The 66485-nt window shown below is 40.8% G+C and overlaps 2 protein-coding genes across 3 annotated transcripts; one reads left to right on the top strand and one right to left on the bottom strand.

Moving 5' to 3' along the window:
* Nucleotides 1–7692: 7692 nt before the first annotated feature.
* On the bottom strand, nt 7693–34315 carry FAM91A1 (family with sequence similarity 91 member A1). Its single transcript, XM_041470758.1, has 24 exons — nt 34087–34315; nt 32254–32338; nt 31404–31555; nt 30525–30582; nt 28948–29015; nt 27636–27749; nt 26504–26594; nt 24150–24212; nt 22973–23079; nt 22172–22210; nt 21956–22068; nt 20935–21053; nt 20402–20514; nt 20110–20196; nt 19543–19675; nt 18769–18917; nt 18233–18367; nt 15977–16090; nt 15014–15086; nt 13690–13839; nt 13114–13221; nt 12731–12854; nt 11621–11690; nt 7693–10323 (listed from the first exon to the last, which is right to left on the bottom strand). Exons 1-24 carry the CDS (start codon nt 34156–34158, stop codon nt 10147–10149), a joined length of 2514 nt encoding a protein of 837 aa, XP_041326692.1. The 5' UTR covers nt 34159–34315; the 3' UTR covers nt 7693–10146.
* Nucleotides 34316–40678: 6363 nt separating this feature from the next.
* ANXA13 (annexin A13) lies at nt 40679–63987 on the top strand. 2 transcript variants are annotated; one of them, XM_041470756.1, is made up of 12 exons: nt 40723–40737; nt 42392–42466; nt 53090–53168; nt 55380–55474; nt 57116–57286; nt 57859–57892; nt 57974–58053; nt 59181–59249; nt 59453–59554; nt 61529–61604; nt 62394–62506; nt 63661–63987. In XM_041470756.1, the coding sequence occupies exons 1-12, from the start codon at nt 40723–40725 to the stop codon at nt 63778–63780; spliced, it is 1029 nt and encodes a 342-aa protein (XP_041326690.1). In that variant the 3' UTR covers nt 63781–63987. The 2 variants fall into 2 exon arrangements, with proteins under 2 accessions (XP_041326691.1, XP_041326690.1); XM_041470757.1 differs by lacking the exon at nt 42392–42466 and having other exon boundaries at nt 40679–40737.
* Nucleotides 63988–66485: the final 2498 nt, after the last annotated feature.

Genomic DNA, 66485 nt, shown 5'->3' with positions numbered 1-66485 from the left:
CCCTTCCCGAAAGGAAATGAAGTTGCCCTGCACGTCTTATAATCCTGGTCGATTTTCTAGTCTTCACTAAATTTGCAAATTTTTTTTTGGTCTTCAGCAACCATGCCATGGCTCTCATATCTTCCCCTCCATCTTTTGCCTTCCTCCTCGACTTTGTGCTGTGATTTTGCAGCATCTGTGAGCTTAGTTTTGGCAACTTTTGGTCCTTTGCACTGCACATCGTATAATCCTGGTCCATTTTCTAGTAGTCACTAAATTTGGAATTTTTTTTTTTTCTTTCAGCGACCATGCCATGGCTTTCATATCTTACCTTCAAGCTGTGTTTTCCTCCTCAACTCGGGTACCAAATATAAGCACACAGCTGCTGCAGAGGCAATAATTCGTGGAGGAAGACAGAAGTTGAAGGGTAAGTTGTGTTATTTATATATTCCTCTGGGACTTCAATGAAACCCAAGAGGGAATATTTCCATCTTCCTGTTCTGTGCACGTATCAGTTGTCAGAGAAATGAAGAATTTTAACTGGCTCATTGGTGCTGGCAGAAAATTCCAAAGCCCCCTGGAAATATTCCCAAGTGGGATATGATCTCCAGTATTACTTCTGTGTCGTACACCATTCGCTCCTTCCTCTTTTAAACATTTTTTAAGAGAAAAGATAATAAAAACTGATGGAACAGGAGTACAAACATTCCACATCTCAACCCTTGGACTTCTCAAGCCCAAAAATCACCTGTGGCCATGCTATCCATGAAGCCACTGCCTCCAATCTCTGGATGCTTTCCATTTCAGGCTCTTCATTGCTTTGACTCACAAGCAGGTGAGCCCAGAAACTAAAGCCTCATTCTTAATGATCCCTTAAATCAGGTTGAAATCGGCTGAACTGGGCCAGTCTCATAGACCTGGGTCTCCACTGAGCAGCTTTTCACAGTGAGCAAACTGCAGGGTGTCCAACCTCTGCAGAGCTCCCTGGGGCAGACATTTACTGAGCAACACAGGATGGGAGACAGGAAGAAGTGGTTGTATCCCATATCTCAATACACTTCAATATGTTTATCTGCAAAAGTCCAAACTAGTTTGGAGGTAGGAGCCTGGTTTTGCAAAATCTTTTTTTTCTTTTTTTCCTAAGCCAAGCCTAACCCTGGAGGATAGCTGCAGTCTTTACCAGCCATGTATGAGATTAAAAACACCCTTGAGAGGTAAGCTCATCTGATGACTTCTTTGAAGCACTTGAACACTTTCTGTCATTTTTCCCTTCATTTGCATGTAAAGTTGGATAGGCAGTTTGACAAAGCAAAATTTAAGCATTTGAAACCTGTAAGAAGACATGAGGTCAGAGGAAGGGGCAGGCAATGCTCCAGTAGAGCAACCAGTGGCTCAGGTATGGCAGTGTAACACCCATGGGGACACCTAATCCCAGGTTAAAAATAACCCTATTTCAGAATAATGTCTCCTCTTTCAAGAATAATTACCCTTTTCCTGAGATGCCACTTAATTCCCTACTCCAGAAAAATTAAAGCTTTGTAGTGATTATGACTGGAAAGGTTTATTTCAGAGATGCAAATACAACAATTAAAAAGGGTCCACAGAATTAAAAATAAGCTCGCTGCATTTCTCCCATGCTTATAACCCTCCTTCTAATACTTTGCAAGGCTTCTAACATCAATCTTTTAATTTTTGTAGTGCACAGAGCAATCTTTTAAAATGTAATGGCTACATAATCTCTGCAGCTCTCAAAGCCTCTGTTCTCAGTGCACACCTTTAAGAGACACCACTTCTTACAGAGACACTACACTTCTTGACGTTCTCTCTGCTGGTTATTGAACACCCCAGCAGCCACATCTGCCCAGTGACCAGCTGTCCCTTCCAACCAAGGTCCTGCAAAGACCTTTCTGAGGCCACAGGACCCCAAGGTGCTCAGGAGCAGTTCGGGACATATTTGCTCTCCATCTCTTCTTGCCAAGCATGGTAAAAGCCTTGTGAGTGGGACAGGGAGGGGAGAAGGGAGGCACAGGCTGACAGACACAGCACAGCTCTGCTGTGGGGAAAAGCCCTTCCCAAAGAGCTGTTATGTGCAGGAATACCAGCACAGAGCAATTAATGGGTTTGACAGCAGGGACAGATGAAATGGAGTGGAAACATCTGCAAAGCAGTGTTGGTCCTACAGTCCCAGCACAGAATGCAGCAGCAGCAGCAGCAGCAGCAATACAATTGCTGTAGGTCTCCTCAGTTGTATTGTACCATCTATTTCTATGTTTCCTTTCCTGCAAGCCTGCTAAGAGCCCAGAGGTACCCCAGTGTTAGGCTCCTTTTCTTGAATCATCTCACCAGTGCTGCTAATTCATCTCAGTACAGACTAATTGATCTCAGAAGGGGAGATTTTTTCCATCATGGCAAAGCTTCAGCAGACCACATAGCATTTAATCAAACTACACTTATCATCTAAATATTTTAAGAAATCCACCTGAGCTGTTCTCTACTCAAGCAAATGGAAATCTATTAGGAACATCAAAAATTCTTGGGTTTTTTCCTAATAAGATCCTTGCACTAAGAATCATTTCTTCCCATCTCTCTCCTTCCCTCCTCCCACAAAATACTACCTGACTGTTAGCCCACAAAAAAGCAAAGCATAACCAGGAGACACCTGTCTACAAATTACTTAAGGTAATCCATCAGGCTATGGCCCCAACTTGTGTTTGTGAGCCAGTCAACCCCCACCCACTGCCATAGGCAGCAGGGAATCCAGCCCTGTGAATCCTGTTGTGCATGGTCCAAAGGGTTTGGACACTGCTGACATGGTCCAGGGGTCCCTTTTAAGCACCAAGGGAGTGATGGTGTTCCCCCCATGGGGTATAGGCACACACAGCTGTTGGCAGCTGGACTCTGAACACCATGGACTTGTCATTCCTGAGAGGTGGCATTTGGCTGTGGGTACACAGCTCAGGCTGCCAGGCACAGCCCACCAGCACCTGCCAGGGTCCTTGGGGACAGTGAGGGACCACTGCTGCAGCACACACCAGCACACAGCAGGGGCCTCCTCAGCCCTGGGGCATTTGTAAAGATGAAGGAAATGCAAGACAAAGAAAAGCCAGGAGCTGCAGTCAGAAGTTTAAACTTCCACGTCAAGCTCATCCACTCTCTGCTGATAGAGATTCAGACATGAACAGAGAGATAGGAAGGCAGAAGGTGTGTTTAGAGAAAAACAAAGTATTTTGCCAAAAATTAGGAGCTCCTGGATAGCTGCTCTTGACTTTTACCCTAGGAGAATCAAACACAACAACACTTCTCTAACAGATTAGTCTTATTTTTTAAATGCAAGGCTGCTCTCTGTAGGACTGGAGAAGTCCTGCCTGCTGTTTGCAAACTTTTAAAGCCCTATCAGGCAGCAATTGGTGCTCTTCCAGTATCAGCAGCACTCTGGTCCCACTAGTTGGGAGCTAAAAATCCATTTATGAAAAAAGTAACAGTTAGTTCTGCATCCTAAGAAGGCAATACCTAGATTTTCCCCTTGATAAAAAAAGCAGCTGCCCTGCCCAACTCAGAGCCAGGACTATAAACAATTCTCCTATGTGGCATGCTGATTTTTTTCCTAATTTCTGGCTTCAGAGTTTTATTCCATAATATGCAGCTATTTATATGAATTATAGTAGCTGCAGCAAAGAAGATTATATTACTTCAGAATAATGGCACACCTGATTCAGAGCAGGGACTAAGTCTGGTCATCAGTGGATGACCATCAATCAAATGATCCATTGCACACATCCAGCCATCTCAGGCCCATACAGTTCTTCCCTTTCAGCAAATCAGCATTTTCAGTGCAGCACTGCTTGTAAAAGTTGGCTTGGGCACTTCATGTATTAATGGAGCCTCATGGGTCTATTTTGTAGCCAAGACCAAGCTCTTCACTGCTGCTGGCTTTGCACAGGGCTGCTTGCCTTTGCCCAACTCACCTCACTGAAAACAGGTTTAGTGACCTCAGGAGCTGCTGCCTTCACCAACTCAATCTGCAGGCTTGACACAGTTAAATTAATTATTTCAATGCATAAGCTCAAGTAAAAAGATAATCTCCAGATCACCTTGTCCAGAGGAACTGGCTCTATTTTATCTGGCTTCACTCACACCTCATGGCACCTTCACCTCCTGTACAGGCATCCTGAAGACAAATGCACTGAATGCTTGAACTATAGATTCTGCCATCTGTTCAATGATGGACCTCAGATGCATCTGTCCTGAAGATTAGAGATGAAAATGCAAGATAATTCCCCCTTCTGAAATATTACCACATGTTAATGTGATACTATGAATAAACCTTCAGTTTTGTCACTGACATCCCCTCAGCCCTCTCAGAACATATTCTGGATAGTTGTGACATCAGCTCTCTAGGAAGAGGGCAAGAAATGTTGGTCTAATGAAGAGTATGAGCCAACAATACCTCACTCCTTAGCCAAAGAAACCAATACTTCAGAAACAGCCGTATGGAAATTCAGCTATTAATACTTTCTTGGACTGCCTTGGAAACAAGTGTCAGGGGAAAGAGCTCTTTAGTAATTCATGAAGCCAGAAATACAGAGACAACCTAGACAAATTGCTAATCAGGCTCAATGCAGAGCAAGAAAAGCGTGGAATGCTACAAAACTGAACTTCAGCAGTCTTCTAAACACAAATCCCAAATCTCTTTCTGAATCAAATGGTTGTGCTAGTATCATCAGACTTGCCAGGCTGCTGAGAGTACCAAGTCCAAGAGAGAGGGTGCTCCATGCCTACTTTCCTCCTATGCATTAAAAGATGGTTTAAATTAACTCTTCCATCCTCCAAACCATGATTATAAAATAAATCCTCTGTAAACAGCACTGGGCTAAGCCATGTTTCTCCTCCTGCTTCCAAGGTGTCTCAGACCCCAGTTCCCCATACTGCTCAGACACTTAAGTCACACACATTTACTCACTGCTGAGTCATCCTTCAGAGCTGGACTCCAGTGCTCCAGGAAGGCTGGGCTGGTGTAAGCCTCCCCTTGTTGGATTTACAGATGAACAAACATAAATGTGAACCAGTTGCATGTAAGTCCTATGTCTCATTCCATATTCATGGCTGCTCCAGAAGTCAGAATTCTACCAAGCTGGAGCTAATGCTTAACCTCAGAGATGCTGTTGCATATGACAGAGCACATTATAACTGGTAAGTGTCATTTGTTTCAATATTTACCAAAGGCTTAGACAGTTTTATAAACAGCTATATGATATTCTGCAAGTAGCATTTTAACCAAGTCAATTTTCTGAAGCCTCTTTATCCAGTAAGGACAGCTCTGCCTGTTAGCTCCTGTTAATTATATAAAACTTTGCTTCAATAACAACACTAGCAAAGAATATTCACTTGAATACTTTTAATTTAAAAAATTCAACCAACCAACCAAAAAAAAATCCATTTTTTTCCTGCTACTCCTGTTGCTGCAAATCAGGAAAATAGCAAGAGAAGTGCTGACACCTACAGGACATTTGTGTGTCTAGAAACCCGTTCTGGTTGTCCTACATCACTCATGCTGTGGTACAGTTAAATAAGCAGATGGCTTCAGAGTACAACAGCTACTCGATCAGAATTAATTTACAAATGACTGGAGTAATACTTCGTTCACTTTGTCAACACTTTTTTTTTAATACATCTCGTGAACATACAATCCAGGCCAATTAATGCTGATTGTTTGAAGCTCAGAAAGCTGAAAAAATAAGCTATCAAGAGTACTTTCCAGTTCCATTTTTAGTCCCTACTTCCCACTCTACTCACAACCTTGGCACTTCTCATTTCTGTCTCTAGCTTCTTTCCCTTCTTTTTTAGGCAGGGAAGAGTCCCTGAACACTGGTAATTAAGAGACGCATTTCCACTTCTTTATTCTGTTAAGAGCAAGCTCTAGGACATAAGTCAGAAAGATGTCTTCCCTGTTTCCCAACACTTCTTCTAGACTGTTCTTCTTTCCCCCTCATTACCATTAGTTTCTTCTCATTTCCATTTTTTCCCAGTTGAATATATTAATATATTAAAGCTGTCACAAACTAATGCCACCATCACCCTGTTCAGTGTGCTAGTTTTGATTCACTTCTGTGCAGCTCTGCAGGATCAAGGACAAAGGAGTGTGCACAGGAGTGTGCAGCCCCAAAGCCCTGATGCCTGTGTAGCTGAGGGCAGAGATGGCAAAGAAGGCAAAGCCCTGATGCCTGTGTAGCTGAGGGCAGAGATGGCAAAGAGGGCAAAGCCCTGATGCCTGTGTAGCTGAGGGCAGAGATGGCAAAGAGGGCAAAGCCCTGATGCCTGTGTGGCTGGCACAGCCCAAGGCCATTGTGCCACTTCACTCAGCTCCGTGTGTACCTGGAAGAACCCCGAGCTCAGCACCTCACTGCAGATCCTCAAGGACTTCATGTTTCCAGGCCCAGCTCCATTCCTACACCCTGCCCAGCTCCTTAAAAAGCAATCTTGATTATCAAAGTCCCCCAAAGCTATTTCCAAGAAGCATTAAGAAGCCTGGCTTCATTCCAGGGGATTGGGGGAAGGATTAACATTAGCTTCAAGTGCTGCACAATAAAACCAGATGCATTTCTTTGTGGTCCAAAAGGAGCCTTGAGGTTTATCACAAAGACAAAGCTAGAGACATGCTTTGGGAGTGATCAAGTGGAACAAATGGTGAAGAGGAAAAACATATAAAAAGATAGTTACATACACATTCTCAAGAAAATCCAGGCTAGAATAAAGGAAGGTTTAAACACAGGAGGAGATTATTTGATTTCTTTCACCATCTAGGTCTGTATTTTTCATACTGACATCAGATTCATTGCAGCTATGCTGCTACAATTAATCCCTGGCCTGCATTACCTTACATAAACAATTTTTGTCTCATTTCTTTCAAGTTCCTAGTCAAAAACGATTTTAGCCAAAGCAAACAGTTAAGGCACCACATGCACAAATGCCTTCAAATATCCAGCATCCAAAACTACAGGTTTAGGTGTGGCTGGAGGAGATGCAGCACACACAATGCTCTCAACCTCTGAGAAGGGGAAGGACAAGTACACGGCCTGGGAAAGATGACACCAGAACAGAGGGATTGCACTGGGGAAACTGCATCTCTGCAGAACTGCAGGTGCACTGGGGAAAGATGCTTAATGACATCTGGTGGGCTTGAGCACTATGGTGACGGAGGGACATGATTCTGTGCCCAAGAATAAAACTGCTGCATGAGAAGGATTCTGCACATGGTTTGACCTACACCAAGTTTATTTGTAAACATTTGTTACATGTGTCAATAATTTAACTGAACACAGACTTTGTACAATTCAATGTATAATATTAACAATGTCACGCTAGAAGAGCACAACTGTATTCAGTCACAGTTGTACTTAAAACTTCCAAAATACAAACCATTTGAAACAATGAACAAGAAAGTAAGGGAAAATTTGAGAACAATGAAGGAAAAAAGTGCAATAAATCATGATCAAAAAAACCTGAAAACAACCGTAACACACTTCTTAGCTGGCTCCTGAACATCTTCAGGTATATCCATCTAGCTTCAATACTACTTGGGTTGTGCCAGAGCACAAAGTCAAACTGTCTTCTTCAAGCTAAAAATCTTGCTGAAACAGAAACTTAAAACAGCTTTACAATGTGCAATGCGTGTGATTTTTCCCCCAGTCAATAAAACTACCTGAAGAAAAGAAATTGATTTAATTTGTCTTTATTTGCAATACAATATAAAATAGATTCTTTTGGTATGAGTATCTTTGAGACCTGTTGGGTTTTTACACCATATTTAAAACAAGAGTCACATAGTTTGAAGCTTCTTGACCATCCCAATCACTGTTGCTGCAATAGAGTTTCAGGAATTTCAATAGACTTCTTTGGTTACAATTTATCCAGTAAACTTTGGATATGCAGATTTGAATACTTAAGCTCCTAAACTAGTGTTGAAGCCCCTAAGTAAGAGTGGCTTGAGTTTTAACAAACTGCAACACATCTGGAATTCTCACCATTAACTGTAAGATTTATGGGTATTAACTAACTCTGAGGAGCAGACTACTTTTATTGAGAAACTTTACTTTAGACAACCTAGTAACAAAGGATAATATCCTTCACTTAGCAACACTGAAGAATATGCAGTGGGAACAGTAAGTTTTCATCTATTTTCAAACTTTCATACAACTTGCACTATAGTATGGATAGTGCATGACAAAATTTAATACAATACAGCAAACTAGCTCACCTACTGCAGCTCACAGTAGAACTTAAAGTAACATCTATAGCCCTGGAAGTGTAAGCCATCACTACTGCTTAATTCCTCTACAGTGCCACATGTTTGCTTCATCTCCATGTAACAGTTCTCACAGTAAAGGTTTTCTCAGCCATTTATAGCAGATTGACATCCAATTCCTCTTCAATTTACTTTGGAGGAAATAAGGCAACTTAAAAACTGCTATAGAGAGTATGTATGTCCAGTACAAAAAGTCACAGTAGTGTAAATTATCAACTTTATATGGGTGATGTAACTGTGATATATGCAGAATGCTAAGTTCAGCTGTTGCTGGTAAAATTCCAGAACAGAACTGATGTAAGGAAGCAGCACTGAGCAAACTGAAGAACTACAGATTTCCAGTTTCTTAGAGCACAAGTCCTATGCTTACACTTCAGGAATGTACATAAAGCCAGTGAAAAAGAATGGGATCTTCACTGCTGTAAATTAAGTCACTGCGTTATCCTATACATTTGAACATTTGTTCTCTTCAAGCTTTTGATATGCTTTTTTAATGCAGAACAAGATACAAACTCAAATGTTGCCATTTTTCTCCTTGCTGCTGGTCAGCACCATCTGTACCACAGATCCTTGACCCACTGTGTATTGCAGGATAATGTAATGACAGGATGATTAAGTCTCATTTTTAGTTATGACTATTAAAACAAGGCAGTTCTAGTAAAGAAGGGAGCTAGCAGAGAAGTCTTAACAAACTACATTGCTCGTCCTCCTTGTGTGCTTAATGGAACAGACTTTTTTAAGCTAGCAAAAAGTTGTTAATACCTAATATAAACAAAATAAAGTCATGCTACATAAAGTCATCCCCTACAAACAGAGCCAGAACATGATTTTAGATGAAAAAGCTTACTGTTAATTTTTTTCATGATCAACAGCTAATAGTTCAAGGAACACAGATTCACTGAAATTTCTGTCTTCACATCCTCTGCTGTTATCTTCCTTTGTTAACAACTGATGTGAAAAATCAAGAGCTCTGTTCTTTCAAACATTAATCAACAGGACTGAACCAGTTATCTACCTTAAACTCACTTTATGACAACAGGAATTTCCCACAGGAATCATCACCAGCTTCAAATTACAGCTGAAGTCTCCAAGTGGGATCAAATTTCAGACACTCCCGGTTTCATCCCAAGAGAAGGATAAATCCATTATGATTATGAACTCTGCAAACAGAGATAACCACCTCAGGTCTTCCACAATTCCATACCTCCAACAAATACTGGCAGAGATGGAAGTGCACCACTCATCTTCAAAGTGGCCTTAGGTCATCAGCAGGACTTTGAGTCTGCACTAACTCAGCCTCCTCCTTCCATTATACTGATTTGTCAAGGCCCCACCGTTAAGCTGAACAACAGAATTCAACAATCCTTAATGCCCCACATCATCATGATATTTTTATTTAATCAGTTGGTATCACTGAGCTTTCAGAGGAAGAGCCAAATCTCTTACCTTTATACAGAAAAAATTTCAGTAATACAGTACAAAACTAAACAGAATTTATGTCTGAGTAACGAACATAGAAAACTACTATTGCAATTTTGTGGTGACAGCATAGAAATTTAACAATCATCAGAAAGCCTAGAAAGGGCATGTCTAGTTATAAAAGAAAGATTGTCTCAAGATAAAAATAGTGCTGACAGCTAAAAAAGCTCTCTGTTGCAGCAAGAGATGCAGTAATGAGTAACAAGTTCTAGACAGTTTAAGTACTTCCCCAGTACTGCAACACAACACATTTTGTAACACTATTTTTACATGGGTTATGCTGCAGCAGCAGCATACACTTCTTAGTGGTTGGCACTAGGAATTAACCATAATAGAAGAAAGGCATTTAGTGATCAATACACAAGAACCTCTATTTGACCTGTTCCCTAGGTGTGGTTGAAAAAAACTGAGGAAGGGGCCCATCCATTCCATTCAGATAATACACCTTCCTTGAACATGAGATTCTTGGCAGGAAGAGGAACACCCATGTCTCCAGAAATTGGCTGCAGAAGTGAACTTGAAGAGCCAGCATCATGGAGCTGATCCAGAGTTGAAATACCTTCCTAAAAGCAAAACAAAGAAAACCCTGTCTTAAAAACAAAGAATATGACAGGTTAATCTAAGCTGCAAATACACTTTTGAGTTTCTGAAGTGTGTTACTATAATCCAGTGAATACCAAATAATTATGGAAGTAAAAACAGAATAAATAAAATGAAATATACAGATGCCTCAGCTGCATTTTGCATGCAAGATTTGGTTTCCAAGAAACCTTCAGGGAAGCTTGAGACTTAAAACTGAAGACCTAGAAAAAATTAATGGAAAGCTCCAAAATTTCAGGACATCTATCTATCCTGTACCATGCTAAGATGGATACATGTATTTGGTGGAAATTACTTGACCATATGCTGAGGGGTATTATTTCCCAGAAGTTTGGTTTTCTCATCTTAAAACTCACAGCAGCACCTTTTTTTCCCTTTCTACGGACATCATCTAGAAAAGTGTATCTCAGAGATAACATCTAACACATTGGAACAGGAGCCACTTGAGACTGACAGTTGGTTTCAGGGCTTCAAACCTACTGGGAGTCTCTAACATTCTCATGAGGAAACAGTTTCAGGATGACACCATCCATAACACTACCTGGTTAAGTAACCTGCAAATTCATTATCTTACTGAAAACAGAGTTTTAGAGAAAAGTATCATAAGACAGAGCACTTAAGCAGATTCCATGTTACACATGGCTTGCTTCCATGCAGAATTAGAGCAGGCTGCAGACCTGACATTCCTCTTTGCTTACTACACAAGATCTCTATTTCCTACTTACACTCCTAAAAAATCCTTTCAGACTCTGTAGTTTTACGTATTTACACCCATTGAACACTAAGGTCTAGAGGATCTTAGGACAAGTACAAAAGTAACTGGCATGAAATCTGTGTTAGTATTTTTTTTTCTAAGGATACATTGATTTGAGAAGCAGATAAATTTAGCATCTCCCTGGTTTGCAGTAAATCTTTCCAACATATCCAAGCAGCCACCACACAACCAGCAGAGTAGGCTGTGTTACAACAGGAGGAGCGAAGGACGACTTTGCTGAGCAAGTGCCATAAAAACAATGAAAATGTTTTTGTGGAAGCAACCACAGAGTTGAGTCAACTATTAAATGAGGCTAAAAACAGGATAGGGAAGTACTTCCTTTGTCCTTCAAATAATTCTTGAGTGCTTAATACAGTTACCATTTAAAGAAAAGGCAAATGAACCAAACCATGTATGTTTTCATGCACCCAAAAAAGGCAAGTAAGAGGGCAGAAAAGGATGATAGGTCATACAGAACAATTAACATCTGGATTATTGCTCCTTACCTGGAATGAATGAACAAAATTAAGGACCTGAAGAGACAGCTTTCTACTGGAATGTAGGAGTTTTTGAAGGCTGTAAAAAGCAAAACAAAAGAAGCTATGGTCATGGTACACAATTTTTTACCAGTAAAGTAACCCTGTACTAACTTGCTCACAAATAATTCCAGCAGTATCTAACATCATGTGACAAAAGCTTTCACATATGAAGCTTGGTAACACTGTCATCACTGAAGAGGTGCTTGACTCATCTGCTGTTGAGTCTAGTCAGGTAAAAGCTATTTTCCACACCATTTACACTGAATAAAATGAAACTACTGCAATTGAAAAATATTATTTTATGTAAAATAAGCAATATACCAGACTCATTCTTATCTAGGACAGTCTGGTAACATGACTTTTAAGAAGTTTATTACTGACACACTGTTAAAAGCAGGTCAACTACTACAATAAGAGACTTCAGTCTTATTTTCAAGCAGCCTTACTTTTGATTTCCAGAACCATGCCTTAGGAAAAAAAAATCCACAAAAAATAATCCACAAAAATCCCCAACAACCCCCCCCCCCCCCAAAAACAAAAGAAACAAACCCCAAAATTCTATTGTTGAAAGAATAATCTCTCATAAAAAAAAGCTGCAGTAAAAAGCATTAGACAGCTGGATCCTAAGCCATGACTAAACTTATCAAGTAGGATACCAACAGTAAAGAAAATTTCCATATGAACTAAATGCATTTTACATCAAAGCATTACCAGCAAGCTCTCCTCCCCCACTGTAGAACAGTCAGGAGGAGGAAAAAAAAGTCTGTGTTAGGCTAGGAAAGGAAAACGAGTAGGAAGACACCCAAATTCACTTTTTCCTGATCTGCTTATAGACAGTTTGCAACAAAGAATTAATTTTTGCTTTACAAAACTATAAAAAAAGCCTAATCTTACCACAACTGAGGACTAGTGTTACACATCTATGAGTCAAAAAACAACTCCCATACACATCAGAATTAGCTACTCTATAAACATAGCTGAGTTTTGCTTTATAGTCATTGAGTTGTAGGTGTCTCTTTTTGCAGAAGCTCCAGACACACCATCTGTTAAACCTGCAACCAGTAAATTAGAGCTCACCTTTCTTTTCTACATAATCCGTGAGTGGCAATTTTTCTGCAGACCTTCTGATTTAATTCAGAACTGAAAAGTGGAATGCCAAAGCATAATTCCAGGGGAACCCATTCCAGTTCAGTTGTGGGTACTACAGAAAGAACAAGAGATAACCAATGTGTAAGAAAAAGAAAGCAAGAAAGCTCATTCTGGGGTCAAAAATCTTAGATTTGGATCCACTAGACAGCTCATGCTCTTTAAAGACAGCTCATTTACTGAACTGCTCAAATATTTAAGGGAATCTGAAGAGGAACTTTGCATGGGACTTGTCCCAGAGAATAATCAAACAATGAATTCAGATCCCTAAAAACAAGGTAATGTTTAGTACAAGCTATTTGTCATGTTTTTACCTTCAAGGCTTTGCTTGCCTGCAGAATCCATTGAGGGCTCTTCTATTACCATCTCAAATGATTCTGTGCTCCCATTTACATCAGATCCTGATGCCAGTTCAGTCTCTCCTAAAGGCAAAGGAATTCTTCCATAAACATGCACATGAATAGAAGTTTAGTTACCTTTATCCAAGGACTATAAAGCCATAAAACTGGAAGAAGGAATAGGGATAAACATAGGGACGGACTCATTTTGGGACTGAGGAGTGATTTAGGGATCCACAGCACTTATGAAAGATTAAGCTCCGGCACATAAAAATGTTACAGTTTATTCTTTTATATTTAAAAGAGTATTTGTTCCCTTTATTGACTGTTATAGTTCAGCCATTTTTCAATCTGTATTTGGTATTTCTGAGCTAGTCTCAACAAGAATTAGGAAGTAAGCCTACTGCCAAAGATTTACACTCAAAATTAGCTCCTATCTGCATTGGATAGTATTTTGTAGAGTTGCAAATCAAAGAATTTAATCCTTTGCTCAAGTGACTGTATGGGAAATTAAGGGGACACAGATAAAAAAGACAATTATTGCTAACCAACCTCTTCCATCAGAAGCATCACTCAGCTTTCTGTTAGCATGTTGACTTGAAGGATTCAACATTGTAACATAGCCACAAAAATGCTGCAAGTCCACTTTGTTTCTCAGTATTTTTAAAGCTGTATGAATGCCCATGTTCACACGAGAGAAGTCTAAGGAGGAAACAAAACATATTCCAGTGTACTTTAAAGAGGCCTCCCCATAACCATGTGGTTCCTCTCTAGGCCAGGGTAAGTTTTTTATTTGGATTTTTCCTGCTTGTAATGCTCCATCTTAGTGATCACATTGTTAGACATGGGATAACACCAAGCATGAAGTGGTATTTTATAGTACAGTAATAGAGCTAAGGAGAAAGAAAAATACAAACAAAATATAATCTCTCTCTTACACAGACAAATTCAGACAGCAGAAATTGAGCTAGGAATCAGGTGTCCAGCTCTTTCAGTGCCAGTCTTTTATGACAGATGCAAAGCAAGATACATGACTCACATAGCTGAAATTCTGAAGAATTGGCATACACATTAGAGCTTAACAAGAAATTTCAACACCAAGTTGTTCATGTCAGAACTCAAGAGATTCTAACTTCAGGGTTTCTTCCAACTTTATATTAGACGAATAACCAGACAGAGAGACCAAATGTAACAAATTTTGAACCTAGTAAAAACTAAATTAGGAAGTTAGTTTTATTTCTACTTGGCCCAGACTTTTCTAAGTGGTAGCCTAAATAATTTTAGATTTTGTACCTGGAAATTCATATGACAGCTTCTATGACAGCTCTCACGTGGAAAGATTATAGCCCCAACTATGCAAAGCTTCTGTCCTACTCATCAAGGAGTACTGAGAAGTTGTTAATTCCTGCCTTTCAAAATCAGCTGAGCTAGGCAGACTTTGAAGGAATAGATTTTGCTAGCAAAGCTTTTCCTGAGGAAAAAGCCTTCATGGTAGGTTTCTGGTGCTAATAATCAAGGTAAGTTTGTTCAGTTTTGGCCTCAACTATCTTATAGTTAAAAAATGCACAATATAATATATGGAAGAATTATTTATGCAGTTAATAAATATGCTAGTTAATAATTCTTTACATCTATGTTAGGAGATAAGAGTGGCCAGAAAACACATTCTAATTAGGTCAGAGAAGATAGAAAGGGGAAGGCAATATCTCTAAACTCAGAACAGACTTATCAGCCATTTAAAACTTTCCATTTTCTCATATGACTCATAAGATCAATAAAATTTGTTTGAAAAGGATTATTGCAACCTTATTGCACAAGGTGATGTGCAACAGATGTGTAATGTAATGTAGAAATTACATGGAAGATGATCCATTACCTCCCTGTTGCTCAGCTTCATCAAAAGGGAAAGGTATGTGTATTGTTTCTCCCATTCCATGCATGCCATGACCCTGAACACCAAGAAATTAAATTAGGAACAGAAAAAAATACTCATCAGCTTAGCTCAGTCTTACTTGTGCTCCCTTTTAAGGAGTAGCACCCAAGCTGATGAAACAAACCAATGGAGGCATTTACACATTAAACATCTTGCTCAGCTGAAATAATTGAAGTACCCCACCTTTGCCCTTAAAACGCATGCAGTAAACACAGTGGCATTAAGTTTCACTGAAGAGGAATAATTTTTCTCTCCAATTACTGGCTGTAAAAACATTTTCTAAAGGCTGAGCACTTCTGGAGCAAAAGGGACTTCCCACTCCTGCATACAGAACATTTTTCAGCAGTCACAGGCCGCTTAGAAGCTGGCCTTTGAGAATGTGTAATTTTATGTTTGTTACAATATTAAACATCTATTTATTTAAATGATTAATTCTGAGAGTTCAGCTGAACCAAATAAACTGATGAGGAAACTATTTTAATTCTTCCAAATAGAAAAGCCCAACTTATTCTGCTGTGATAAACAGCATGCTTTGTTCATACTTTACTGTAAGAGCTAAATACCAAGCAGTCTGAAATATTTCTGAAATATCAGTTCATAATACCAGTCACTGCTCTCTAAAATCCTTGTGGACCCTTCACTTTCGTCCCAGTTTACTATCTCCCCTACTTTAGCTACCAAAACTCATTATGCTTGCCCATAATAACACCTACATAGTGTGAATTCAGTTCAAAACCTGAACTTTACCACCACTGAATCACAGCAGCACTGCCTACAGAAGTTAAAGGTATTTTTCAGCTCTTGGCAAAAATGTAGCTCTTCTACACTCTTAATATCCTCTACCACAGAACAGGTTAACTCAAAAAATTATGCAGGTTTTCATCATTTATACAGAGCACTCTGTACCTGAATTAGAACAGCAGAATGCGTTAAAGCATCATTCAACATTGTGAGCACATTTGAAGTAGGAACTACTCCTGGATCGTGACCCCAAGACGTAATTAGTAAGCGATCATAACCCTGGAAGAGAGAAATTCAGAGTGTGTGTAGTAGTAACCAATTATCCAAGCACATAAAGTGAAATATAAGAGCTAGGCATTAGCATATACAACTAGGAAGTTATTATAGGTAACTACAGCTCTGCAGTGCTATACTTGTAACCAAGGACCACTCATGTTCATATTCTTGGTAAAGACCTTTGACATCTTGAGGTTTGCCAACCTCAAAGTTAAGATGCTGTTTTGGACAGGAGGTATCTGTCACCAAATGCTATAATGGTATGTGGCCATTGCAGCACCCTTCCAGCAAACAGGAGATGAATATAATCCCACATAAATTTAAAAGCAAAATATAAGCTGGATAAACTAACACTATCAGCAAAGAACAAAGATAAATCAACTCCCAAAATATCTGTCAAGGGCAGGGTGGGGAACAGGAAGACAAAACCACAAATAACTTCCTGGTTTCTCAGTTTTCAAGATTGAATTCCACTGCAACTCCACAAAATTTCTAGAAATATCTTGACAATTCCCTAAGAAAATGATGTTACAGAACAGCGGCAGGAGAGAAGCACTCATATTCCCATAGAGGAAAAAATATTCAGACTGGGAGATCATCTATTTCAAGAAAATCTGTCCTGTCAGCACACTGAGATTAATGCAGTATTTTGAAGTTTTCCAAGGCTACCACACTGAATGTTCCTTTACTAACAAAAGGGCAGTCCATACATGTACAGGTGGTTTAAACTAATGACAAACTAGGGTCTGAACCAAGGTCATCACCAATGTCCTTAAAAAATGCTTTCTGCTCTAGAAGACTTGATTCACTTAATCCTATGTGATCTTACAGTAAATCTTACAGGTGATTTACAAAATTTTTGAAATCATAAAGGGAAGGGAAACATGAAAGGTTTGAGGAATGGAATCTACAAATCCTAGTGCTAGAGAGGACTGCTGATATAGGTACACCAAAGAATGCACTCCCTCTCTGAATGTCTCCAAACCTTTCTAAAATACTTAGTTCCTCATGTATCCACAGGATGAAAAAAAAATGAGACAAAAACTTTAAAGGCCTCTCTGCAATTATAAAACTGAACAATACTATTTTACAAATTCTATTGTGAGCAGCAAGACCCAAACACAGCACTTCAAATCAAAGTCAATAGATGCCAAGATTTTTTGGTCCAGTCAAGTTTACAATCTCTCATAGCCACTTCCACCTACATTTGTCTACTATACAGAGTACCCAGCAGTGCTCCTTTGTGGTACGTTTATCTTTACTAGTATCTCAAAGAAAGAATAGGAGAAGGCAGCATCTGAGATCTTTCAGGCAGAAGTTGATCACCTGTGCTGTTTTGTGGGACTGCTTGCCAAAGCACTGCATGGATGATTAAAAGTTAGGTGGATTCCAGGCTGGAGGGAATTGAGGAAATCAACTCATCAGTGCAGAGCCAACAATTCAAGTCACAATCTCTGTGTACAGAGAATTACATGAAGCCAGGGAGTTCAAGACCAGAACATGCAGGAGAGTGGAAAGGTCTTAAAAGGAAGTATTGCATAATGTGCTGCTTCTCCCTGCTTCCAGACACTGCTACAAGTCAGGCTATGGGGCTAGGAAGATCTTTTTTCCAATCTAATGCAACCTTTCTTAAAGTATTCCGTCATTTAAATTGTAGGGAGAATTACAGCCAACAACTCCAAAGTCTCCAGCACAGATTTGGACAAACTGGAAGCGATCACGTTAGCCATCTTCTAAACCAGGCAGAATTGTATGCAGATGTTTCTTGCACAATGCTACAAAAAAAGCACAATATACTAGGTCTTTGTCTTTTCACACAGCTCTCCTACACTTTTCTAACACCCTCTGTGGATGGGCTAACAAACCTCAATTATTAAGACTGCAGTGCCACACGTTACACTTAAAAGGGGTGGCATTAAATATACTGGAGTCACATTCTGACAAAGGGAGAGATATAAGTAGCATTCCTTTATCAGAACTTTAAAACAAAACAAATCAAGATGCTGCACAAAACTTCCTTCTAGAAAAGGAACATCATCTACAATTAATTGTACCCCTAACTTCAACTGTTACCTCTAAACACCATACAGCATATCTTTGAAACACTTGGAGAAGGAAGGGAGAATAAATCCATACGCAGACTACCTGAAAAACGTCTGGGAGTTTTCGAAGACGTGTTCCTTTAGAGAGCAAGAGGGAGGGTGGTCCTTGTCCAGTTATATGGTATATATACAGTTTGAACCAAACTGAACTGACTTCTGGTATTGCAGGTCCAATATGCTGAAGAGAGATTATTCAAGAAATTATAAATAACTTCAGACTGCAACCATCATTCATACAGATTTAAGAAGAAACAGTTTAAAAGAAATATAAATCCAGTTTTTGAGCACTGAAATACAAATGTATTACTCTCCACTAACTATATTCTAGGTACTTAATCCACTGACATGAGTCTTCACAGAGAGCTGACAGTAATGTATTTTCTGTGAATCTAAATTCAAGAACAAAGTATCTGTCACTGACTCTAACTTGAACAGAAAAAGTGTTAACAAGTTAAATAGAGTTAATTTACTAAATATTCACATTTTTCCTCAACTTAACATTTTTTTATTAATTACAGTGATATTCTACATGTTAATAATTTTGTCACTTTAAAAGGAACATCTGACAGATTTTTTCACCTGGGGTGTACAGCTGCTAATAGGTCGAATTTCATTGGTGAGTGGTGCCATGGAAACCAGCAGAGTGTAATTTTTGTTGAGAACTCTGCTGCAGGTAGCTGGATCCAAACCAAGCAAACTCTCACATCGTAACAGGTCCAAGGGAAACCCTATGTTCAAAACACAAGATTCTTAAATTATCACTTAAAATGGAACATACAAACACAAACTATGACTTCAGATTTTCCGTTCTCTGCTAAGCCATGAATACAGTATTTTCCACAATGAAGTTTTAAACAATTGGGCTAATTTTAATAAATCTGTACAAAATTTTAGCAATTCTAAGTATACAGGGCTGTCTGACACGGAACTAGTTCCTCACCAACTAAGTGAACATAGGAAATAAACACAGGGATACTGAGAAAACTAAGTTTTAAAAGAAAAACCTAAAAAACTGTCCCCATTAGAAGAATACATTCCTGTTCATAGCTTGAAAAATGTTGCTTTGACAGAACAGTTGACTTCTATATGGCTTTCAGAAGCATGTAATTTGAAACAATCTCAAGTTCAGCTTTTCTTGCCTTTATTACGCTTTAATCTGTTGCTCTGGGTCTTCAGTGCACGCCTCGGCAACCAAATCTGTCATTCAACAAGCAAACCCAGTAACACAGGCTCGAAGGATGATGAAAAATATTTCAAAATATTTTTAAACAAGTAGGATACTGACTGCTACAAGAGCAGCAAGGGCAGATAAGTAAACCAGCTCAGAAGGATTTCCAGATGCGCTCACAGTACCATTATTTGGCTGGTCAGGCTGTACAGCCTGCGCGCCCAGGTCTTTATTGTGCCGCAGAAACAGGATCGTGTTTCTCAGCGTAAGGGCATGGTCAAAGTATCGCTGTGCTTCCCCCTCCCCTGTGCTCTGAACCTAAACAAGAAACAAACAAATGCATGCAACTAGCAGGTTGTTCAATTAGACCAAAGGAAAGATGAACAAATCAGCATTCTAAAGCTTTGTAACTGAGTAATAACCCTGCAGTTATATGCAAAGGTGATCTACAGCAACTATTAAATGAAAAGCAGGTCTTGGCCATGCTAGTAGTATGGTCAAAAAGTACACAAAGACAGTATCTGTAGATCAGAACCATGACTCACTCTTTAGGTAAAAGGATAGAAGTGTCCAGTCATCCTGACTGGTACGAAATGATACAGAAATTAATAGCTGCATCATTTCTTCATCATCATCATAACTTCTACATGATTCTACAGTTGTTTTTCTAGAATTATCTTTAGAAGGTGAAGTTGGCCCCTTTAACACTTCAAGTGCTGAAAAAGCATTTTGTCAAACATGTAACAATTTACCTTTTCCAGCTCCACCAAGAAGCTGTCAAGACTCTCATCTGATAGCTTTCCAACTTCAAACATAGTGACCGCATGACTTTTTAAGTTCTGAAACAACAAAACAAAACTGTCTTATTTGAGAACAGAATGGGCAAGTAGAAGTTGTATTAAGCAAAATTACTACTTAGCAAATAATACAGAAGAATTTTTTAGTATTTATTTTTTAAATAAAGCTGTATTATATTGATGCCAAAGTAATTTAAAGCTTTACATATTTATTCCTGCCATAATACATCAAACAATTTGGACATACTGGTGAGAGATTTCCCATCATTAAAAAGGCAGTGAGAGTAGAATCAAACAGGAAGGCAATGCGCTTCGTGTGTCCACTGGACAGGTTCAGGCTGCTCACACTGGCTGTTTCAGCTAATAGAAAACAAAAAGGAAGCAGATGATCACATCTGTTTTGTTTAAAAATAGTACCATTAAGTTTAATCAAATCTAATAACGAGAAAGAAAAGGAAAAATTTAGTTATCACTACACCAAGTAAAACAAAATCCCCTTATTACTACTAAACGACTGATTAGCTTAATTCAGAAGTTGGTATCTTTGTGTCAAGTTTATATCCACAATACATATCAGTCTCATCTTCAGAAAAAAGTTATTTAGCTGAAGACTCTTAAACCAAGAAGTAGACACCACCTCCCCCACTGAGTAGTCCGTGTGCCAAAAGGATCTACGTAATCTGTGTTTCATTTGTTTCTAGACCTCTTTACAGCCTACGCCACTCTATAAATATAAAAATAATTGATCCTAATATATTAAAATTTACTGTTAGTGCTAACCTGGATCATCTTGACTGTTGGTATCAGTATCTGTGGCTGATGACGCAGCTTCCTGTATAGGACTTCTGTTTTCCCCACTGTCCCATGAAAGCAGCATCTTTTGAGGATCCAAAGTACTCCTATTAATGTGAATTAAAATCCACATCTATCGGTCACTGTAGCACCAAAGAAGTATCTCTGCCTTCCAGTGCTAGTAGTCCATGCACAGGCACACCCAACACATGCCTTTCAATATGTCAAAGCCCTAAATCAGTGAAGTTCAGTACCCCTCAGGGTCCTGCTTAGCTTCAGCAGAAAGGTTTATTTGGGGGGGCTGGAAATAACAGACTGTGAAAAGATCTTAAAAATCAAACCACCAACATTGAAGAATCCAATGGAAAAAAAATCTAATCCACTTTGTTCTCACAGTCTGAAAAAGCATTAAAGAAAACAGGCATAGCAGTAATTTTAAATAGCTTCGCAGATATTGAACTAAAAGCACCTAACAATCCTTAACTAATGCAACTTGGCAATTCAACTTGGAGAACTCTGTTGACTGGTATTAACAGTGCTTTCCTGGGAAGTGACATAGATACACACTTACGTGAGAGTGTCACTGGCAGAACTGCAATGGGTCCTGACAGTAAACAAGCAAACTCTATGCACACATTCACTGCCAGCAGTGCCAAGAGCCAGAGCCTCTGTAATAGCACACTGACAGCTGTTATTTCTAGTCCCAGGAGTCTAAAACAAATACACATTCATCTGCTGGAAAAGCGAGCAACTAGGTACCTAAAGGTCAAAAAGCCAGCACTAAGTAACAGCACCAAATGGAGCACTCTGAACTTACAGGCTGAATTACCATTCCTCATCCTCAGATTAACATGAGGATCACCTGTTCTTGTCATTATACACATTAGAAAGCCAACTGAGATTTGTTATTCCAGAAGTCTTAGAAAGCAACCAATAGCTTTAAAAACAGATGTTCTAAGTTTTCCTTTCAATGAGAAAAATAAGCCTAAGAAAGAGTAAAGACACTTACTTCAGTCTGTTTACAGAAGGAACATTCTTCCATGATGGATGAAGATTATCCAGGTTTATTACTTGGCCTTTTTTATGAGCAAAGCCTAACCGACAATACATGGACACAGCATTCTGCAGAACACACACACAGAGTAAGGAACTGCTCTATGAAACCAAGGTTGCAAGACAGTGAACTTTCTGTATCCAGTTAAACAAATGCATTGTACATACATACCTTTACTAAAGATAAGTCAATCTCTAACACGTTTGCCAGCTTAAAAATAAAAGAAGACAAGAAGACCAGTCAGCAATACAGTATTATCAGGGCAGGTAATCACTGTTTGTGGGATTTGGCATCTTTTTATTGGTCCTATTTCTAAACCCAGCTTGTACTGGTAGAAACAATTTTGTCTGCATCAAAGATGATGAAAAAAGAGCATGAAGCCACCTAAGTGTCCCACTTGAAAGTATGCAGAAGAAATATAAGGCTGTCTTCCACTTTGTAATTTCTAGGCTAACCTTGCATATATAATTTTAGGTTAGTCATGTATGTCAGAAGACATGCAAGGAGGATAGCAAATCCTGGATATATTTAATGGACATTTTTCAGATATGTATTCAGCAGGTTTTGAGAAGCTCTTATGAAAACATATTTCTCATACTCAAACTATGCTTATGCAAAAGCTGCATTCCTATTTTAGGCCAACACCCTGTGTGCTTTCACTGCCAAAGAAAAAATTACTTGAACTCTTCTCACATTAGCAAAACAGACTTTGTTCCAGTTCTAACTTTTATATAAGCCTACTTTAGTCAACTCTGTATAAATTCATTCCAGCTAATGCAATTGTTTCATTGAACTGAAGGTACTCCTTCAAGAATGAAGCACTATAGAAGTTACAGGCTGCATCTTAAGCCTGGCAGTATGGGTAAACAAAATCACTGTATATCAACCAGTATCTCTAAGTATTTTTAGCAGTGTGCTTTGGGCCATTTTCAAGTATTCCTATCTCCCAGACATAGGTCAAGTTATACTTACCTCTGCCACATTAGTATGTTCATCTATTGAAACAAATATCTTGTACAGTAGTGTTTCAAAGTAATCACCTTGCACTCTGTTCATCACAAAACCTTCGAGTGGTGGCACTGAAATAAGATTTACTTTCAAAATTACAATTTGGTAACTTAGTTTATTGAACTGAAACTGTACTAAAACAGAAAAATTAATTCATACTTCAGTTTTCACGGCACCTGCAATTTTGAGAATTTCCCAGACACACAGAATAAAAATCTGAACATAGCATGTGAGGTATTTTAAATTCCCCCACTCCTTAAGAAAGTAATGCTTGTCAACATGTTTTCTTACAGAAACTAAAGCCATGCTAACTTCCATCAGAGCCTTGCACTTTCCAGCTCATCAACTACAGATAATTTCCAGTGCCCAGCCCATAAAATGATTTTTAATGTGGATGGAGATTAAATCACGACTGTGACTGGAGTAGGACAAAAAGTAGGTGTGGGGGTTTTTCTGAACACACTCTAGAACTGAGACTTCCAGAGCAATTATCTAAACAGTAAGTCTCTTGTATTTAGAGGACTTTCACTCAAATGATCTACACAGCAATGCCAGGTACTTTTGCATGACCAAGTTCCAAACAACTTGTGCCTTTGCAGAATTCAGAAACCCCTGAGACCTCTCACAGCATAACAAGCTGCTCAAAGGGCAGCCCACACACTGTGCTAGTCTAAGCTCCTACACAGCCCCCAGGCACAGTCTGTGATTAACTGAGGTGACAATACCCATGAATAATAGAACTGGTATCTATTAAAACCTTACATCTGTCTGGAAAGAAGTCAAAATCCCATGCATGTTTGGTAAGGTAACTACAATTCTCTATGCTATTCTTCCTTTTCATTACAAACTTATAGGAGGGTACTTATTAATTCATGCCATGACTCCCATAAAAGAATCTCATCTTCCCTAAATTTGCATTCAATACAACCTAAGAATTCACGTTGAAATAAATCCTCTGTACAATAAAAACAAAGTTTTAGTAGGATTGAAAACATTTAGTCAGTGAAGAGTTTCATAGCTCAAATGTTTTGTTTGGACACAAACATGTATACAGACAAGCAGTTTCCATGACGGAGAATTACAGAACAATTGAAAGGAAACTGAGAAAACATAGGTAAAATAACATGAAATATTTACTTACCTGCAATACAGCTGTCATCAGATATTGGTACATCAAGGTAAATAAATCCTTTGTTATACAAACCTTTTTAAATAAAAGGAAAACATTTTAGAAAAAAATAAAAAAAGCATTTTTCAAAATACTGAAGATATAAAGCAGACTTCCCCACCAGCAAATTCCAATTTTGAAGTAATTTTTCTTAATAGCTTCCCCAGTAGAATATTTATTTGCAATGCACAGCTCAATAAACCACACCTAACACCAACCAGGTATCACCCTAAACCAGAGTTCCTCACTTGCAGCCTGATGCAGCACACTTGGAACTCTGCAAGTACTTCCAGGACAGCACAGCAAAATGACCACAGATTAAAGAAGTTCCATTTAAAAAACATGAGCAAATCTCTGCCTAAATGTCAACTTAGTTTTCAACATCATCACTGTACAGTCAAGAATTGGCATTTTTATTTCCAATTGGCTTTGCCAGCTGAGAATGCTAGTTTCATTTGGCTACTCGGGCCAGAAGTCACACACCTGGTAGGAAGGATACAAACTAACATCAATTCTGGTGGTCCTCACAAGTCCTTGCCACACATTGTGTTATTTACACAACTGCAAAAGGAAGTTCTGGTGCATTTCAGCACAAAGAATCAGCAAAGCTGCAGCAGATATAGACAGACACTGCATACAACAAGGACAACAATACAGTAAACATTTACATTGCACTTTCCCAGCTTGAAACTTTTTTGAGCATTAAGCATCTCAACTGAGCTCTGCAGAGAAGCCAGTAAGAAGTTATTAAGAAAGGGAAAAAAATTACAGTACAGTTATCTATAAACTCTAAGTTTTGTAACAGTTATCACAGACTTATAGAATGTGCTGAGTTGGAAAGGACTCATAACAAACAATCACAGAGTGCAACTCCTGGCCCTGCACAGCACATCCCAAGAATCACACCATGTGCCTGAAAGCATTATTTAAATACTTATTGAACATTAACTATGGTAAGGCATAAAGCTGAACTGCACAGCATAAATATAAGCCAAATTTATTGTGAGTGGTTTCTTTGGTGTTACCCAAGATCAGTGCATCTACACCTTACTCACTACAGTGTCAGTGAAGAGACCCAGAGCCCTCAGGTGGAGTGCTACTGAGCACCTAAAATGGAACTGTCAGGATGTCTTATACACACAGAGAGCTCAGCTACAGTGTGTGCCATTACAACTATAGTGTACCTAGTTAAATTACCATCCTCAATCAGATCTTAAATAAAATGCCTGCATTAACCAATCAACTCACTTGGATTCACACTGATCCACGGTCCAGCTCCAGCAGTAACATACTCAACTTTAGAAAATTAAGTGTATCAACAAACCAGCTTTAATGGATCAGGATGACATTACAAGTCATCAAGCTTGCTGAGTGTGGTTTACACTGCCTCTCCTTCAGATTCAGCTCTTATGATTGATACAACCTTATCTATACATCTGAAATGTATTGGTGGGCATCGTAGTTTGGACTCAGCAGTCCTCTTTGCTGAGAAAATATGATCTTTCTCACAGACCCATTACATTAATTGTATGTACAATTTTTTTCCATACATTAGATCCTTCTAAACCTACTAAATCTGAGCTATAACACTCTCCAAAAACAACAGGACATTTATAAAGAAAGACTATGAAGTGGTTTTGGAATCGAAATTTTATTAAGCCTTATATTATTTCAGATCCCCTCAAGAGTATGAATTTTATTTACCTCACTTTTGTAATTGTTTTGCTCCGCTCAGTAACAGGCAATGGAATTCTGCCTCAGTTTCTCATTAAAAACTGCAGTGTGCAGGTTTCAGGGCTTGTAGTAAGCTAAGCCATTGCAGACAAGACTTTTCAAGGAAGAATTTGTCAGTGAATTTTTACTCCCTAATATGATTTGTCTATACCTATTACTTGTTAGACTGAAATGGGAAGCCAATAACAGCTGCAGACTTCCGTGAAACAAGGCAGATCCATTTTATGGTATTAAAGTAGTAGAAAAATCTAAAAAACTTTCTCTTGAAAAGGAAGGAGTGCACTTTAATTACTCGGGATTACCAATTCTGACATTTTTAGTTTTACTTTCTCTTGTTCTCATCTACATTCTCTTCCCCCACAATCTTTACTGACAACTTCTAATGAAAGAATTTGTTGACTCAAACAATAACAGAGCAATAACAGAGCTGCTAATTGTTCACCATTAAACCATTTACAAGATCTAGACTGTAGTCTGTACAAGCTTTTGAGTATTTTCCTCCAACTCTCCTTTATGTCTTTATTCCTAGTTTCCAGACACTACTATAATTTACTAAGCAAGATTTAAAATCAGAAATGTTCATTAAAACTTACTGTGAACTACATTGAAGTCTAAGGAACCAGCAAGCTGAGGACCTGAATCAATTATCTTATCAATAGCAGACTTCTCTGATGTAGTACAAATCTAGGTTAAAAAACATCATATTAGTTTCTTGGAGCAATGAGTTTGTGCAACTTAATGCCACTCAAAAACCTCCCAAACACTTAAGCCTCAAATCAGTCATAAGTAACATAAGAGTATAGGGAGTAACCTATGTTCCTAGCCAAAATATTTGCACTGAAGAATTTACTGCAGCTCCTGTTAAAAGTCTCTACATTTTTTTGCTTGTTCCCATGCAAAATTATGTACGCTCTAGGAAAGGAAATTAATGGCACAAGAATTTGGCAAATGAACTCCACAATATAAAAGAATTGCTCTTTAAAACTTCCAAACAGTGTTCAGCCACACAACCGGAATCATTCTAGAAAGAGGCCCATTACAATATCAAAGTAATTGGCTTCAAAAAATACCCTGGGCTGCTGTGATGTCCAAATATGAATAGCCTAAGATATTTCAAAAAATAGATTCCATCACTGTGTTAATTATGTTCTAATCTAAACAAAAACTTCTAGAGAAAAAAATAAATCCAGATCAAATGACTGTAAAAAAACCACCTGTGAGAAATGAAAGCAGAATGAGGATGAAACAGTAAGTCATTTCACAAGCTTTTTATATGCAAACAATGAAAAACTAAGCAGACACAAAGAACAAAGAAAAGAAAATATGTATCAAATCCACTGCCATTCTGATACTAATTACAGTGAAGGTGAAGATTCAGTCAAACCTGACCTGTCAGGGCTTCAATATGAAATCTAAGAAAACATACTTTGCTGCTTGTTCCCTACAAGTCATATGATCATGCAAGTAAGTTACCATAGACTGGTTGATACAAAACTACCTCTACACTGTACAGAGTGCAGAAAGCACGAAGGGGAGAGAGGGCAGAACATGTCAAAGAAAGCATCACAATTTCCATTAGTTACAACGTCTAAGATACTCATAAGAGAGTTGCTTCAAATTTGTAACACAATCTTAGTGTATTTCACATGAAAGAAAGCCCCTGCTTTCAGGGACTATCACTATTCACCCAGATTTAGAGATGCAATCCATACTACACTACACTACCTTGATGTCGTCCTCAGTGATGTAACCAGCCTGCACGACCCACCACGCTTCTATAGCGATCTCCACGGGCTTCACAGGCAACAGATCATGGGCAGTTTTCCTTCTGAAAAATTTCTGCAGTGGTACAGTCCATTTGAGATAGTAATAAAGAGCACTTCACATGCACAGACATTCATTTACCTTTATAAAAACTGATCTGTATAAACAACCATTTTTAAATACAATATATTTACAGACTGGAGACACACATGCTATTATTAGCATCGTCATTTAGCAGAAGTTTCTCTCTTCTCTCAGATCACATGGAAATAGAAAGGAAAAAATATTTCCATCTGATATTGTTAAATCTTCCCATAAGCTCATCCATATTGTAGGTGTTGCTAATTAAAATCCACATTATTCCATCATGGTAGGATCAAGTCCAAACTTAAACTATATGTGACATTTCTAATTTGAACAGGTAAGAGAGCACAAGTATAGAAATAAGATATTTTAAAGAAGTTCAGTGATTTCAAAGAACACATTTTAGGAACACATTTCATTTACTTTAAGGAACAAAGTGCAACATTCTCAATAAGCACAGAGCTAAAAAAATACAGTGAATGTCAATCCATGAAAGAAAAAAAAAACTGGAGGATAGTGTTTATTTATAGAGCTAAATAGCTTCTCTTTCATTGCACAGTCATTATTTTTGGTTCACTATCAGCAGCATATTTTGGTAAGCTCACTTTCAGTTAAAGGACTATGAAGCTACTGCCAGAGCACTTCTGAGCTCCCTGAAGAAAGCAAGGAAGTGTTGCAAACGAAAGGCTCTACTTCTATCAACCATCACAGTGTTTTCCACGTGTGCTGTTCACATCCAAGGATGTCTGTGCACTCATTACATTGTCTGACACAAAAACACACTGCAAGAATTCACACCTAGATGGATCACTGTTCCAGAACTGTGATCTCAATGGCACACATAAAAACATGGATTAATTCTTTCAGAACCAGTGGCATTGTTCCCTGCTTATAGTGGCCAGGAGACATTAGTTATCTGGTACCAAAAAGTACAGCTCCAAAACTGTAAGATTAACAAAAATTAAAAAGTAGTAATTAATACCTTTACTATAATTTTAAACCAAAAAGCTATTTATTAACTTGAGGAAACACAATAAAATTAACAATATACTACATAACATTAAATTAGCCACACTATTAAACTGACTAGGGCCAGAAAATTATTCCATTCTTTATTTCCTATTAAATAATTTGGGGTAGAGGGACATACGGGTAAAGGAAAGGGAGGGAAAATTAAAGACAAACTTACTTTTGAAGACCTGCATTGGTTCATTAGATCAATATACTGATTTCTTCCTATGCCAAGAAGTCTTAGACCTGAAAAATAAGTAAGGTTTTATCTATCTTAAGACAGGTTTAAGCTGAAGATACATCAAACATTCTTCAAAGAATCAGACCTTCTTCTTAAATAACCTTTCTATTCACTGTTATCCAAAATTAAAGGACAGTTATAGGAGCTAAATTCATTCCACAGTCCATCCCCATTGTTTCACTCTGCACAGGTTAAGGGAAAAAAAAAAAAAGAAATACCCAATCACTCAAGTCACAGGGTAGCAGCTAATAACCCAACTCCTTTCCTCCTATACTCCCATCAACAACTTCAGATTAACAGTGATAGTTTTTCTTTCCCTTAACAAAGCCCATGCCATGCACTGGATTAGTACTCTAAGAATTAGAGACACGAAAGGCCACTTAATCTTCTAAGGAATATGATTAAGGTATAGTTGAGTTAAACTGAATCAAAATTTAATTCCATAATCTCTAGCCTTCAACCATTAAGGAACCACAAACAGACAGTAGAAAACTATTCATTAGTTTCAAGCCCTATTCTGTCTCAGCTTTAACTCCAGCTTCTAGTTCAATGCTAGTGTTTATGAAAAAAATGGAATTAAGGAAGTTTAAGTCAATTACACTGCAGTCACTAATCTGCAGCTGTGCTAAGATAACAGAATTGTTGGAGGGGCAGTGGAAATCAAACACAAACAGGAAAACCTTCTCTTTCTTCAAACTCCTGACTAACACTAGATTTCCAACAAGCAAAATGGTGCTGAGGAAAGTTCTTCCTCATCTGTTTCCCTGCTGTGAACATTACACAAAGGCTAACTAGTATTTAACTGAGAACATCCTTCTAAAACTTGTACCGTTTCCAAAAGCTGCAGGCTACTCCTCACCTGACTACACACTATGCTTAAAAATAACTTTATGAATGCATACCAAAGGCAAGGAATTATGTGTTAACTATAGAAAACATTTCAGTGGCAGGTTAATAATCTCCCTGTGCCATCAATTTACATTTTGTTCTATAAGACTTCTGAGTAGGCTATTGATCTTACTCTGTTCTCCTCCACCAGCTACTCATCCCACATCCAGGTGTAACAGATAGAATATCTGGCACATCCAAAGTGTCATAAACCATCAGATCCTCTTGCCTCTCTTTTCTGGTACATGTCAGCAGTATCAGCAGCCTCTCAGGGTCCTGCTAAAGCCTTCTGCCCAACACGTGCCAAAAAAGCACACTAGGAAAGGACCAGCACCTCAGTTTGCTGATATACACCAACAGGAAATGCAGGCAAGTAGGAATGGACAAGCAAGGACACAGGCACGGTTTTGTATCATGCCTACCTGCATTCACACCAGCCCAATTCCAGTCCTGCCTGTACTGACAGAACTCTGTATGAAGGGCACACACTTAATATCACTATTTAAATGTTTTTACACCTTCATTCACATGTTCATATTTAAGCAAACAGATGCCTGCAAATCCATTTTCAGAAGCTCCTTATTTCTAACTCACTGAAAGCAGTAATTCATCTGGATAATACTTACAGTCAGCAGCAGTGAAGTTGGGTAAAGAATCATAGCTTTTTTCACTGTTCATTATATCCTTAAAAAGAAAATAAAACTTCTAAGTTGTAAGAAGAAAGTCATAGTTTCAGAGAAGCAGGTCCAAAATTCTGCCTGTCATTTTTACTTTTAAGAATGAAATAAAATTTAAACAGATCTATTAGTCAGTTACCTTACTAAACTTGACAATTATTTGATTAATCATTACACAGTAAGTTGAATACATAAAATGTGAGACTTCTGTTTAATGTAAGCTTTGCAAAGGAAAATGTTGGCTGAAAAACTAACAAACAAAATCCTGTATCTCTCTTCACAAAAACAAACCAGAAGACAGAATTGCCAACAGTAATAACAGAATAAACAAACAACTAATCCATTATGTCTGCAATCGCTATATACAAAATAAAATAAAAACACTTCAAATATCCAATGAAAATAAAAGGTTGCCAGAGTGCTGACAGAAAACAGAACCATCATTGTTCTTAAAAAAACAGATCTACTTCAGGCTTCTCAAAAAGTTTCCAATACGGTTGAAATGAGGGATTTCTTTTACAGTTTTAAGTGAGTTTTAAGTTAAGACTCACAAATCTCAAACATCAAAAGAGAAAGTCTGGTCTCAGAATGAGTCCCACCCCAGCTCCATATGACAAAATCCAGCTCTTGAAAGGCTAATAGGGCAGAAGTGAAAACACTGCAGGTAAAAGCAGCTCTCTACAAACTTTCCTTACTGTTTCTTTATTTCTTGGCAGGCCTACACAAAACCAAAAAAAACTACCTGACACTGCCTTGTATGCATTACTGGGCCATTACCAACACCTTCAGATGGAGAACAACACCACCCCACCACAGTTCTGCACTCACCTCCATTATGCCTGTGTAATAGGAAAATGGTGTTACCCTCAGACCTTTCACCATGATGTCAGACAAATGATATGGGTACAACATGAGATGATCTCGACTGTATTTTAACAGATCTTCATAATATTTACGTTCATCTTTCTTGACATGCTTAACTGCAAGGGGAGAAAAAGTTACAATGTTCTATGATGGTCAACTTTTTTAAAAAGCATTACAACAAAGGGTTAAAAATAGTCTAATGGCAATTGACGGAAAACTACTAGCAAAATAAAGTAGTGGTGCAAGGAATTCAGCATCCAAGAATTTCTACACGTGATACAAGTAGCCTCAGAGACTTTAAGGAGCAGATTTCTCTAAAAGGTCACCAGGAAATGGCCCATTGAGACAGAACTCAGGCAGCCTATAGAAAATTATCTTTTAATTAGTGAAATTATTATCTGCTCTGGGAAGAAAAATTAATTCAGTCAATGTAAACTAAATTGAAAGTCTGCAAACAAGTCATAGCCAAAAGCTCCTGTCAATCAGGATAACTGTCTGCATCTAACCTAATGACAGGCTTAACTAGCCAAACCCTCTCTTAACATCTCTTGATTTCTTGGAAAATGGCAGCAGAACTACAGTAGGAATTCAGTTCCACCTACCAACTCAGTAACCTTCAAGAGTGCTTTGCTAGAGAAGTTGCCAGACAGACTCAGAAGTCAGGATTTTTCATGCTTTTATTATTTAGAAGCATTTGTTTTCAAGGAAGGAAGGACCTTTGAACTGGATTTGTTCTTGCAGTTTTACAACAGAGACAAGCTTCCACACAGAAGAATGGGGCAGGTCTCAGAAGCTACTTTGCTTCTTTACTCACCTAAGTTATTCCGGTACCGCAGCTGATTGCGGATGCTGTACAGCACCACTTGCCTCTCATATTCCCTCTGGGAGTTTCCAAGACCCTTGAAAACATAAAGGCCTTTTAACTGATTTGCACAACCCCCTACCTTTTAGTTAAACCACTGCAAAGTGTCTTATGAGGAAAGATGCAGGCAGCTGTCATTGCTCAGGGAGACTCCCACTTCAACATGACAGTATCTTTAGTCTATGAGTTCAAAAACACCTTTAAATAAGTCTCTACACAGGATGCATATTTAAGTCCATCATTTTTAGATTATTTTTTCCCAATACCACTCTGATAAAAAGGGAGCATCTGATTTTCAAATCGGACAAGTGCCATCAAACATTTACCAAGCATTCAGTGTCATCAAGCCTTGAGAAATTATCCAGAATTAGTGTAGCACAAACAAGCATGGTGAATGATGTGAAGCTTTATTTGCTGCACCCAAGAAACTTTTAATACAAAAAAAAAAAAAAAAAAAAAAAAAGGTGAAACAGCTCAAGTTGCAGCTTTGCGGAAGTTAAACTATCAAGTGATCCTAGGTCACAAGATTAAGGAACAAGCACAGCACATTACTTGACTACCATGAAAGAAGATAAAAAGAGAACTTTGGTTCATGCTTCAGATGCCTCATTTCAAGAACTATTCCCTCAATATGCCCCATATTACTTTCTACTCTGCGTCTGCAACAAGTGATCTGGGTTGTTTGGTTTTTCTCTTCCCTCTCCTGGTTCCCTCATTGATGCTTATATTAAAGGAGAACCTTTGACAAAAAGGCACTTTACTGCACATATGGGATAAACAAGAAAGCTGCAAACTGCGGAATCAGGTATTAGAAAAGCAACACTTGATATCAGAGATGGGGTCTGGAATTGATTAAATATCCAAAGAGGGACCCAAGTGTTTACTCAAAGCACAAAAATATTAAGGACTATACTAACACTAAAGTACACAAAACAGTATTCCAGACACTACATTAAAGTAAATAATACAATAAATACTGGCATATTTTCTATCCTGAATCACAAAGCCAACAATATGGCACTCAGCTGGACAGGTAAAGAAAAATCATAGTTTATTCGCCTCTTACTGCTCCTGGAATCTCAAACTCAAGAAACTGCATTACTCGTGGCCTGCAGCAACTACTCATCCTCCCCACCCTTCCTCTGTGCAATTAACAGCATCTGCTTTAAAGCAGTGTAAGACTTTGGAACAAGAACCTCCTCTCAACTCGAAACAATACCTCCTCTTTGCTATCAGAGGCCCATTAAATCCAGGCAATCAAAATTTCATGAGGTTTTCTTTTCCACGAGCCACCTGCAGCAAACAATTCTCTGCCTACTGCAACACGGGGCTGCACAAGCCTCCGAAGGCACCTGTCCTGGTCCGGCTCCCGCCATTCGGAGGTGGCACAAGGGACACCGACTCAGCTGTGTGACACCCGCACAAGCTGAGAGAGGACCCCACACTTCCCTCTGGCCACTGGGACCCCAAGGCACCCCGATTTACCCCTCTCCTCACTGAGGCCACACACACACACACACACACGTACACTCCCCGCTTCTCACACAGAGCACACACCGTTGTCTCATGCCCTTCTCCCCACAGATACCTCGCACACACTCAGAGCCCCCTTTCCCCACAGAGAGACCGTGCACACCCCATATCCCTGTCCCCAGAGAGAGCCCAACACCCCCCGCGGGCCCGCCCGCCTCACCCCGGGGCAGGCAGGGCCGAGTGTCCCGTGTCCCCCCGAGGGCCCCGTGTCCCCCCGCCGCTTCCCCTCGCCGGCAGCCGGGCAGCCCGCACCTGCCTGACGCTGGCGGGCAGCCGGGCCCAGGGGTAGTTGTGGCGGATGTGGAACTCCACGTCGATGTTCATGGCGAGCAGGCCGGGCCGCGGGCCCCGCCGCCGGGAGGCGCTCCGGCCCGGCAAGGAGCCGCTCCAGGCCCGGCAAGGAGCCGCTGCGGCCCGGGGCCGCCCTGCGCTGCGCTGCCCTGCCCTGCCCTGCCCTGCCCGCCGCCTCCCGCCCGGCGCCGCTGCCCCGACCCGCCCCGGAAGCGCCGCGCACGCAGTTCCGCGGGCGGGGCGGGCGCTCGGTGCGGCCGGGTCGGGAGCTTTGGGGCGCGGTGCTGGTGCCTCGGGAAGGGCATCGCTCACCTTCTCGCGACCCCCGACCGCAAGCTGGTACTAACCGGGAACAGAGCCAAGCCTGAAATGTCTCTGCCGCCTGCTTGGTTCGGTTTAACAACAGTGTCCTCCTAGTGCCGCTCGGGATGCACCCGGGCAGACGCGAGTGGCCGCGCAGAGCGGGGGCGGCACAAACGAGTGTTCTCCGGCAGGGAATCACAGGATCTGTTCGGTTGGAAAAAACCGCCAGGAGCATCGAGTCCAACCTGTAGCCGAACGCCACGATGTCAAATAGACCACGGCCCTGAGTGCCACATCCAGTCTTTCTTTAAACACTTCCAGGGATGGTGACTCCACCACCTACCTTCCTGGGCAGACTGTCCCAGCGTGGGATGGGATGGAATGACTGAATGAAATCACTGCGTTGAGCCATGGCCCCGGGCTCCCGCAGCTGCTGTGCACAGCGGGGACTGGAGCGTGCAGCCCTGAGTGCCGGGAGCGTCCATCCCGTCCTGTGTGTACCCCCTGTGCGGGGTACACAAAAGACAAAGTGTCACCAAAGACACTGCTTCAAATAAAAGAGCGGCAGGGGCCCCTCCTGACCTTAGGATATAGGTGCTTCTGAGTCGTTTAAAATTTTACATGTGCCAAAATCAGTGCCAAGCAATTTTCTTGCTGTTGGAGAATTATTAATGTGGGAAGGGCTCTCTATTTTTAACACTATGCAACATTTTAGTGAATAATTTTATCTTCAAGAAGAAAAAAAAAAAAAAAAAAAAAAAAGGCATGTGAGGCCCTGATCCCTTGTGTCATTTATTTTTCAAGGCTGTTTGCTGCATTCTCAGTAATGACCTTGGAGCAGTGGTGACAGCTGGAAGGGAACCAGTAGCAGCAGAAGGAAACTCAGTGCTCTGTTATGTTTGAGTAAATCCCTGGAGAACTACAGACCCCCTTCTCCTTCTTCAGCATCACTGGCATGTAAGTGCAGAGACACAAACCCTTGTGCACATGGACGTGCCCCACAGCACCAGCACAGGGTTCCCTGCAGTGAACAGCAGCTCACACGATCTCCAGAATCTACAATAAGGCCTCTCTGCTCATGTCACCAACGGCATTCAGTCCAGGAACAGTCACAGCCTGCAAATCTGACCTCATCCCACAATTCTTTTTAATGCCAGTTGGGTTTCTTAAGAGCCCTTCTCTGTCACACCCCACAATGGTTTATAAATAAGCTGTGAAAAGACATTAATAAAAAACGTGGTTTACCTTGCCCATTGCCACATAAACCAGATGGTACGAGTCCTTGGCTGGTACTGTCTGTTTGCTTTTGATACCAGCAGTTAAGATACACCTCTAACTAGGGCAGGGCAATTTTTTCTTGGATGGTTCTCAAGTAAATTTTCTGGTTAGAGGCACGTGAATAATATGTTCAGTAAGACACAGATGTGAGAATCAACAAGCTAAAAATCCAGGTGCTCAGAAAAACAGTAATTTAGGAAGTATTCCCATTCTATTCATATAATAATATTATATAATAATATTGCTATCATCTGCCTCAGACTTTTCAGTTATAGGACTGGCAAAAGAGAAGAAAAGCAAGACAATTACAAAGAAACTATTGACACAGAGTAGATCTTCAAAAAGGTGGCATAGCTGAGCAGACCTGTGATTAGACATGAACAAAGTACTTGACTTTTAACAGGAATTTAATTTAGTACCAGAAAGGATACCCTACAAGCAAAATGGTTCTGTGTTTATTAATGAGTTTGAGAATTTGCAGACCATTGATTCAAATTCACTTTCTAAATGAAGGTCATAGATAAAAGTCTGAACTCCTGCAACTTCAGTTGAGGTCTTCAAAGTTATAATCCCATTGGTTTAAATCACGTATGTAAAATAAAGTGAGCATTGAGGATCACACTGCTGATCGTTTTTTTCAAACCCTAGCCTATCATTGCAACCACATGCACTCCCTCCCAGCTCTGCTCCTCAGGATGGAGATAGACAGACAGACAGATGGATAGACAGACAGATGTGTAGCTGACCCTTCAGGCAGTTGCAACAACGAGCAGATTTATCCTGGAGCATAGGCACTATGTGTAGCCTTCTCCAGTTGTTTATGACCTATGTTTCCTTGACCTGAATTAGTGCTCATATGAAATCAACCCTGGTTCAGAAATTTCTGCCCCTAATTTGATCTTAATAGACCTCTGTCAGTGACTGTATATAATAACTATTCTCTTTTTGGTTTTTTTTAATCCTAGTCAGGTTGGTGCACACAACTGCTTACTTAAAGGCATTAATTTCTGGCAGGAGTAATCTTATTGATAAGCATTTTTCATACTATACCTCTTATCTTTTCTTCCTATAGAAAAAATTTGGTTCTTGAGATTTAATACATTTGCTTCCAGTTATCCGCAGCAGTCTTCATTCTCGGGATTACCATCTCAAAAGACATTATCTTTTTGTTCACTGACTTTTCTAAAGTCTGCTTTTTTCCTTATTGCGAGTCTTTTGTTCTTTTTTTTTTTGCAACAAAATAACTCCCTTACACTTTCAAACAAAGTACCTTCACTTTCTGGTTTTTCAACCAGTTCCTCCTTGTTCAAAAACAGAAGCAGCATTTTGGCACCCTCTAGTCACTTTCTCTGTTTCCTGAGACAGAAATTGATTTCCAGTGTGCTTAGCAAACTTGGGCTGGTGGGGACCTGTCAGTAAAATGCAGTGCTCTGAAAGAGGGAGCTGAGCTGCATCAGTGCAGCTCTCAGAACTGAGCAGCTGCTCTGAGATCTCCTACTCACATTCCTTCTGGTCCTGGCTGGCCTGGCTAGCTCATGGTCAACATGGGAACCTTCACCAACATGTGAAGAACATTTGCTCTCCAAGATGATTTTTGTCTCTTTCTCACGAGTGATTTGTGCAGTACCCCTGAGCCGCTTACTGAAATTGGCAACTGTTGATCAGATCTTAAGATTAAATACTTCCCACGAAGTTTTTCCTTGGAAATGGTCTATTCAGTGACTTCCTTCAAGGATACTGGAGACAATTTCATTGTAAATGCCTGGTTTTAGCCAAATCTGTTGATAGGCTGAATTTTTTATTTAGGACATCCACTGCAGTTTTCAAGCCCTTAAATACCTTTTTAGAGGGAACATATGAAAGCATCAGTTCTCCCAGTAGCTTTTCCCTTTCACTGAATGTCTTGGTAAGCCTTTCAAAATCTCTTGGTCCCTGATAGTGCATGATCAGTTTCTGTTAAAACCAGACTGTGCCTATTTTGACTTATCTGAATAAATCTCTAGATACTGTTCAGAATTTTGTGCTTGTCTTTCTTTCTGAAAATTCTCAGTCTCACACAGGTTCCCCAGAGATCTGCAGAGTTCAACAGGAGTGCCAGGCACCAGTAGCACTGTAAACCCATTTCACAGCTCACACCAATGCTGTGGTCAAGGCTGGTGAAGGTATTCCTGCTGTTGACTCTGATGTAATCCACAAGCTGTGTTTCTCTGTCACACAGACATCCAGGTACCTTCTCCAGGGAAAGTTCTTCATCTTCTTGCAGACAGACAAAGCACCCCCTGCCCATCCATGAGGGCACACTGCTACCACAAATCCTCTACAAAAAGCTCAGCTTCACTTAGTTCTTACTTGTTACCACTTCAGAGCTTTGCTATTTCACTTGCTTCAGTAGACTGAAGACTTTCACTGCCTCTTCCATTTAGCCTCAATTAAGACCCATCAGCTGTAAGCAGTTCTGTGGTTACCTTTAGAACAAAGACTAGCTTGGGGATAACCAGCAGTGATCTCCAGAGTAGCAGTGTTACCAGTCCAGTTCCACACTGCAGTGTGGTGTTTCCTACCTGGGATAATATTTCATCTCCTTTTCACCTTTCTGAATTCTCAGAGTGCCCCTGTGTCATTGCCTGGGGTGTGTCACCCAGAGGAGTATGGTCCTCAGGTCTTCTGCAGGGAGTCAGTCCTGTTACTTACAAAGCTAAAAAGTACCATACAATCCTTAATTCTTGTTAACTGCACAAACTTTTAAACCCCCAGAACATAAGCTAAGCCAACCAAATTGATCAGTGAGAGTAACACATAGTTTTGCTACTGATAGCCTATTTACATGTTCAGATAGAGCATTTGCCAGCACAGCATGGTACAGTAGGGCTCAATCAGCTGCTTGTTCTAAATCCTTCATTAGTTTCACCTTCTGGACTGCTGTATTTTACTCACAATCAGTGAAAGCAGTAGGAATGCCAGTCTGTGTCTGAGCTTAAGAGTATTCCCCGACCTCATGCTCAGTTTCCACACAAACCCTGCAGTTGCTTTCCCTCTAACTATAGTATTTTCTTTCATCTCAGTTGGGATGTCTTTATTCCCAAAAATACTCTGAAAGAAGTGGGTAGTTCCCAAATCATTAAAGGCCTTGATGATGCATTTGAGATAGTATGTTACCACAAATCATTGAATTCTGGATAAATTTTTTCATACTCACATTTGATTTTTGCATTACTTGTGTTTGAATACCATGATCAAAGCTGATTTTTTATTCAGTGTGTTTGAATGGTAGTAAGGTCTTCACACTTATCAATCTATTTAAAATCTAGAATTATTACTGCATTTTCAGTGCAGTGATTTTCTTTTGCTTTTTACAGAATCACATAGATTTTGTTTTCCCCCTGAACTGCTATAAATCCAAATGTATTTGGTTTGGTTTCTTATTTTTCTCTGGATATCTTGCCTAAGGTCTAAAGGAGGACCTTGGCTAGCTGTCAGAGGTCCACCAAGCTACCCTCCCACTCCCCATCTCAAAAGAACAAGGGGAAAGAATAGGGAAAAGATAGCTCATGGGTTGAGATAAAGACAGTGACATATTCACCAATAACTGTCATGGGCAAAACAGGCTTGACTTTGGGAAATTAATTTACTTTATTGCCAACTGAAAATAGAATAGGATAGTGAGAAGCAAAGACAAAACTAAAAACATCTTCTAAAACTAAAAATTAAAAACCCCACCCTTCTTCTTAGGCTCAGCCTCACTCTTCACTCCCAGCTGGTCAAGTCCTTTCCCTGAGAGGTGCAGGGAATGGGCACTGGTGGTTTCAGTCAGTCCATAATACTTTGTCTCTGCTGCTCCTTCCTCCTCAGGATCTCAGGTCCTGCAGAAAGTCTGTGTCTGCATGGGCTCCACTCCACAGGCTATCATTCCTGCCAGCAGCCTGCTCCAGCATTGGCTCTCCATGACTGCAGCTTCCCTCAGGGCACATCCACCTGCTCCCATCTGGGGTCCCCCATGGGCTGCAGGAGCACCTCTGCTCCCCCATGGACCTCCCTGGGCTGCAGGAGCACCTCTGCTGTCCCATGGACCTCCCTGGGCTGCAGGAGCATCTCTGCTGTCCCATGGACCTCCCTGGTCTCAGGAGCATCTCTGCTGCCCCATGAACCTCCCTGGTCTCAGGGGCACAGCTGCCTCACCAGGGACTGCACCAGGGGCTGCAGTGGAATTTCTGCACGAGCACCTGGACACCTCCTGCCCCTCCTTCTCCGGCAGGGGCACACCTGGAGGGCTGTTTCCTTCACAATTTTCTGATTCCTGCCGGGCTGTTTCCTTCTCAGTTTTCTCATTCCTTTCTCACAGCTTCTGCCCAGTAATTTTTGCCATTTGTTAAATAAGTTATCACAGAGGCACCACCGGCATCATTGGTGAGGCTCAACTTTGTTCTGGGGAGGGTTCATTTTAGAGTCAGCTGGCCCTGGCTCTGTCCAGCATGGGGGCAACCCCTGGTCTCTTTTCACAAAGGACACCCCTGAAATCCCCTGACTACCAAAACCTGGTCACGTAAACCAAATTAAAGCAGGGAGATTCTGTTCAAAATGTTTTGTAGGAGCTGAGGGTCCTCAGTGGCATATTAAATACTATTAAATTCCATAAGATCTGATATAGAGCCTTCAAGGGAGGCATCTTTCTGTTTAGAAAGCTTGTGTTGGGTGCTACAATATTTTTGTATTTTAAATCATTGTAATAACAATTATATAAATCAGTATGTATCATATTTAGGCTTATGTTGTGAAATCCTGATTTTCCTTAGAGAAACCAGTCAGCTCCATGACACAACAGGATGTGATATTAGATAGTAGGGATAATAAAGCCACCATGTAATAATGAATACACCCCACCTTGCAATGACTAGAATTTAAATAATGTCAGAAGTTATTGATTAACCCAGGTTTAGGTAGTATTTAGCTATTCCAACTGCATGCTTGTTTTATTGAAGAGCAGAAGAGTCACACCTTCCACATCCAGGCTAAGCAAAAATGGGCAGTTCACATGTAAGTAGTTAGTTAATTTGGACTGTCAAGAATGCAATGATTTCCTGGTTTTATTTTTGTCAGTTTTCACTTTATATGGCATTAATACAGCTGCAATTGAAGATTTAAACTCAAAATCTAATTTGTGGGGGAAGCTTGTATGCAGCTGGTAGCATTGCTTCATTACCGTACATGAATAATGAAATTATTGCTGCAACACACAAGTCCTGAGTGCTTTAAAGGTCCTTGTGGCTTAAGCAGGGCAGCACTTTCATTTTGAGAAAAAGAAATTATGCACAGAATGTCCTGGGAAAACTAATAGCAAATTTGTGTTGGAACATTCTGAACACTAAAATAATTCCCTAAAGATATATGAAAAACTTCCCATCTCAAAGGCCAATACTTTCAAAATCTGGGTGTTTCTCACAGAACAATAGGGACAGGAGTAATCTCAAATTGTAGTATTTACAGAAGGCCCTGATTAAAATCCAGGTGTTGGGATTTACTGCATCAAATTACTGCATGAGGTTTGACTGAGACAATTTTTGGTAGCATTTGTCTGCTTGAAGACATTTAACATCAAAATGACCTGTTTGTCAAAAACTTTTGTGTGACAGCTCTGAATAATTAGTTCCTCTGCAAGTTAAGTAGCTTGTGCTGAGGGAGATGGGGGTCTTAGCTCCAATTTTGAAACTAGTGGATAAAATCAATACTTATTCAGCAGTGCATTTTCTCCTTGAATGCAGAATATGTGCAGTTTTGCAGTATGTATCTGTAGAAGACAGCCTGCTTGCTGATAAAGTGGGTTTCTGTAAGGTTTATATTATCACGTAACTATTTTTTAAATCCAAATTCAGCAAGGCCTGGGGACATGCCAAGGTTCTGATGCTTTTGGACCAGCTCCCCAGGACATTTTCTTGGGCAGAGTGAACAAAACACCCCATACCATTTGCATAAAGCTCCAGCTACAAATCCAAGGGGCTTTTTGTCTCCCTGTGAATGGGATGATGGTCCCATCTCCACACCATCTTTCTGCAAACTGGCTGTTTGCCTAAGGGGAGAGGAGTGAGCAGATCAGCACCACTGCCTGTGTGCAGCAGTTCCACCTGCGTGCAGGAGACACAGCCAAAAGGCTCCTGCTGCACAGGACACACTCACAGGGCTGTCAGCAGGCGTCTCCTGGGGGTCCTGGCCCTGGAGAGCCTTTCAGTGGACAGCACATGGAATGCAGTGCAGGGCAAACATACTCCATTCACATTTAAACTGTCCAAAGGGGGTGTATCCATGGCAGGAGTGATCACAGCACTGCAGCTCAGACAGCTTTAGCAGGTGTTTGAGTTCCATGCTGGATTAGGTAGTTTGGATGTGGGTGCAGTACACCACAGTTGTGCTGCAGGCTACTGTGGGAACAGGGGTGATCCCGTGTTGGAAGAACATCCCATCATTCAGTTCAGACCCATCTGGAAATTGCATCTCTCTGTTGTTCCTAGAAAGTTACAGGTAATCTTGGAGAAACGGCTGCATCTGTGTCAGAGAACTGCTTCTGGAAGAGCAGAAGATAAAATAGAAGTTCTTGCCAGAGCTTTCCAGCCGCAGTTTGCTGTTTCTCCTGATCTCATGTTTTGTAACCACAGGCTCATGAGTGTCTCATGCATTGTGTTTTTTAAACCTCCAGAGCCAGACTTACACACTCGCAGAGGATATACGGAAACCAGCCATAGGGGCTACCAGTTTGGCAGCAGATGAGCCAGTAAGAACTTCTTTTGTGGAGGATGAAAGGGGCACTGTGGTGCTGCAGCACCTGCTGCTGTGGTTTATGGTGGCTTTGGGAGGCTCTGCAATGCACAGAGGCAGCTTCTCTTTTGTGGTCAATGCTGGTGCTAGAAAGCTGGGTAAAAATGGCTTGTTTCATTCTGTTGAATAATACAACAACAGAATTTATCCACTTTGAAATTTCAGAAGTTAAATTTTTATTTAATAGCTTCTGCTGGGAGAAATATAAAATGAATCATCTGTGTCAAATGAGGTATTTTATTTGGCTAAATGAGTTTAGGTTTTAAAATCTTTTTTAACTATCATTTTTAAATGGGCTTCTCATTGAAAGCTAACCATTCTTCAGTGAAAAGCTTCCATTATGTGGATGTTAAAATGGAATTTTTCAGCTCTATCAGAATGTCTTGTTTTAAAATGGAGCTTTCATCAAAAGCCATATCTTCCTGAACATGTTACTTTGAACAAAAGTATCAAATGTTACTGAAAAAAATGCTTTCAGAAAAAATTTCCAACTAACCCTAAAGTGTACCTTTCTCTCAGAAACTGAGCTCCCAATTAAGAGCTGCACCTGATGCAACATTACAACTCCAAATCTGCATATTTTCATCTGCTTTTTGCACTCTGAACTCGGTCCAGAACTTTTTGCCTCCAATCAAACAATGTTTTTGGCTGCACATCCTTTGGAATTTAAAGTCTCTTAAATATTTTCTGTGTTTGCAGTCTTGTATCAAGCTTATCTGTGCATCTGATGTCCTTAATATTAACACAAATAGAGTCAATCCACCTGGAAATCTAGATAGCTGCTCTGCTATAAGGAAGATGCTTTGGGGACAGTTTGGGAATAGTAACAATGGTTTGCATTCTATGATTTGAAAAGCTTGATTGATTTTTACTTATGTGAAATTGTGTAATTTTTTTTAAATCTTCTGTCTCTCAAAAATCCATGAAAACTGCTTATGCATGATTCCGTGTGGTTTGTGAGTTTAATTAACCTTGGGGTTTGGCAAGTTCTTTGGTTTTAATTCAAATTTGTTGAGATTCTCTGCAACACCCTTGACTTTCATCTTGTCATTGCAAAGCAGACTAATCCTTCTTCCAGGGAGGACTCTATAGGCTAAGGGGATGGCAGGTTGTTGTGGGCCATATGGTTTCACAACTACAAGGTCAAAAAGTAAGTATTACCTGGAGAACATATCTGCTCAAGGAGCCCTCTTGGGCAGAAGCTCACAAAACTCACAAGGACTTCTCTGTTGCCTATAAACATTACTGTCCTTGTAGAAATGTTTCCCTAGTACAAGTATTACCACGGCATGATTTTATTGTCCCATCACGAAGCTCCACAATTGCTCTTTGTTGCTTCCCCTGGCAGAGCAGTGCTCAGGGACAGACGATGGTTGTTCAGTCCCTGGCCATAGGCCCGCAGTCAGCAGAAGACAGAAATAACTTCTTGTTTAGCTACCCCCCACTGGGGAAGATCTGTGGCAGATTCTTTTCATTTCCATGGTCTCTTATTATCCAGGATATTTGCTGTTCCTTTTAGATCTGAGACTGTCCCGTGAGTGCTGCAGTAGTAGGCATTAACAGGCATCTACTCATGAAAAAATTATGATGCATTTGTGGCAAAAAAAAAAAAAAAACAAACAGAAGCCATCTGAAATATCAGAGTTGCTACATTTATGTTTTACATGATGTACATAGGTCAAGCAGTTATGTTTTACAAAAACATTAAAAAATCCCAAGTGTCTGGACTCTAATTTTAGAGTTTAGAGTTTTAGAGTTTAATTTTAACTCTCTAGCTTTTATATACTCTACCACGTTCTGTTGTTACTATTAAATAAGCTTTCACTAGACTCTCATCTCCATTAGGTGGGGTATTGGCACAAGTCAATGATATCTGTAGTTCAAGCTTCGGTGCCTCATAAGAGGGACATCGAACAAAGAAACCCCTTGGCAACTAAACCCTCACAATCTAAATTCCCCATTCCTCATGCAACACTCCAGACCAATGGTAACATTAGGGGTCTTCTTTATTGTTAACTGTGACTAGTGTCTGAAGCAGTGGATGGATTACTGCTGCTTTAAGTGACTCAGATGACCTGGGAGCATCTTGAAACTTCCTCCACCTCCTTCCTGTGAGGTAGAAAGGTGTTAGACACACAAACCTCCAAGTTCTGTAGGCACAGTTGGTTTGTTGGACACTAAACATGCATGCCTGTATAGTAACAGCACTTCTGTATGTCTGTCAGTGTATAGATGGTGTTTAGATAGAGTGTCTTGCAGAGATGTATTTTAGAAGCAATGAAGGGGCCAAGGGGTGAAACGTGTCATCTTGGGGCTTCCCTGCTGGGGTGCAACATCCTTCAAGTTCTTGTCCCTTTAAATAACTGAGCTTTAAAATACATACAAGGATTGTGCTCCCAAGGATTGTGGCCATGGATTTCAACCCTCTGTAGGTGTTCTTAAGTCATGTTAGCTTTCATGCTGACATACACAAGAATTTACTTCAGTTTGATCAAGGTTAGCTCATCATAAGTCTTAGCAGAGTGTCAATTTTTTAATAAGATATAAGAACACTTGAGTTAAAAATCTGGTATCTCAGCTGAAAACAGAGGCAAAATATGTTGTTATCCAAGTGGCTTCCAACCAGGTATGGTCAGTAAAATAAAAGGAGTCTGCCCCCATCATAACAAAGAATTATTGCCAACTTGAAGACTTGTCTGTGGTGAATAAAGCCATTTGTTTGCATTCTGTATGGCTTCCATTTGCAAGATAAGTAATCAAAGGAAGAGACGTGAGGCATGACTCATGTCTGACCACAGGCATGCTGTCTTTGAAGATTTCATGCATCCTTTCCTCCTTGGCTTCAGCAGCCTCACCAGGTGAGTCAGGTCCTTGTCAGCCCCATGTCCCCTCTGCCAACCCCATGCAGGTGCTGGGTGCTCTCACACATCTCAGAGGTGTCTCTATTTAAGCATCTGGATTGAACCCTCTAGAAATAAAAGCTGCAGTTTTGCAGCTTTGGCATTCCCACTGCATGATTTGGCTTTCCCAGTGCATGCTGCCCTGCTAGCTACACAGATTTTAGAAGTGCTCTGTGTTAAGGTGTTCCATCAGCCACAAAAATTTTGAAAACATTAAAACTGGACAGTGTAAAATTCAGCCATGAGACAACCACCCCAAACTTATATTTTTCTCTTAATTGTGGGTTTCTCTGTCATGGTGATGAGCATGAATAAATTGGATAAAAAGCAATCATAGATGATATATTAACAGCTACTAGAAACAGGAGGGACTTTGTAGGAGAAAAAGGGGTTTAATTTTGCAGTTTAAGTAACTGTCAGAGCAATTATCTTCACTATTGCCACTTATTTGTAATAGGAAAAAGTAACTGTGACTGATTCTATTAGGATCTTGTTGTCACTGCAGGTTTAGTCCCAGATGTAGAAAATAAGGTTTGCCCCTCTCAGTTTGGAAAGAGTAACAGAGTCATTGCAAAGGCTGTTGACTAAGCCATAAAATTTACACATATTGTATTATCCAGGATAGAATTCATACAGAAATTGCTTTGATCCTGATAGCACCAAACCATCAGGGACAAGCAAGTTGACAGTGTGTGTTGCTGTCATGCAGCTGTTAGACACAGAACAGCCACAAGGATTTGGGAGAATGACAGCCTGGCTGGCAGATGGCAGATGGCATTTGGAGACACTGATACCATTCTCTGAGCAGGCAAGGAGGCAGTTGGCAATTTTTCAGCTGTATATTGTGATTGACAGAGAAAAATGCTCAAACAAACAAAAATGAGAGGCACGTTTTACAAAACAGGTGAAGAAGGAACCTTGCAGACAAAAGGACATGTCTTAAGGTTGAACTTTGCCAATTCATTTGTCAAAAACGTATTTATCAGCCCCACCTTTTTATTACCCCAGCACAATCCCCAGTGCTTGCTGATACAGCCCTGCTGCCAACATGCCACAGCTGTTTGGTTTAGATGTGCCCATCTACTCTGACCTGCGTGTAACAGCCTTTACATTTCAGAGAAATTTCTACCTGAATGACTGAGCCCCATTACTTTAACTTTACTGAAGAAGAGCCTGCAGAACAATCCCTTACTTTGGTGGGAGGATGATAGGAGATACTGAACACATCATCTGCTAAAAATGAGATATCCTCGCCCTGAGTGGCCTTTCCCAGTTAGACAAGACCTGACCTTGCCTATGAGTAATTGCTCTTTGTTTCTTTTGCTTAGTCATTATATAAAAGAGCTGTAATATTTGGAAGTTTTTCTCATGGGAGTACCCACACACTGGAGTGAAATGGGCTTTTTCTGCTTTTTTGCCCTTTCTGATTGATGGTCTGATTGCTTTCTCAGCAGGTCAACCTTTAGTGACTGGGAATGTTTGTTTTAGTAAATCAGACTACGGATGAAGTACAAATGTAGCATCACGTTATCAGTTTGTCTTTGGAAGTAGATCAGGATCAAAATGCAGCAGCCTACTCCTATGTTTGTTCTTGTGTTTTATTATTCTGCACGGCTGGAAATGCTTGAGAGGAGTGATGAGGTTTGGGCTGTCTTAAAGACTACTTTGGGTGGGAGTTCAGAGTTTCTTCTGATAACAGGATGTTATCCTGACAACGTGTGATGCACTAGATGGTTTTAACCTCAAGATTTAAGAACACATCCTTTTTTTTTCCCTAGTCATTACTGTTAGTCTAGTTAACCCTGGATTCCAGTTGCATTATAGCTCATTAAAGACTTCTGCCAAGATAAATAATTAATCTTGAGTTTATAAAAAATTAATCATGTAGGTGCTGATTTGCCAAAAGCTGTCTTCTGTGGCCCAAGTGTATTAGATACAGTTTAACCACTGAGATGCACACCCCGGTCCTGTTGTTTGTTATGCTAACAGGGTGACTAGATGGTTTGGAATATTTCCTGGTACATGGAGAAAATAAATTTCCTTCTCCACACAAAAGATAAAGAGAGGAATCACAGAACTGGAAGGCACCTTGAGATGTCAACTCACTTAACCACTGCCTAGAGCAATAATTAAATATCTGTGAAGAATAAGAAGCTCTGCCCAAACCAGGCCTGACAGCTCTCACAGTGCTGAGCTGGAGAATGGTTCATTAGCTGGAGACAAGGCTCCCCAAAGCTCTTTGAACTGGTGGCTCAGTGACTATGCATGATGAGAACTGAGAAACCTCAACAGTTTATATAGCTTCCTATCTAGGGTGGGTTTTCAATTGTTTGGTCTTGTTTGTTTTTCTGGTATTCCTGTCCTCACCTTTAGGACATTATGGATTGTTTGGAACTTGGCTTCCCAAACAGGATGGAAGAGGATCCAAGGTGCTGCAATATGGATATATCTGTTATCCTAGCTAAAAACATTGGAACCCACCAGACAACCTTAGATTAATTTACTAGCAAGGTGCTAATCTCAAAATTAGTAGTGCCTGTTATGTTTCTTGTAAATCTTAAGAACAGAGCAACTGTATTAGAAATCCCCTGAACAAAAGACTGAGGGATGAACTCAACCCTTCTAAGACACCAGAGAATCCACACAGTGTTGGACCATTGTGCTTGTGCCCATCACAGGAACTGAGGGGCAAAATCAGGCAGACAGGAGCTGTAAATCTCTGGGAAATCAGGCAGAGAGGTTGCTGGTGCTCACCTGCTTGACAGAAAGGAAAGGTCAGGATGATGCACGTGGAACTAGTTTATGTCATTCTTTTTAAAACCTCATTTTTCTCCAATGCATTTTTTTAACGTAATTAAATATATGTGAAGAAGAAGAAAATGGGTGGAAAAACTGCTGTGTTTGTGTAGCCCACCCCCAGTGTCCACTGGTGATGCTCTCAGGTATGTGAGATATTCACACCAGGTTGATGGGTGCAGGCCCACAGGAGACCACTGCTGTCTGAGAGGCAGCAGGCAGCTTACCCTGGGACATCTCTAGCAGCACCAGAGACCTATGTATAAACAACTAAATATTGCCCTGAATTTTATTCCTGATCCCACTAGACTGTATGAGTTAATGTTTTAAAGAGCATGGCTGGGTCAGTCTGCCCTTTCTCTCTGCTTCCACTTTTAGATTTAATTTTTATTTCTGTTAAAAGGCAGCCAAAGAGAAGCTTGAAGTTAGAGATCCACTAAATAAAGCACATAAATTGTACCTGGCAAAAATGAAGACTGGGGTGTGCACTCAGCATACCTGCATCAATCCAGCTCTTTTCAGAGCTTTGCCTGCAGCTACTAGAGCTGCATCTCATCTGCTCTGGTCAGCAGCCACACTCCTTCTGGCTCTTCCCAGTGATCTTCTTTAAGGGTCTGTGCCTGCATTTATCCATGTACATCATCAGCATCAATCTCTGCTAGAGCTGCAGCAGGTGACCAGCACCCTGAGCAGCTGCTCTTTTTTTGTTGTTTTTGTTCTGACTGCTCCTCCGTAAACCTGTTCCTGAGCAGGCTTGTGGCATCTGCATGAGATCATGGAAATATAGCTGTGATTGCTCAAGCTGTATTATCAGCTGTTTTCAGAGGGCTCTCTTTTGCAATACAGGAAACTACCTGACATGTTCATGGCAGCACTTCTGTTCTTGTCTACTGACAGATGAGCACTTTGTATCTGCTGCAAGCTTAATTGTCTTTAACCTGAGGAAAATACTTTTAGATTTTTAGGAATGTCTGCAATGTACTGCAGCAACTTACCAATGCCTCTACTGATGCCTTGAATCCATCAGAGCTCTTGTTCCCCCACCCCCACCACGTCCTTTTGGGTTTGTTGACCTTTGCTAAATTGTTTATTTGTGCTCCATAAGGGCTCCACATGCTGAAACATCAAAGAAAAATCTACAAAGCTTCTCTAAGCATTGAATATCATCTTCAACTATAAACTCATCTTACAGCTCCCTAAAGTCACACCTAAATTATAGTAGCAAAAACTACTTGGTGTGCTTTAAAACAAGTTAGAACAAAGCAAGTTAGTTTTAGATCTTTTATAAACTGTCCAGTTTAATATAAATAAATCTGTGGCAATTCTAGCCAAAGAAAGGGAAACAGATTATTGTCTGGAACATGCTTGAGTGAGACAAAAAACTATTCAGGATAAGAGAAAACAAGTCGACACAGGCCATAAATACAACTGTGCTGGAAGTGAAAAGAATATTTTTTACCATCAGAACTCTGGTCACATTAATTAATATGGAACTATAGGAGAGAAATGAGAAGAAAATTAAATAAATGAGTGGATGGAGCTGGACCAGTTTGTGAAAGCAAGTTCCCTTACATCCTGTGTCCAGCTTAAAAGTTGTTTGCAGTCTGTCCACCTGATATTTCAGACTCCACATCATGCCCTCACCAAATTTGCTAGAATGCTTCTAAATCAGTAACTAATCTAATCTAAGTTCTAACTCTAAAAAAAAAACAAAACTATATTGAAGTGGTCCTGCCCATATTTTTAGAAGAAAAATCACTACAGGTTAAAAATGGTATTAAACATCAATTGATTTTGCCATGTATCCCTTACAGGAAAATCCACCTGTCAAAATCCACAGGGTAAGGAGTACAGCTCTGAAACAGCTCTCCCTCTCCTGCACTGGGAAGCTGTGTCAGTGGGAAGGTCAAGGAAGGAACTCAGCAAGTAGTGAATTTTAGCCAGTGCTTCTCAGATGACCCAGGAGCTGGCTTTGAGAGTCACTTACCACAGTGTCAGATTTCCCTCTATAAAGATGATGCTGGTATTTCACACAGTACCAACAGAATGGTATCCTCCAGGTGCATCATTTAATGTTTTGCAGTGATTTTTTTGAAGACAGAGCCTTTAGCAGAGCTGACTCAATAAATTCCTCTGGTGCTTTAAAACAAACGTGCCCTGAACATTGAAACAGGCCTTCCTTCCTGCATGATTTTTGCCTTGAAAATAAATGTTTCTGCCAGGGCCTGCCCATGACCAGGTGCTCCTGCAGTAGGGTTGGGGCAGTGGCAGCTGCAGAGGCAGCAGCACCAGCATGATGAGGGCAATTCCCACAGCCCAGTACTAGTGGTGGGCAAGGCAAGGCAAAGGACAAACCAGCGCTTGCCTTTGTGTGTTTGTGCAGCTGTTTCTGTCCAGGCTGAAGGTCTGAGAAGTGGGAGACAATCCCAGATGAAGCCTTTTTTCTTCTCACCACTGCACCTTCTGTCCCAGGTCAGGAGGTAGTGAATGTGAAGCAAGAGTTCTCAACTCTTATTGTTGCAGAGAATCTGAGAGCCTGTCAATTAGAACAGCACTTGGATAACTACAAAGTAGTAAAATATCAACATTTTATATATTAGCACTTTTCTCTGTATTTTGTGCTACAGGATTTTCCTTTTCTCTGTTTTTTCAGCTGCTTCTTTGGTCCTTTTGGTTTGCTTTGCAAACAACTCTAGAACAACTTCAGTACTGGCTGCCTAACACAGACAGCAAGACCTACCATAAGCATACTAACAGTACAGAGCCAAAGTAATGGTATTTCCCCGGAGCCTTCTCTTCTCCATACTGAACAACCCCAGCTCTCTCAGCCTGTCAGTCCATTTCCTTTGTACATTATGCCATTGAAGGAGAAGCACCTGCACTCTTCCATAATAGAAAACTGTGAATGGAATTCTTTTTGAGTAGTTATCAGTGCATCTGTCTTCTAACTCTGTGTTTTTCCCTTTCCATTTTGAGCCAAACTGTTGGGAAATTTGGAGACTGTTAAATAAAATCTCCACTAGAAAATATTAGTTATGTATATGCAACTATTTCCATCTTGTTTGAAAGGTTTAGGAAAATTTGTGTAAGCATACAGTGGGATACATCTTTAAAAGCCACATTTGTCATAATGATGGGGCAATCAAAGTGTTACCTTGTGCTGTAGAGATTGTTATCGTACCTTACTAATTGTTATAGTTGTAAAAATAACTGTGTGTTTCAGCTACCATCAGCAGTAGGTTCTATCCTATCTGGTAACTGCATTAGAAAAGCCAGGTACCTAAATGGCTTCAGTCAATCACAAAGGCACATTGGCAAAGCAGTGTAGGGACTGGATTTGAGCTTTCCTCCTTGAGAACTGACCCCTTGCCTTTTGACCAAGGACTCCTTTAGCCAGAGTTGTAGTTCTTTCACCAGAACTAGTAGATGACAGCCTGAAACTTTTGAAGCATGCCAACAAACAGACTTTCAGACTGTATCTATGCTTGTAAATAAAACTTGTTGCTCTCTGGCCTGATGGGCATGTGGCAGAGCATGGCCCACAGCCATGTGCCTAAATTGTCTTTATTCCACAAGCAGAATGATGTTCTGCCAAATGTCTTTCAGGAATGGTCTCTGCCCCGTGCTACCCCCAGAGACAAGGAGGTTAATCAGCCATTTAACCTCTTCTGCTCCTCAGCAGGCTGTTGGCATTTTCAGAAGGACTTAAAAGCAGACTGCCATGCCCTGCAGTATCATAACTCTTAATTAACAGTGGTGGTGCCAGTGTCTGGCAGCCCTGCAAAGCAAGCAGCCTGATCCACATGTTGCTGTTTAAATGGAAATGCCAAAGCACTGCAAGTGCCCACTCAGACTCCGAGTCTGTGGTGTGCGTACTGACTTGTGCTGCTTGACTTGTGCTGCTTGACTTAAGAACCTATTTTCTACTACTGTTTTAGAGTTTGCACATTTAAAATATTTGAGTAATCATGTTAGAGGAGCTGAAATTGTTGCTGTCATTGTGGTCTCAGATAATTCTACCCTTTTCTGAGAAACAGCAGAGTGAAGGGTGTACCAGCATTGCAGCCCCTGTGACTCACAGCTTGGGAGATTAACAGCTAACTCAGATCAGAAGGAGCAGGCATGGTTTTCTGTTTACATTGATATGTCAGGCAGTAAACTGCTGCAGTGGCTGTGGACTTTGAGTTATTATCCTGTCCCTGTAAATTTAGTTCAAGGTACTCATATGTATTATTTTGCCAAAATTAAAAAAAAAAAAAAAAAAAAAAGCAAAATAACCTCCTCAGCAACAACAAAAACCCCCAGCTTTATCACATGATGTATCTCCAATTATCTTGTTAGCACAAATGCATCAATACAAGAAAGGTTTTCAGGAACAGTTTTTATTCAGATGATTGGGAGTGTTCACAGTACTTAAAAATGTACTACAGAGATAGGTCCTGCTTCTGCTAAGGTGTTTGTATTGGCCTGTTGTTAAAGTGGTAAAAACCAATAATATTTGATCTGGCATGAAGATCTCTAGTATGAAATTATCCTTAAATTCTTTGAATAAGCCAGATCTGGCAGAACAAAGTTCTATAGGTCTTGTATGTCTTATGGTGACATGTTATGTAGGGTGACATACACATACATATACATATACATATATATATATATATATATATGGTGACAAAGTTGTATAGACCACTGTGGTTTTTATGTGGTGACAGCACATTTTATGTGGATCCATTCCAGGAACCCTAGGGATAGATACAGTATTTCAGCAAAGCCCAGCCTGAACTTCAAGGTTTAGATGGCGTGAACAAAGACCAAGCAAGGACCTGGCCCAAACTGCTGTCTTTCTAATTGTTTCCCACATGTCTGCTGTGTCTCTGTCTTCCCAGTCAGCCCACAAGCGCCACCACCACGGATCTGACACAGAGCAAGATGCCAAGAAAATTCACAGTGCCTGCAAAGGAGCAGGTAAGAAAGACTTTGTAGATGTTTGGACTTTGTGCAAAGGGCAGATCAATATTATAAAAAGCATAATCATGAACTTAGGCAAACCAACTGTTCCAACCAGTTTTAGGTAATCTTTATGCTTTCTGTCAAATACTGACTCAAGTATTTGACACACCCATGAAGATATATGGGAAGGGAAGCCAGCTTGCTCCTCAAAGACTGCTAAGATCTAGCTTGATAATTGCATGCCTCCAGAGCATCAGGATAAACATGGTATTTGTTCCCTGTGACAGGAACATCAAGCTGCCAAGACTAATTTGGCAGTCATGGTGTCCAGCTAGTCAGGTTAGATTAAGGTCATGGTTAGACATCCTTTCTCAGGCCTCCATATTTCACCTCCATATTTCATCAGAGCCCACTGCAGCTCCTTCAGCTGAAAGGAATTTACAGTGACTTCAACCTTCACCAGTGATTTTTAACTGAAAATAACTGTTCCTCACCATCTTCTGAGGTAGTTTGAAGTAAGCTGCTTAACTGCACTGATGTGAGTGAGGAATGCATTGTGTTTCATGAGACCCTAAGGTCCATGGAGGTGACAATGTTCAGTAAAGGAAGAACATCCAGACAGCACGCAAGATCAATAAGTTATTAATTCACTTCAGTTATTTGCACAGTTAATATGTATTTAAGCATCTCTTCCTGGTATAGCAGTGACATTCAGAATCAGCTAGTTAAGTGTCGAATTTTAGGAACTGTTCCTGTCGTACCAACTGAGCCCTCTCAAGACAGTTGCCAGAGAACTCTCCTCATTGAGAGTTTAACCCAATGTTATCAAACAGGACTATAATTCCTTCTACAACTGGACTATGCCTTCTGCCTTGGATCTAAGCAGGAAGAATTGGGCAAGATGCCCTAAAGTTGTCCTCCATGTACCTGGTGGTAATAGAGGGATGAAAACATATCAGCTGTTGCTGAATACCAGTATAATTTGTATCTTTATCCTTTTTGCTGGTTGCTACTCAGAAACCCTTGTTGGTTCCTGCTCCTGAAAGCCTGAGATGAGGCACAGCACAAAGCCCAGAGATGGGCACACAAAGGCATCAGACGGCAGAGCTCAAGGAGAATGTGGGGCAGTGACCGCCAGCAGGATGTGCGGGCATCAGCAGACCTGGCAAATGTCCTGATGCCTTTGGTCTGCCATCCTCTGGGCATTTGGGCAGTGCCCACAACAAGCCACGTCATGTGTCTGTCCTGGCTCACATTCTCAATTTCAACACTTGTCATGAAGAAATAATGCCCGAGTCCATCTGCTGGCCCTCAGATGGAAGTGCACCAGGACACCTGTGCTAGTGCCACAGCTGCCCTATTGTGTCCTTCGTTCATCCAGGTGACATCACTGTGGTCCTGTCTCTTTTTAGCTATAACAAATGCCTCCCAGCAGCTCTGTTTATTGCAAGCATCTGTTTATATGGCAGAGGGCAACAGAAGTGCAAGAGCAAGGTCACTGCCTTTAGGAAGCTTCTTCAGTCCATTGTGTAAGTTAGAGCTCAAAGCTGACAGGGCTTTTCCCCTGGAGAGGGGCTGTGTGTTCAGCTCCCCTCTGTGATGGGCAGCACAGCAACTGCATCTCTTTGGCATCCCACACTTCCACTTCACTCTGATTTTTGCCCAGCAAAAAAGCATTGGCAGAGACAGATCATCCAGGCTGGTTCCAGATCCTTTTTCCTGATTCCGTTTTGCAAAATTAAAACCAGATTTTTACAGGCTGTACATCCAGGCTTCTGGTTAATGAGCTGATTCAAACACATCCTTGCCTGCCCCAGCTCTTGTCCCACTGCCCTCACTCTGTTGTGCCAGCACAGAATTCATGCCCATAACAAACTGGATCTGGTGGCTGATCACTTGGGACTACTCAAACAAGCATTGTCACCAGAAACGTGTATGCCAGCCTATGCCTGGCTCCTGATTTTAGGAGCAGTGTCTGCCCTTCTCAAACAGAAGACTCCATTTCTTCGTTATTAACAGCATGAGATGGTGAAATTTTATTTTACTGAACATTGTAGCTGACTACAATTAAAATTATCCTCAAAAGAATCTTAGGTGCTACAAATCATAAAGGTGGAACCACTGGGGATATGTGTACAGGAATTTTTTTCTCTTTAGAGGTCACATTTTCTTTCCTCTGCATTAGATTCCTGATTATAAAGTCCCTATGTACAACTTCTTTTTCAGGAACCAATGAAAAAAAAATTATTGAAGTCTTATCAAGTCGAACATCGGCGCAGAGACAACAAATAAAACAGAAGTACAAGGATTTGTATAGCAAGGTATTTTGAAATAAGTGGCCTCCCTATTTGAAACCACTGTCTCTGAAAATACAGCCTACAGGCCTCTGCTTTTGAAAATATCAAGGGCATAGTGCATTTAAGGAGGACACCAGTTACTTTCTGATTCAGCAATTTATCTCCTAAAATACTGATTATATTTCTAATTTTAGGCCTCAGAATCTTCTTGAAGTCAGCCTTAACCAGATCAGAGCATTTTAATCAAAGCTGGGAGAGCTAGAAAATAATTCATAACTGAAATAGAAAATATTTCAGCTTGTGTTCATCTTCAGCACATTCAGAAAAAGAAGTTAATGTAAAAGGGAAATTATAAGTCAGAGTCCCACTTAGACCAGATGCAAATTCAGACAAACTATTTGATCTCACACAACTTTATTTTTATTGAATTTAATAGAAGTAATAATGATTTCTTCCAGTGATGAAGTGGAACATGTTGCAAAACTAAGAAGTTTCATTGGGCACTTGATTTCTGTAGGAGGCATAAACTGCCCTGATGATTTTGTGTGTAAGAAAAATAAAGCTTCTAAAATACTGTTTCAGTAAACAGCTGAATCCTGCAGACCTTATTATTAAACTGGTATTTTCTTGGTGTCTGCTTGCTCATTAATCAGTGTCAATAAGACAGCACTGAAGACAAATGAAAACCTTCTATATGTAAAATTTACAGCAAGCATGATACAGATTTTGGTTACTATAAATACTATAGATTTTGTTCTATAATGAGAGTTAATACAGATAGGCATTAGAAATTATCAAATGCCATGAAACATCACAGTGTCATCAGCTCACAGGAACACTTCTACTTTCCTGGGCAGGCTGAATCTCCTGGGAAGGAGGCACAAGTGGTACCATCTCCCTCCTGCTGCTCCAGGAACTTGCAGCATTTGTGGGGTGTGTTGAAACTGCTCCAGCACAGATGGCAGCCTCTGACTGGAGCAGTTGAGTGTTCACGTGCAGTTGTGCAAGCAGGAACTTGAGCATAATAGAGCTGGACTTCTCATTCAGGGTTCTGACTTTGTCAAGTGCTTCCCACGCTGCAGGAAATGTTAACTGCAGACAGTTCAAACACACCCTCAGCTGGCATCCTCAGCATGCACCAGCCAGCTCTCCTCCAGGGTCTTACTGAATTTGGATTTAAGGTTGATGTGGGGGTGTGTGTGTAAAAATGCTGTTTGCTTGGCATAAAAGCACCTTGCAGAAAGCTGCTGCTTTTTCCAGGAAGTCAGGTTTAACCAAAACTGACAGAGAAGATTCTTACTTTGATCCCCTGTGTGGCAGCTCTTTTGAATGAGGAAACTTCTGCATATTGTTTCAGATTAAACTCCTGTTAAGTTTTTCAAAACAATAGTTTGCATTTGTTTACACAAGTAAGAGTCATAACTAGACTGATATTGGCTGGTGTTTGAAGATGGGGCAATCATTTCAGTCAATCTGAAACCAACATTTTTAGGGAACTTATCTTCTAAAAAAAAGTCTGTGTATTTTAAGGCCTTTTAAAAATTGTTTTGTCACTTTTTGGTATAGAAGGCGCTTTTAAATCATTAGACAATGATAATAAACAAATTAAGAAATCCTCTAATCTCACCTCAGCTTTTGCACTAACCGTCCTGACTGCCCCCACAGGAGATGGAAGAGGACCTGAAGGGAGACCTGAGTGGGAATTTTGAAAAGGCTGTGCTGGCTTTGCTGGACTTGCCCTGCGAGTACGAGGCCCGAGAGCTTCGGAAGGCAATGAAGGGAGCTGGGACAGATGAGTCACTGCTGATTGAGATTCTCTGCACACGGAACAATAAGGTTGGGGCACCACGTGTGACCTTCCTGGGGCAGCAGGGCAAAGAGCTCACCAAGAGGATCCCTGTGAGGAGGAGGGATCAGTCCAGCTTCTGTGGCTGAAATGCCTCTTGCCAGTGTTTGCTGTACTAGAGCTGAAACTCTAACCGGAGCTAAGACCAATAACATTGACATTCCTTCCTTTATCCTACTCCTACCTGCCTTGGATGGCACAGAGGCAACACCGGTGAGAAGAATCCCCAGATACATGCCAAAGGACAGCTTTGGCACTGCTCTGATGGTTCAGAAGTACAGGAACATGATCCTAGTGAAAAAAAAATAAGTTAGTTAGCTCTTGCCTAAATGCAGGGAAAACCAGAGGGAGACCTGCATGAGTCAGGCACCCCTCAAAGTGCTGTCCTGAATGGGGACTGGGAATTCATGGCTTCTCCCACCCCCGTGGTTGCTGCACCTCACACACTACAGGCATGCTGCTGAATTGCTGGTGTTTTGTTTGCTCATTTATTTATTAATTAATAAGACACCTTTTATTTATTTATTTGATCATTACTTTATTTATTTTTTTGTTTTCCTAGGAAATTGTAAACATAAAGGAGGCCTACAAACGTCGTAAGTAGTTTTATCTTTCAAACACCTTCATTTAAATCCTTTCTCACTGGTTGAATTCTCATAGACTTTTTTTCTTCGCAGTGTTTGACAGGGATCTAGAGTCTGATGTTAAAAGTGACACCAGTGGCTCCCTGCAGAAGATATTGGTCATGGTGCTAGAGGTGAGGCTGGGAACTTTCCCCTTATGCAGCTGCCTGGCAGAGATATTTCCTTTTTTCCCTGAGTCACCATAATAAGTATTGTCTGGTATTTATAATAATGCAGTTATGATATGTAATATAACAATGAGCAATTACAGTAAACAAAAGGCATTCTTCAGTATAAGACCCTTTCATATCTATGGCTTTTTAATGTACAATTTTTGCTTATGAAACCACAGATAGTTTTATAAATATTGATACTTTGAAAATAACAGGATTGTTTTACTGTTATTTATACCATGGTAAAAGCTAGACTACCCATTTGAGGTCATGGTCTCATTATTCTGAATTTTGCCCCAAACCACTAAATCTTATTTGCATTTCAGAATTCAGATACAGAACAACTAAGAAAGAGATTGCTGTTATGTTAGTTTTTCATTCATCAAAAAAAGCTTATTTTCCATTAGAACACATTTTATTTTAAACCCCTTTCATGAAAAAAGGAAAAATCAATACCTTCATAAAGACACATTATAACTAAGAAAAATAGAATCACAACGAGAAATGCAATGTGGTGGTCAGTCTGATCTGACAGCCCTGAGGAATGAAAAGACTGAATAAATAAAAGAAGCTTTAATGACATAACAGTCACAACACTAAATACATCACAGTATAGATTCTCATTCTGGGAAGCATTGGTACAGCTCTTTCCAACCTCTTGTATACTTTCAGGAGTAGTAAATACATTTATTATTTGTTTGGTTTTTTTCATCGATAATTTCTCCCAGGGATGGCAGTGTTGGTGAATGCTCTGAGTACATAAGTTAGTCAGGAAAACATTTCACAGTTGCCAGGGCACATCCAGCCCTGTGAAAAACATCAGCGCTTCACTGCAGGTCCTGGGCACCCTCCTGCTCCAGGGGCATCAGCGTCGCAATCCCCTGAGGGCCCCGGCACACAGCACATGAAGCTGGGGACAAACACTACACGAAGGGTTCAGGGAACGCAGCGAGCCCCACCGTGCCCGTCCCTGGGCTCGTGTCAGCAGATGGCAGCAAAACCCCAACCCAAAAACCTGTCAGGGCCACCAGCTGAAACGAAACCAGCGCTCCGTTGGGTGTTTTTCACGGTTATCTCCTTTTCTGCAGGCGACCCGAGATGAGACCCAGCAGGTCAATGCAGAGCTTGCTGAGCAAGATGCCTCAGATCTGTATAAAGTAAGTGCAGATGTGCAAAAATCCCTTTTTCCCCTGTGCTGCGCACCAAGGGCTACCTCGGGGGGACTAACAAACCAAGCACGGGGGCAATGGCAGCACAAGGAGAGGAGCAAGGGGGGCATGGGCTGGAGCTGGATGGATCAAGGGCTCTGGCTGATTTCATGTCTTCAAGTGCTTCCAAAAACTAACATGTGCTTTTGAAGGCTGGAGAAGGCCGTTGGGGAACAGAGGAGCTGGCTTTCAATGTGGTCCTAGCAAAGAGAAGCTATAGCCAGCTGAGAGCTACTTTTCAAGCCTATGAAAAGGTGAGTTTATCTTCTGCAATGTGGGTTGCATAGGCCCTGACATATAGATGCCGACTCTACAATGACATGTAGTAATCTGAAGAGCCTTTTCCAACCTAAATGATTCTATGTAGAGTAGACAATCCTTTATCTGCCATTTTATAACTTCTTGAATGCTTTAAGAATCTTGGAAAACATATTTATACAACTGTATCCTGAGCATACAGAAATAGGTGATTTACAGGTGATTTACAGAAGCTGTATCTTCTGCCAGTGAAGATCCCATTCCCCTTCATAACCTACACAATACTCAGCCAAATGAATGTCACAATGTCTGCTCCTTCCCACAGCTGCAAGGCAGTGTACCCCCGCTCCAGCAGCAAAGGGACAGGTTCACAAACTCCTGCCCTGAAGCAAGGCTTTGCTTTTCTGGTCTTTTCTTCTCCTTCTCCTAAACAGAGCCTGGCACGGTGTCTCCTCCTCTTCCTGCCACTTCACACACTCATATTGGCTGAGGAGAAGCTTATCTCCAGCCTTTTCCTCTACACTGGGCAGATGGCCTGTACAGGTGCTTTGCTGTGCTTTCCCCTGTCTCCAAGCATAAGGCAAAGTAGGCAGCAGGATCCTGGCTGTTAGTACTTTTCCCTGTGTCACCCAGCAGGGACATTTTACTCATGCCTGGGCCTGAACCTAACCTGATATGGAGATACCTTGCTTGCAAATTACCTCTGAAAGTCAAAGCAATGGGAGATCCAAGGTCCTTCTCCTAGCAGCAAGGTGGAAGCTCAGCAGTGACATCTCAGGAAAGAGTCTCCCTCCAGCCTCTGGCTCACAGTCCTGAACTTCCCTGGGAAGACTGAGTTCATCAGAAAACTGTAGCCTTAGGCACTGAAGATGAAAAGAGCTCAAGTCAAAGCCACGTTTCAGTGTCAGCATAATAAGGAACCAATAGCTACAAAAACATTTGCAGCTTAATCCAAATTTTGGGCTGCTGCTGGCAGGAGAATAAACCCAGTCACAAACTGATACTTTCTCCCTTGGAGTGGCCCAAACCCTGGGGGTTCAGTTAAATGCTCCAATAGCTAAGCTGCCTTTGCTTTTGATTCCTAAAAACTCAAAGCTAAAGCAAGCAGATCAGGTTGCCCAAACCAACCCACCACATCCTGCCTGGCTGCACTCAAAGTGGAAGTAGGCCAAGATTAGAGCCCAAATCTTGCAAACACGCCCTAAACAAGTATTGTCTTCATCTGGAGAGATACATGGGGCATGATCTAAACCAGGTTGGTGCTTCGCAGAACTTAAGTCCTAAAGCCTCACGTGGGGTCCTTGCTACCTTGTACACACAGTCTCCCAGCTCTGACCTAAAAGTCAGTCTTGAATCGTGCAGGGACATCCTGATACACAAAGCAGAGCAAAGTAGAAGTCTTTGAGGTTCCTGAAGTTCACAAAAGTCAGGATAAACTCTGTTTTGAAGAGACAGTCTGCTTCTCCAGTTCCCTGCAGAATAATACAAAAACTTTGGGACAACCACGGTGCTTGTAAACTTTGCCTGGGAAGCCAAAGACAATAAGTAACAGAACTTCACAGAGTTGGTAAAGCTCCAAAAATTATCTTATTTATGTGAGAGCCATCCACAGCCTTTGATAGAGGGGCTAGAGAAAGCTCAAACAGTTTCTGCTGACCAGGGATCACTCAAGAAGAAGCTGCAGCTTCTTTGTCCCAGAAGCTGTCAGATACCTGGGACTGCATGATGGAGATTGTCCATCACTTAACCATTGTCCCTCACCTGGCTGCACAGACCTTCTCTTGGTGCCAGTGGATCTGTGAGCACTTACACCAGAGGAGAACTACATTTTCCCTCAAATTACTCCTTTAAAAAGGCTCTAAAGGATCTGGATTCACCTCTTGCCATTGGATCCTGAATCTGATGCTGGTTTGGACAGTGGGAAGACATGTACAGACAGAAGCTCTTATGGCTCCTTTTTGTTCTCATAGGTGTGTGGGAAGGACATAGAAGAATCCATTAAAAGTGAAACATCTGGAGATCTGGAGAAGGCTTATCTGACCCTAGGTAAAATGCAATAGTTTCAAGACCTTTCTTTTCTAGTTCTTTCTGTCACCTGACATTGATTGTTGGGGGTCTGCGTACAGCCTGGCAACAGCCATTGAGTTACCCCTAAACTGAGCTAACATATCTGCCAGGGAAAAAAGAGACAGTTTTCAGTAGTGATTAGGACTCCTTGTTTTTAAAACTAAAACTTGCCATACACAGCTCCTTTCCACAGGAAAAGCTGAATGTTTTTCCCTCTGACACAGAGTAGCTCCTCCAAGATGCCTCTGGGACAACAGCTGGTGATGCTTGGGCACGATGAGAAGTGTGCTAGCCAGCCACCACAAAAATATACAGAGTCCTTGACAGCAATTTAGTACTAGGGTTGGCTTTGGCCAGTGTTTAAACCTGTGCCCTGTGTCACTGTATTGCTGTTACCCATCTGGATTTAGGCTCTCACAGATCTTCCTCCTGTGATCTGCAGAGTGAGCAGCTACTCCAAGAATGGATGGGCAAGAGGAACCCCATGGGGGTAAATGCTCATTCTCATTCATGTCATTTTCACTGTGGAAAGGCTGAGTACTCAGTGCTGGTAATCTCTTGTGGAAAAATGGGCATCCCATTCAGACTCCAAGACTTCTCCTTGCATACTTATAGGGGATCAGTCTCAAAATAAAAGCCCTGCCAGCTCATATGTCTAAGCATAAACACTAGAGTTTCCTTTCCTTTTTTCTTATTTAATTCTGCTTGAAGTTGTATCACAAACTGGAAATGAACAAGTATAACGAGGCCTCTTACTGTTTTCTTTAGTCAGCTGTGCCAAAGACTGCCCAGGCTACTTTGCCACACTTTTGCACAAGTCGATGAAAGGAGCTGGGACTGATGAAGAGACCTTGATTCGCATCCTTGTGACCAGGGCTGAGGTAGGGTACCCTGTGTCCTGTAATGCCTCACATCAGCTCTGGGAGAAATACAAATGTAGAGGGTATGGAGTGAGTCCTGATAGATCATGTGCTCAGCAAACCCTTTTCAGCCCAGTGACATCAGTGGTCACACTCTGCTTCTGTACCCAGGCACCTCTAATTTTGATATTGCATCTATTTCTGTTTTCAAAGGAACTAAACCAGGAAGCATGTAGGCAATTTCAAGTGGAGCCAACTGTACCTGGTTAAAACCAACCCATGGGGAGGTCTGGCCCCTGTAGGATGTGTAGAAGTAATTCCTAGTTAATTAATGATAAAGCAGCAGTTTCCAATTTGAGAATTGCTTATAAACATATGTTGCCAATTTTCTCTGATTCCAGCTGGGAAAAACAGATGGGGAGGAGGGAAGAGAAATACAAAACCAAAGGAGTTAACTGTCATTTTAAGAAGCACCAAACTTCACAAGACATTTGTATATTTAAGTATTCCTTTTAAGCTGTGTAGATTGTAACCCCAGGGCTGTTTCAATTGCCACAGAGGAGGAGCCTTTCACAGGCAAGAGGAAAGCATATTTCTCAATGATCCACAGTGAGAAAAATTAGGCTCCGGGGTATTGTCACTAAAAAGACACAGTCCAGTCATTATAGCATTTAAAACCCACAATGATAAAGACCAGACCTGTGCTGAAGGTACCTTTTTACAGGACTGCTCCAGATAAGGAGTTTGTTCCTCCCCCACCAGTAACCAGAAAATTACTGCTATGGGTGGAACAACTCTTTTTTTAGCCATACTCCTGGGACATGCCTCTTTCCCTGTTTGCCACCAGGGGATGATCTCAGAGTTCACAGTGACCTGTGTGTTTTTCCAGTACCAAGGCTGCACTGGGCAGAGATTCTCCCAGCCTTGGCATAACTTTCCATACAGGCCCTCTTCACTGTTAGCATCCCCTCGCCACCATCTGACATGGGCTTACTTCGAATTCAAATGTTAAGCTAAAAGTCTTCCAAGAATTTTAACCCTCCTGCATTCTCCTCTCCTACTCCCACTCGGTGTGGTGGGCCTTGAATCAGACCCCAGGGGGGCTGGCAGGGGCAGGGCATGTTACTCAAAGCATTCACCACTCTTCTAAAGAGGCTCTTGATGTCTCTCCTCAGAGCGACCTGCCAGCAATAAAGGAGAAGTTCCAGCAAATGTACAAGAAGCCATTAGCTGAAGCTGTCCGATCTGACACCTCTGGGGACTTCAGAAAGTTGCTGCTGGCAATTTTGCACTAAAAGCCCATCAAGAATGAAGAGGCATGCTGAGCAGCCATCTCTTGATTAGTTTCCAAAAAAACCATCCAAAAAATGTGGCATTAGCACAAAGAAAAAAAATCCAATTTATTTTCTTTCCAGCTGGGAAATATGTTGCCAAGTAATGTTGGATGTGAGGTTTATATTATGGCTGTCTTGCCAAATGCCCTTAAGCAATAAAGACATGTTGAAAAAACTAGATATAAATTGACCTCTTTGTGTTTGCATATGTGGAGGAATCTTCTGTCATTGTTTCTTCTGGGTAGATTTTCTGTCTTTCTCTCATTCTGAAGATTATCCCTGCTCTTTCCTAAATTCAATGAATGTCATGTCATGCCATTACAGTCCTGCCAAGAGAAAATGGATAGTAATTTCTTCTCAGCTCATTATCACAGCTCTTTAAACAACCTGAGGGCTATGAACTAATGATTTAAGTCAGGCCCTGATTAAAGTCCTGCTGTCAACAGGGAAGGCCAGAGTGATTTCCCTATCTGTGAGTTGCCCTCTCAGCAGTCACCTCCTAAATTATCCCATGAAAGAGTGAAAGACTTGCAGTCCCCACCAGCACGATGTCCTGGGATGTGGTGCAGGAGCACCACAGGGGAAGAGGAGGGTCTTTTGTGAGGTAGATGTCAGGCAGGAAATGCTGTTCCCAAAGAGGAAGACATGGGCCTCTGGACAGCTGCGTGATCTTCATCCTGGGATATTTCCTGGTCTGATCTCATGGCTCACCCTGCTTTGAGCAGGAGCTTGAATTAGAGACCACTGGAGTTCCCTTCCTCCCTGAATTACCCTAAGAACTTATAAACATATGAGAGAAGATGTACATGAAAAAAAAATATAACAGAACCTGACAACCAAGAAGAAGAGAGTGAAGAATTTAGGTCAAGGAGATGAGTTCATGAGTGTTTCTCTTTGTCTGGCCCCTTCTGCCTCTGAAGTGCACCAACACTCTGCATGATGAAGGGTCTTTCAGGCCCTCTGAGGTGTGATGACTGATGCCATCATATTCCCATTCAAAATAGTATTTCTGAAGCCCTGGACCTGTTTCTCCCCTCTGGGATCAATGTCACAGCAGTGGCTCCTGGCCATCTAGTTATAAGATGGGACAGTATAAATGAGACATGGTAAAGATGTGTGGCTTATTAGAACAATGATTGGCGTCTCACACAGGTTTAATAGGAAGTTGTGGCATTTTAAAGGCCTGATCCTTATTTAGGAACACTTCTAGCTACCTAAAAATATCAGGGGCAGATCCTGAATACCTAAATGCCTTTATCACAAGCATTTTAATGTTCAGACCCAGCAAGCACAGAGCAATGTAAGTATCTTCTTGTTGCTGTTGCCGTGGGTCTGTAACCAGAGACTATAGAAAAGATAGATGAAGATACTTTGGTGTCCAATGATAGGGTGATATTTTATCCTCCAGCACACTGTATGCTCACACCAAGATAAGGTACCCATTCTCAAATGATGTAGTTTGAAGAAAAAGCCAGTGGGTGTCTGAAATACACAAGAAGTAGCTGGTTTAGGCAAAGGATTTGTTTTAAAATATTCCAACAAAAGTGCCCAAAGCTGTATGAGTGGTTTCTGTGAAACCTCTAGAAGCCGAGCACTCTTTAAACCAGCTACATCCTTATTTAATGTGAAGCACATAACTTTGGCAGCCAAAATTATTTTTGCCTGAAGACTGTTTTAATTAACGCTAGTAGGTCATTCTGACTAAAGAAGAGTGCAATTGCTTTCATCTTAATCTTTCAGTCTTTAATTAGAGATTGTCCTGAAACCAAGCCAGGAGCCCACACATCTTCACACCCACGTATACTCGGCCAAAGTCATTATTGAATTACATGCTGTATCTCTCTATCTGTACACAATGCAAACAGTGACTCTTGGGAAGTTTCTCTGTGAATCCAATGCAGTAAAACTTGTCCCCATGCCTTTATTAGTTTAGGTCAGGGGTTCAAGACCAGTATCTATAGATGTAGCCTGTTGCCCTTGCCTACGAAATCAGAACCAAGCCCAGATTCTTAAAATAAGCCTTAGTTCAGCATTAAGTATCATATCAATGTGAATGGCAGGGAATAGGACTCAGGGAAAATGTGTTTGCTGAGCAGCTAAATAGAAAATTAATAACATATTAGTTACAGAAGAATGAGAGAGAAAGACCATAAGGATATCTGGACTTAAAATAATAGGAAGAAGATCAGATAGCTGGCAAGTAGCAGCAGCAGAAGAAAGTTAGCAGATTTTTCTGTGGGCAAGAGACAGCATTCACAAATTGCAGCAAAAGAAATTCCTATCAGACATATGGAAGCAGGTTGTCCAGAGAGGTTGTGAAATTTGTACAGTTGAAGATTTCAAAAGTTCATCTGAACAAGTCACTGAGCAATGTAATGCTCCCAGCCTAGGCTGAGCTGTCACCCCAGCCAGCCCCCACTACTGCTTGAGGCATCTTCCCATCCTCTCCATGGCATCTGATTAATTATGATCCCTGTAATTGTCTCTTTATACAATGAGAAATGTTAATCCTGTGTTTTCTTCCCTCTCCCAGTTTTATTAAGACCATAATAAGGAATATTTTTTCTTGTCCCCTGTCAGTTTAGACTGAAAATTTGGGTAAAGGGATGATCTGTCTCTTGATTGCTGTGGGGGTTGGTGGTCATTGAGACAGTGCACATAACACT

This window comes from Pyrgilauda ruficollis, unplaced genomic scaffold (genome assembly GCF_017590135.1).
Source record: "Pyrgilauda ruficollis isolate IOZ18807 unplaced genomic scaffold, ASM1759013v1 scaffold25, whole genome shotgun sequence".
Classification (NCBI taxonomy): Eukaryota; Metazoa; Chordata; class Aves; order Passeriformes; family Passeridae; genus Pyrgilauda; species Pyrgilauda ruficollis.
The sequence above is the reverse complement of the archived record's forward strand: the minus strand, read 5'-3'. Positions and strand labels throughout refer to the sequence as shown.

Coding starts and splice junctions, on each gene's coding strand:
- ANXA13 (XM_041470756.1), top strand. Junction 58,054..59,180: donor TATTGGTCATGGTGCTAGAG/GTGAGGCTGGGA, acceptor CCTTTTCTGCAG/GCGACCCGAGATGAGACCCA. Junction 61,605..62,393: donor GAAGGCTTATCTGACCCTAG/GTAAAATGCAAT, acceptor TGTTTTCTTTAG/TCAGCTGTGCCAAAGACTGC.
- FAM91A1 (XM_041470758.1), bottom strand. CDS start 34,158: ATGAACATCGACGTGGAGTTCCACATCCGCCACAACTACCCCTGGGCC. Junction 27,750..28,947: donor ACCAATGCAGGTCTTCAAAA/GTAAGTTTGTCT, acceptor GTACCACTGCAG/AAATTTTTCAGAAGGAAAAC. Junction 18,368..18,768: donor TTAGCAGCTGTACACCCCAG/GTGAAAAAATCT, acceptor ATCTCTCTTCAG/CATATTGGACCTGCAATACC.